Genomic DNA, 70,309 nt, shown 5'->3' on the forward strand with positions numbered 1-70,309 from the left:
CTGTGGTCAGTAAATAGTTTTTAGTTAAATTACTATGATTTACGGCCTAATTTCGTTATATCCTGTATATTTAAATTTCTGTATATCCTGAACATTGGCTGGATCAATAAAGTTGGACGACATGACGACATCTACTAAACCGCACTTGGCCAGCGTGGTGGATTGTGGCCTGTACCCTCATAGGAGGCTTGGATCCCAGCAGTGGGAACGCATATGGGCTGATAATGATGATGCGTACCTAATATATATAAGTGTATAAAGAAGTATTGTTTAGCTCTACTTTATTTCTTAGCTCTAGATCGACAAGGCAATAGTATTCATTAGCTATTAGACTAAAATATATTGATCATGTAGGTACTAGGTTAAATGAGAGGTACATAATAATATAATAATGGTACTAATTCCAAAACTATTAAATAAAACAAAAACATTATAAAAATCATTTATTCGTATCGATTATGAAAAAACCCTTATCTAAGTTTTATAACTATCACTTAAATTGCTTTTACGTATTTACAGGTGTAAATATTTCTAACTAAATGCTAAATTATTCCATCTAGATCATTTATTGTGGGCTGTCTTCAACGACGACCTGCTGGTGATACCTTCTACGACCGTGTGGAACTCGCCTTACTCTTGATTGGACACCTTCTTCATGTACTACCTATAAATGAAAGGATCTTTCAAATCATTGTAAAATAAAAGAAAATTATGAATATCGGTAGATTCTGCTTTTGAAAACTTAATGTTTGCTAAAATTTATTTTTGTTATTCTTTCACGCAAAAACAAATCATCAAATTGGATCTGGATGAAATTTGGTAGAGAGTAGATTAAAGTCTGGATTAGCGCATAAGCTACTTATTAGCCGGTTACCACATTGGTTACCACGCGATTGTCGCCCTGGGCTTCAACTACTCTCAAGTATTTATATTTAAATTATTTATTAAAAACTATAGGTATTATGAATTTCTTCATGTCAACATATGTAATAGATTTGGGCTAATGACTAATCTAAGAATTGAATTGGGGCAATTTTTCAATCCTTGGTTAATTTATCCGTCAATTAAAGTATTACACAAGAAACAAAAATATCCTCTGTAAAATGTCAAAAAGGCAATACATGAATAAACCACACTTTTGATGTATTTAATACGTTATTCGACGAATAAGTTTTAACTTAGGATTAAAAAATCGCCCCAGTAATGGAAGTCGTAGCTTATATTATTATCTTACCTGTACATTTTTCCTGCCCACATTGTTTTCCAAGAATTTGTTCACTGCTCCGAGGGTGTTAATAGGAATCTAAACAGACATATTTTTTAATAAAAGTAAAAGAGTATTTTGATCAATAAAGTTTTTCCATTTGTACATAATTTACTTTATGATGATAAAATTTTATTAGAAAGACTTACCATTTATGCTTCTTTCTTCATAATAAAGTTGTAATACTGTCAAATTAGGAGTAAGCAATGTATCCCAACACCCATTACTGCATGATAAATAAAATTAAAAGAAACTTAATACAAAATTCATACAATTATACGAAGAAAAGCGTTAAAAGTTAAAAGCGTTAACAGACTAGATATAATAGGTAACCATAGAATAGCGAAGGGTTTTAAATGCATTTTATGCAGTACCAATTTTAATAATTAATTTTATAGTAGTCATCTTTCACAGAACCCTCGAGTTAATGATTTGTTAAATGTAGGTCTTTTTGTTATGAATGAACTTACAGAGAAAATGTCATCGATAAAAGATGATGCACTCGGTGTGTCTACCGAAATATGAGCTGATGAAGAGGAAGATATCGATGAATCATGCTTCGGCTCAGATTCTGTAGAGGATTAAAGAATATTAGTAAAGAGAAGTAAGATAGTTGATATTATTATAAGAACTCATTCACACGACCGCGTCCTGGGCGGCGTTATGGATAAAGTACTTCCTACAACCATGCATGATAAGATGCTTTAATAAAAACTCTTGGGGTTTCAACTAATTAGTATTTAATCCTACTTTATAGGTAATAGCTTATTCCATTAATCCATCTCACAGATTGTACATTATCTCTCAGATTATACATTTACTTTTCCTTCCGTAACATCTAATTACTCAAGAACAGTATGTGGAAAATAAGAAAAAGCACATCGTAAAAGATGGCGTAACATGAAATCCTAATAAAACTCTAAATAAAACATGAGCAGAATTACGACGGTCACAAAAAAAAACAAAACCATAAAAGAGGAAGATGGAAAAGACAGGTTTCTTTGCGGTAAACACATTTTTTTGTGTGTCGCATCTAATTAAAGACTTAAAAAATAACGTAAACATTGTCATTGTGTGCTACCAATACTGAGTTTAATGCAAATATTAATCGTGGCTGTATCATTTTTAGGATACAATAATATATCATTCGATTTAAAATGAAATTAATGACATAAGAATAATAATTACTTAGCTACAAAATAATTTGCAGATAAGAAACCTGTAATATTATGTGTGAAATTAGCACACATCGTTATAAAATATCCCATTTTCGTGTATAATTAACGCTAATTACATACTAGCCTTAGTATACATTCAGTCACCACTATAACTTATTTTAACAGTCATAAAAATGTGTATATAATCCTTGAACTTTCTTAGATTTAACTGAGTTTTTAATAATAAGCACCTGCTTGTACAGATTTTTGTACAGATATATTTGTACGTGATGCCGTGTTCCCAAGGAAATTACCGACTGCTTTCAAAGTAGAAATGGGAATCTGTAAACAAGAAATATCAGTTGAAGAGATATGTGATATTAAAATTATTTATATCAAGCTCAATTTAGATTTAGTTGAGAAGCGAGATCCCGTGAGAAATGGGGACATATTGCCGGGACCGTTTAACCTATCGACTATTCGTTTGAAGTAAGTTATTTGGATTTAGCCAAGAGGGATTCAACCTCGACTTCGTGGTGAATGAACCACGAATAATACAAATTGTATACGATATAGGAATGAAAATCAAGTTTGTTGTTTATTATTGGAAAATACAATTTGTAAAGTTCTCTACATTAGTTATGTGTATAATAATATGATAAATTGCCAATAAATTCGTTCATACCATACCATGTTCATACCTACTATGTATTTGTGCTTCAACAATAAGTAAATAATAATTTTGCCACTTCAATCTTGTGTTCCAAATGATTCAACGAATATATTGAAAATATTTTTTTTATACTTTACAACTTACATCAAAAATGTCACGGAAGAAAGTTGGATTTTTGTTCACAGTGACTTCCTTAGTGTAAACTTTTCTTACTCCTCCCCCATTGATATGTCCGTCTACATGAGCTCCAGCATTAGCTTCAACACCGACATCTACCCTTCTCTCAGCATGTTGTTCAGTTTGTACAACAGCACTGGGAGCTGGTCCTACAATCTCTCCCTGACCACCAACATAGCCTCCGAGGAAAGCGGTTTTACGAAAATGAGCTCTTCTTGGCTTGTAATGTGTATGCACAATATGCTTTTCATAAACTTGAGGTTGAGAATCTACGTACACCTGTTTGAAATTAAATGTTTGTAGTAATAGATATTTTTCTAATATAGATTTTGATGATGGTTAGATACTTTCACATTGTATGTATCCACAAGATACATATTATAGCTGTACGTAAAATAATAAAACATTAAATAGTTATTACAAACATAAAAGGAACATTATTTTACATCATGTTTCAGTGATGGCTAATTAGTGTACTTGCAAGAAAAAAGAAATAGCTTATATAATTATAACACATAAAACATAACATTTATGTTAAAAACAATATGACGACGAGGTTAACATATTGCTAGAAAAACAAAAAATAGTATTATTAGTTCGACAGACACGTAGTGGTAGATGGTTTCAAAGTGCTGTATCACTATTTACACAAACCTTTGAGAAACCATTGGTTCGAGGCAATCCTATTGGAAAACTAAAAATATTTCTAAAGAAATCTTGGAACGGATTAAATTGATTTTCAGCATTTATACGGTACTGCGGTGTCCATGTTTTACTCACTTCTTTGACTATATGAGGAGATTGAACATCTTCCCTAACTATTGTCTTGGTTATTTCAATATTTGATGTTTCATGTGGTTGTACTTCATTTGCAGATTCAATATTAACTTCGGTGTTTATACCACTTTTTAGAGGTGTTACTTCTAGTTTATTCACACCGCTATACGTAAATCCTGCTGATCCTTTATCACCGGTTTGGCCTCCCTGTAAATTTTTAAATATGTATTATAATTTTTAAAAAGTAACTCCTAAATGTTACGTGCAAAACAAAAACAATGGGTGGGATAGCGAAATTGGGCCCATCATAACATCAGCCAAAGCACAATGAGAACATTGTATTTTGAACGGTGTTGCTTGCTAATGCTTTCATTCCTTTGTGCATTTATATACAACAGTTCATTCACATTCAGTAATTATACTCATGCTAATATGTAAATTTTACCTTTACTCGTATCGTACGCATGGTTAGCGTCTAGTCTGATAACTAAATTAATATTAGTAAATGACATTTCTGTTTTATAACAATTTATTGTACGATTAAACTTATAACATAATATAATCGAGTACTGTTAACACAATTGTAAAAACGAGGATACAATAACAACATGGAATTATGCAGTGAAATTTTTGGCCTTCAATGCTTTTTCGGTTTTCTTTCGCTTTTGTTTTTCTTCCTTCCTTCGCTTTATCCTCTCGCTTAGAGATTCACCTACCAGGGCGCTGGTTGAAACGACGTTTCCAGCTTGCGCTTGTGCAAAGCCACTTCCAATTTTGTTACCGGCACTGGTTCCAGATAGACCAGCTGATGCGTGATAGTTACCGCCTGCTGTTGCTCCGGCGAAAAGTCCACCTTTAATACGATAAGATAAGTTTAAATTGAACCCTGCATGACTTAAAATTTGTTAATTTTTAGTATAAATTAATGGATATTAAGGTACCATCACATCTTTAGAAAATTTTTCGTAAGAAATTACCACATTGGTATTAAATGATACTATATTTCGTGTTTATCGATAGCAATAACCTCATATTTACCTGATGCTATTCCATTTTGATTAACAGCTCCCCCAAGGCCAGCAGTTGCAAACTGTCCTGTTGGTGTACCAGCCTCTGCAAACAGACCTCCACGTGTCCCATTGGCTGTAAAAGGCACACTCTCAAATTAAGAATCACTCTCATCAACAATTTTAATTAATATTAGCGGGCGTGCTATTACTGCAAGTGTTGTTTTGGGATTAGCTAACGATTCATTTCATTCACGAATATTATACATGTGTGCTAGTGGAAGAACGAAAAGAAACATTAGTCCTTTTTGAGCTTTTCCTTTAAAAATGGTTTTTCAAACTCTTGGGCAATCAAACAAATCCTGCTCATAATGTTAGTAGATAATATTATTTGCTTTTGTAAGCAAACAGCAATTTTCACCATTTCAAAGTTTTTAAACCCAGACAAACAATTTTAAATCCCTTACGTAAATTAATATTCTAAACAAGATGATACAAACTAAATAATTTCTCAATTATATAAATTAACTTCTGTACTACTTTATAAATTAGTAAAGAACGTAATAGTTTATAAGGGTATGTTAAATGTGATACTGATGAAACTTCATACCACGTTCGTGATGAAGAAATAGATATCGTCACTTTAATAATAGCGTGTAATTGCACAAGTTTGTAATAAATCTGTGTTGATGTGTTGTGCAAAGAAGAAACAGAGTACAATATCAAATTTTGTTATACGTAATATAAACAAAACACGACAGGGAAAATAAAAATGAACTCTTGGAACACATGTTTCAAAGAAACATTTGATTTCCAAGCAGCTTTCAGCCCGTCCATAGTCGTGTGCAAGTGGAATAAATATTATTATTCATTTTCGTACTTCTTAATTGTGACTGTGTAATAGTATAATTTCGATAGCATAACATTAACAGCATCATCAGCAATACTTTACCACTTTACCTCTACCCATTAACTGATACCCAAACTTACTTCTAAAATCACATAGATAATTTTAGTTAATAGTCGCTCACCTAAAAGCCCTCCAATTCCGATGCCAGCGTGGTAACCGCCGAAGTTGACTCCCAACTTTCCATCTTGAAACGATATAAATTGTGGAGCCTGGGAACAAAGAAAATCACCAGTTAATTATACATTACGAACATTACTGCTGCATATATTAACTAATTGAGCTCTAAATTGCACACCAAAGATAAACGAAATCTTTGCCTTGCGTTTAATACATAGGAAATGTAAAGAATCTTATTACAAAGATTTATGATCTTTCGTTTATACAAAATTCTGTATATAAAAATATTTTTCTGGTTAATTTAGCTGATTTTCAATTAATTATAATTGTAGCTGTACAAACGCAATCATGTCAGACGAATCGTAAAAAGGAAAACGGGCTAATAACTTCCAAGATTTATATTACAAAACCCTTCATAAACAAGGTGACACGAGATTGAGAAAATGTCGTGACGTGCTCGAGTTTTAGCTTAGTAATAAAACATTCAGTGCCGTTCCGTTACTCAAAGAAACAGATTAAAAACTTCGAGGTACTTTACAACTTAAAAAACTATTGGAATTTTCTGGAACTACTGCTCTGAACGACATAAGGAAGTTAATGCACTGACACCAAGCAGATAAATTATGCATGTCTCAGTGAACCAGAATGACTTTGTATGTAAAGCACAGCCGAACCTATATTTTGAGCCTAGAATAAATTTGAATGGTAAAATATGACAAAAGCAGTTGTGTATTGGCTGGGATTTTATGTATCTTTTTGATAGATTTAGGATGTAAAGTGCTAACAATGTTACATAACAAATCATTGCAAATAAATTAATTTAGTGATAATTAATTAGTTATGGACCAAATCTACCTTATATATTTAAAAAAATACGTATAATAATATCTACACGTAAGCATAAATGGAACAAAAAATGCGATTTTGAATAAAACAAAGAGAGATTAAACCATATCCAATTGTAAAGAAACGAACTGAACAACAACACAAAGAAAAACATGTCGATTAAATTCTCATGCCTATCTATATTATAAGTATTAAGAAAATCATGTTTAAGCCTATCGAAATGTGTTTATTTTCCAAAAACGTTATATATAGGTATTAGTCATTTTCTTTAACAAATAACTCCGACCGCTAACTGAACTTTTAGTATATGTTTAGGCTAAGTTTAGTCAGCACATTTCAAGAGACATGATCCAATTAAGCTACTTCTAAGTGATCTGACTTGATAACTTAAATGAATCTTGTGATGCTAAGCACATTGGGCTTCATTGGGCAATTAAGTTTTGGTTTAACTTAGATCAATCAGTTCAAAATCAAACTCTACTTGCTAAACGATTTACAAACATCGAATCCATACTAATCTATACTAATATGTATTATAAAGCTGAAGAGTTTGTTTGTTTGTTTGAACGCGCTAATCTCAGGAACTACTGGTGCGATTTGAAAAATTATGTCGGTGTTAGATAGCACATTTATCGAGGAAGGCTAGGCTATATATCATTACGCTAAGACCAACATGAGCGGAGCCACCGGAGCGGGTGAAACCGCGAAGCGCAGCTAGTATAATATTGTACAAAAAATACATACTATAAAATTTCTTCATTTGTACAGAAGTCGCTTTGCGCTGTCTGTGTCTGTATGCTTGGATCTTTAAAATTACTCAACAGATTTTGATGAGTTTTTTTAATAGATATGTATAGTGATTCTCGAGGCAGGTTTTAGTACATATTATATAGTTTATTAGGTTTTAGATAAAGTGGGCGAAGTCGCGGATGGTAAGCTATTTCTTAATAAAATTACATGAATAGGTAGCAGATATAATTGTTGCACATGGATAGTATATACGTAGCTGGAATGTAGAGTTAATATTCTTGAGTTACCTATCGATTCACATTGGTATTTTCCACATTAGAATACAATAAGACGCGTTAATCAATCGTTTAGTATTGAGAATTATCAAGTTGTACCATTTGACGGTCAGCAACAACAACACACACCGACCACAACCACAATGAAGACATCCAACTCTATGTTTAAACTTCTTTTACAATCTTGCATGAATTCTTAGTCACAAATAAATTTAAACCAATTATTTTATTCTTTTCAGGACAACATTCAGATATATAGAGATTCACGCTGACTCTATAGTGTTACGAATTATTATTTTATTTACTTTTTATTTCTAGATTTGTATTGCAACGTGTTGAATGTTTAAAAGTGATATAAGATTTTGATCGATTTCTTTCATCTTTGCTGACTGTGTTTCATAGAGTTGTGTCCTATAAATACAAAATCTATTTGTTATCTGTCCATCTATGTATAGTTTTTCAACCATAATAATCTTTACTACCTATATTTCAAAATTTTATTAGGTAGAATAATTTAATTGAAATTTTAATTCTAGATAAAAACGAGGTTAGAATATGAATTAATATCATGATACTCAGTACGTACCTACCTACTGCATACGTAAATAACATTCCTATTAATTCAAAACACGTAATTAAATTATTACATTTCCATTACAACCTGTTATAATAAGGAAGTAGGTACTTCTTGTGTTCATAATATCTTATACATATTTTTCCATTCACAATATTATTTGTGTATTAAACAGGGTGGAAGGTTAAGATGGGGCATGAAGGGCAGGTACCTTAACCGTTGTAGCTACATGAAAACGTTCTTAGAAGACTATCCTTAAATTCTTGAGAAATTTTAATCTGCATTCACAGATTTTTGAAAAAATGTACGGTCAGCAAGGAAATCGGCAGTTTTCAAAAAAATTTTTTTTGATGCCAATCGATCCAGTTTCTCATGGGGATCAAAACACTCTAAAAGACCAACTGAGGTATGAGTACTAGAAAAGTCAGAAATCGCGAAAAACTATTTCCACACATTCACTAAGAAAATAAGTGATTCAACAAAAGATGCGCTAATAGAAAACTCATAAAATCATTATCTCTACTAAATTTGCCCCGTAACCATCTGCAAAATGCAACTCTGTGTGCATAGTCCCCAGATTGCAATGCTTGGACTAATCGCCCATGGCGGTAGCATTTGTAGCCGTATTTCTTCCATGTTTTTAAAACTATCCATTGCGAACAACCAACTTCGACGGCAACTTGTTTAGAAGAAATTTCGGGATATGCTTCCACAATTAGTGCTAAAATTGCTATCACCGTATTCTCATTCAATACGCGTGAACGACGTGGACGTGTCAAGCTTTTCTTAAATGAGCCACTTTCTGCTAGATTTTTTACAAGATTCGCAATTACCTTTCGCGTCGGTACATGTCGCATTGGGTATTTATTCCTGTACCATTCCAATGCAACTGTTGGGTTTTTATTATTTAAAAAGTAAGCCTCTAACAGATCTAAACGTTCTAAATTATTTAAGGACATTTTTAGTGAAGACAGAGTGACTTCTGGTAACTTTTGTTTTCTACGTGTTATTGTTTACATAAGCCATAAAAATGTGACGTGTTCGTTCGATATTCAAATTTACATAATTTTTCATCTCGTGCACGAGCTGCCAGACACCGCCCGCTCACGCCCCGCGTCGCTGGCATGTTAAGTTGCTGTGCCTTTGTCTTTTTAGGATATTCGGAACGGCCAAACGGCGGCAAGTTGCCGTCGAAGTTGGTTGTTCGCACTGGATAGTTTTAAAAACATGGAAGAAATACGGCTACAAATGCTACCGCCATGGGCGATTAGTCCAAGCATTGCAATCTGGGGACTATGCACGCAGAGTTGCATTTTTCAGGTGGTTACGGGGCAAATTTAGTAGAGATAATGATTTTATGAGTTTTCTATTAGCGCATCTTTTGTTGAATCACTTATTTTCTTAGTGAATGTGTGGAAATAGTTTTTCGCGATTTCTGACTTTTCTAGTACTCATACCTCAGTTGGTCTTTTAGAGTGTTTTGATCCCCATGAGAAACTGGATCGATTGGCATCAAGAAAAATTTTTTTGAAAACTGCCGATTTCCTTGCTGACCGTACATTTTTTCAAAAATCTGTGAATGCAGATTAAAATTTCTCAAGAATTTAAGGATAGTCTCCTAAGAACGTTTTCATGTAGCTACAACGGTTAAGGTACCTGCCCTTCATGCCCCATCTTAACCTTCCACCCTGTATAGATACATACTTTAATTCTAATTTTTCCTATAATAACGGAACACTTATAATGTATTATAAAAACTGTTTATAAAAAACACTTTATTGTACAGTATGCACATAGAACAATAACAAAGATAACTATATAATTATAGTACAATTTGGCCTTATCGCTAAGAAGCGATTTCTTTCAGGCAACCTTTTTATTTATTTAATTAAATGAAAATATGTTTAAATTAATATTTTGCATACAATCAAATCATAAAAAATTCATTATGCTAACTAAACGTTAAAATTTACTATAAAAGTTCATTTCATCTGTGCAATTCTAGCTTAATAGCTGTGTTTTACCTGAAAATAAAACACATATTAAATACTTACCTATATTTGAAGCTTACTTATTGAGAAGGCACCTAGCTTTTTCCGCCTATTTTTCCCTCTCTTTCCGTTGTATCTATGCTATCTCTCTCGCACACCTCTCCACCAGGTGGCGGGGCGCACGATAATGTGCGGGCGCTGGATATTTTCATTGAGTCGAAATCCACAACAGGTGGACGTTAAGTGTAAGCTTCAAATATAGGTAAGTATTTAATATGTGTTTTATTTTCAGGTAAAACACAGCTATTAAACACTTGACCGTAATTTGAAGCTTACTTATTGAGACCTGTTTGTTACCCACCTGGTGTACAATATATGGACGCCAATGTGAACTTGAATACATAAGTAATTACTTATTTCTTTATTGGAAAGAGTAAGGTGTGCAGATAGTATACCAATAAATCACACAAATTGTTATATTATATAATATATTAACAATCCCAGATGAAAAGTTAATCAAATAAGAACCAAAAAGTTAATCATAATGATTAAAAGTATTAGAACTTATAAGATTGGTTCAAGTGTACCTTAGTTAACCTTTTGGGCTTGAAAAGTTAAGGTTACTACAATTTCCACTATCTTTAGCGTAAATCTGCGAAAGCGCCAGTAACGACTTTCAATTACGCATTTAGATGTTACTTACAAAATGAAGCAACAGCTGATCCCGACGAGGCAAAAATACCTCAAACTCAAACCTTTATTTATTCAATTAGAACTCTGCAGAAGCACAATTGTATCATCTTAACATAGAATTACCACCTGTCTCAACTCACACAGTATTAACCCAACCGGACAAGAAGAGACCTTGGTCCTTACTTTTGGGGTCAGAAATAAATTTAAAAGGTCACCCCTTGAATAAGGTAATAAAATATCAAAACAGGTAAACGGTTTTAATTATAATACGGATTTTTAACATCCAACCAAACCGTGCGGTATCTATTAATGTTTAGAGCCAACGCCACCAATCATAATCTACCTAAACATGGCTAGTACTTTCAGTACAATGCATGAATTATTTATTTAAATCTGATAGGTCATAAACTCTGTACTGGAAACAAATATACTGAACTCAAGAGACTTAAAAATGATAAGGAACTTATCTGTGTCCCAAAACTGCAATTACTACAGCCAAGTACGTTACTTTTAATCAATTCGGTTTTAAGATATAATTATGATTTACATCAGAACTTATATACCGAAAGCCTCGGGACTACATAACGTGACTTATTTATAATAATAGTGTTTGTGCATAACACTAGGCAGTCAACAGCTATATGAACGTCACATAGGAAAAGAGCCAAATTTATCCAGTCAGTAACAAAGGATTTTAACTATAGGTACTTTATTCTAATTCAACCAACTACTACTAGCTACTCCGTATGTCTTTTGGGTAGACGGAGGCAAATAGGATTTTTATTCCAACTATAACATTTGATATTTTGAAAATGTACTCCACATTTTCATACCGTCAGAGTCATTTTGCAGATTATAGTGGTGCAGCACTGAACACTGTCTATTAGGTGGCTGGTGCTGCTGACCGGGCCTTCAGTTCCGCTTTCCAGAATACCTTCACCCTTCTAGGTGTTACTACTACTGAAATAGCGGTACTCTATCGCGTCGTTCAGGTCTCTAACTGACAGGATTTCTCATATTATCGTAACAACCTCGCTCGTTCTAACGAGAACAAATTATCGCCAAGGAATTCTGCTGCAGGATAATGGCAAGAGAGATTATAAGCTTAACTATGCATTATTATGTTCAGGAATATGGTGGATTTTGAATACTATCGTCGTCTGAAAGTATCTCCTTTCGATTAACTTCATTAAGGATGCAGATCTGATCCCATCTTTGTTCCGTAGGAATGCTACGACAGTCTAAACGTTACACTGGACAAAGAAAATTGCCCTAAATATAGTCGGTTGTTCCAACATCCGTAATATGGCTAGCCTACCTTGCTAGCCCTTGATTGTAACTGCTGCCAATGGAGGCATTGCTCTTGTGTTGTCCACAGTTGTGCGAGTGCAAAAATGAAGAACTGAGCTCGTGGGGAGCTATGTCGAATGAATCTGTGTTAAGATTATGACAGTATAGGACAGTTAGCTGTGGATGCGAAGACAGGACATTACTTTATTCATCCGTAAACACGCGAGGCAGCGACGGACAGCGATATAGCAAGAACTAAACTAGCAAAGTTTAGTTCGCTTACCAGACTTTGTCATGTTTTAAATGCAGTATATATCCTCTGTATAGCATTGCATTTATGACTAACTTAATTCACCCGTAAACACGAGAAGCAGGCACTAAACCAGCAAAGTTTAGTTCGCTTACCAGACTTATATTTTAAAAGCCGTATAGTCTGTACATTTCATTTATTGCCCCCCCCCCCCTCAAAGCAAAGAAATGAGAAGTCATTTGGCAGAGCTTTCTCGTTAAGGGTAGGGGTTCCAAGTAATATCTAATAATAAGAGGCTTTTGTTTGGAAAGGTTGACTTTCCGTTATTTATCCTCTATCCTATGTAACTCAACAGTCAGTATTCTCAGCATTCGTTGAGTACTTAAACGTTTTACGTTAATAGTTGTATATAACTTTATTATACAATACTAGCGGTCCGCCCCGGCTTCGCCCGTGGTACATAATATGAAAAATAGATGTTGGCCGATTCTCAGACTTACCCGATATGCACAGAAAATTTCATGAGAATCGGTCCACCCGTTTCGGAGGAGTATGCAGACTAACATTGTGACACGAGAATTTTATATATAAGATATAATAATCCTGGTGGGATGACAAGAAACTTGTCTAACAAACGATTATCCTAATCCCTCAGCGATTTATTGTTTGAGCCTCGAAGAAAAATCTCATGGGTGCAATAATGAGGTCAAATGGGTTGAAAAACGAGTCAAATAAATTGCCTACAAGACCGGGCAACTAAAATAGGCCTATGAGAGGTCAACTATACGTAATCAATCGTCATTTGTTACATTCAATCGCTTTGCGATTAAAAAATCTCTTCCGATGTTTTTATATGAAAATTGGTCGGCTAGTGCCATTGAATTACGATACCAAACATACCGTTGACACAAGGCTTGGTGACAATCCTCGAAACCACCGCCACAAATCATCTGCGAGATGATATTTGATCCGACTCGCCTTCCTTTGTTGTGAATAGGCTTTGCATTGGTAAATACGATTTGTTCAATTCCAATTTCCATAATTGGTAAACCAATGGTGGTTTCCTGATTCCTGAAGCGTAAACTTTTAGGATACGAAGTATCAATTTCATGCGCCCATTATTTGACGTCTCTAACCTTTATTGTATTAATTAGGTCATATTACTATACTGCCCACTGTGAAGTAGATTTCAAAACCTTTTTCTACCTACCTTAGAAGAGTGAAGATCCGATACGGTCATATCCAAAACTTCTTTCGTGGGTCCTCGTTGACGAAAGCAAATATCTATGATCATTTTAATGATCAATCCTTTGTATATTTGCACCAATCGCCATCAAAGCCCCGCGAGGGCTGATATATATTTGCACCATTTCCCCGTGGGGACGGTTGTTATCAAAGCCCCGCGAAGGCTGATATATATTTGCACCATGTCTCCGTGAGGTACTGTTGTAATCAAAGCCCCGCGAGGGCTGATATATATTTGCACCATTTCTCCGTGAGGGACGGTTGTAATCAAAGCCCCGCGAGGGCTGATATATATTCGCACCATCTTTTCCGTGAGGGACGGTCGTAATCAAAGCCCCGCGAAGGCCGATATATATTTGCACCATTTCCCTGCGAGCGACAGCTGCGCGAGGGATGTTTGTAACTAGAAATAAGTAGGGCCTGCCAAAAAATGCTTAAGAGACACCCTGCGAGGGTGGATTTGACCTGGCTAACCCCTGCGAGGAGTAGTGGCCACATTTATGTATTCTGCTTCGAGCAAGAATACACCTTAGTGCTAATATAAAATTAGCAGTAAATAATCATTTAAATAATATAGCAATTAACAAGGTCCTTTAACTTATTTTCCAATGTTAGCGACATTTAATAAATTCATAATTCAAATCAATTCACTAAATTTTAAAATGAACTTCGATTCATATTTATTTTTGTTCATGCAATCGATGTAACATTTAGTTGCTTTATATCCGTTAACATTCCTTACGAACGCAACCATACCGTCGTAGGACGTTATATTTAATTGCACAAAATAATCTCCACTCACCCGCAATTTTTTACTTTTTGTCAAGGTGTACACTGTACAAGTTTATAATATTATTCTAAAACGTTAGAAGTGAATTGTAAATCCTTTGAAATAAATGTATCTAAATCTAATTTATAATAAAGGTATCTCGATAATTATTATACGATAACCCTTTCAGCACAAGTTCAGTAAACCAAAGAATTTAATTGTAAAATTTTGGTACTTACTCGTTTTAACAAAAAAGTTGCATCATTTGAACATAGGAAACGTAATTTTCAATCAAATTAGCCGTGTGTAATATGTCTATTTTCACATAAAAACGGATCAGAATAATACTCATAAAAGGACACGTATAGACTACGGATAGTTTTGAATGTGTGGAACATTCATGGTACGTATCTACTATACATGAGCGAATTCCATCATTATTCAGTTGAGCGGTAACTCCCGTACGATTTATAAAATAATATCACAACATGTTCTGACTTGTCGTGACTTCTTGGAGCTGACTCATCTCGTTCGATAATTTTTAGTAATAAACTATGGTAGGAATTCCGAACCGTTCCTAGCGATAACGACAATGAAATAAAGTCGTAGCAATGGATTGTATGCCTGTAAAGCTTTGAGTTGGCTCATATCCATACTAAGTATTAATTGTAATTTTTCCACGAAAAATTCACTTGTAACCTTGTAATAAAAACACATTATTAAAAATGAAATAAAATATTAAAAATATCTATATACAAGAGAGGGTATTTGATATATCTAGTAATATCAAATAATCACAAAAGTAATATTAACGATTCGAGTAAAGCCGAACGGTAACACCGTTAAAATAGCTTTACTCACAGTATTAAAAATACAAATATTAATTAGTACATATTGCATAATGAAATATTTCAAAAGAAAAGTTACTATTTCAAGTAAAATGTAACGGTTGTATCGTTAATTTAAAATATCTTTATTCATGCTATTAAGTATTTAAGCATATTGAAAAATAAACTATTGCTGAAGGATTCATTAAAAACCTCAGCATTTTAAATAAAGTCCCAACGATTATACCGTTGACTTTAAAGATTTTTACTCATTTTTAAGTAAAATATTATTAGAATAGATGTAAAAATAACTCACTGTACCGATCCGACGGGATACACTTTTTAACACTTTTAGCACTTGCTTTAAGCAATACTTAATAGCACCAAGGTTGTAGTCTTGTAGACACTAGACAACCTTCTCGCGGCGGAAGCTAGACGCCAATGAAAATATCCAGCGCCCGCACATTATCGTGCGCCCCGCCACCTGGTGGAGAGGTGTGCGAGAGAGATAGCATAGATACAACGGAAAGAGAGGGAAAAATAGGCGGAAAAAGCTAGGTGCCTTCTCAATAAGTAAGCTTCAAATTACGGTCAAGTGTTTAATCCAGAGATAAGGGCATAAATTAGTTTAAAGACCTAAAATTATTCTAGGAGCAAAGTACTCGAGATGAAATACTGTAGCCATTAGTTTAAACAAAGCGGTTATTAAATAAAGGTGTATAATGGCTAGACAAGAATCACACAAAATAAAATAAATTCAAATGCTTTTATCAAGATATAATTCTTTTATATTCTACAAGTAAAACAACGTTTGTATAAAATGTTTAATTTAAATCAAAAACAAAATTTGTGGACAAGAAAATTTATAAAATAATTCTAGAAGAAGTCTGATTGAATAAATAAATGTTTGAGTTAAGTAAAGTTTCAGAATAGGTAGTTATCAAAAATATTAAAGGAAGAAGTGATTAGGAATTCAATATTCACACAAACAACGTTTTCTTTGAATATTTATATTCATAACAGACTTAATTAAAACCATCTTGGCCAACTGAACGATACTAAGAAATTTCTTAATTTCTTAGCTGAGGGGAAAACAAAATTTCTTGAAATTAATATTTCTTGTTAACACAGAGATAAGTGATCTCTTATCCGTAAATACAAAACTATGAAAAGCAAGATTTTTAGCACAATTCATTTACTTCCGTTGTTTCTTTTACATTTATTTGACCTCTTCATCTTTTCTTTGCTCTTTTTTACATTTAATATTTCACGATGTAAACATCGTTTATTTGTCACCTACATACATTAAAGAACAATAGATATTTCCACACCAGACCATTATAATAATAGGTATCACAAGCAAAATCACGTTATTAAGTTTGCCCATTACCATGACCTATTCACAGACAATTACACACTATAATAAGAACCGGGGATATTGCACAGAGAATATGTAAGGAAAAAACGTACCGAAACGGATAATCGCGGCGTGTACATTTATTTTGTTTAGACATGCGAATGACCCATTAAAATGGTGTATACCCCGCGATAATTCTTGAGGCGGTGCACGCTGCAGTCGTCTTTTGTTAATACTATTTACGGCTTACTAAAGTTTCTATAGAGAAAAGTTTAATTTCCAGAGCAAACGGTGTGCTTTGAAATAGCCGAATGCTCTTTTTGTTTCGATTCGCAGCTGAAATATTGTTTCAAACTGTATTAAGGTAGATTAAATCTGACAAAGACAATGCAGATGTTGTTTGTTAATATTTTTAATGATCTCTAAATGCTGAGAGTCTTTGGACTTAGTTTATGTTTTTATTTTTTTACCATTACCAATTCATCCAATAGATTTTAATGAATTAGTAAATACTGACTTTTATTTTATATGCCTATTTATTAAATTATATCGAAAGTTATCATGTAATGACAATATTTTTAATCAAGCATTTAATTATAGTACAATACACCCCTCGTGACCTTGTACTTAAATAATCTTAATATGCGAACTCTTAGAGATAACGTTTAACGTAAGATTGTTCATTGTTTATTTAAAAGACAATTGATGATTAATGTCAATTAAAAGGGAGATAAACATAATCAATTTATGAATCAAGGCAGGTGGCGTTTGTTTAAGGAATATTACACAGTAATTCAATAACTAGCTGCGTCCCACGGTTTCACCCGCGTGTCTCCGCTCCTGCCTTCCTCGATAAATGGGCTATCTAACACTGAAAGAATTTTTCAAATCAACCCCTGATCTTAGCGCGTTGAAACAAACAAACAAACTCTTCAGCTTTATATTATATATTTAACAGCTTTTATAACTGTGAAACTATTCATTGACCTTCTAACAAGTATGTAACAAGATTACAAAGTCATTGAACTTTCAACTTTAGTAACAATCTTAGGCCATTACGGTTATTACTGCAATCAGTTTTGAAAAATTCATTGCTCTTACGTGCTCCTGTTTGACAAAGGGTGTAATTCTCGTAATTATTCTAAAATACTTCAGCTAATTGCTCGTTTTATAGCTTAGTATATGAAGCACACTTTCAATCCAAATGCATAGGTATGTTTCAAGATCGTTTTCATTCATCTATAATATAAAAATGAATCCCAAAATGTGTTGGTAAGCGCATAACTTGAGAACGGCTGAACCGATTTCGATAATTCTTTTTTTATTATATTCCTTGAAGTACAAGGATGGTTCTTATGTAGAGAAAACGTAAATATGTACCACGGGCGAAGCCGGGGCGGACCGCTAGTTTGAAATAAATTTAAGTGAACCTATATTAGTGATATTGTTTGATAATTGCTTTGCTGTTTTATTGATCAAAAGAGCCATTTACAAACTTAAATTAAATTTCTACGAAAGCAGCTGTTCTCTGCTAAAACATTATTTTTGAAGCTGACAGGTGAAGTCTTAAAATTTTAGAAATATCAATAATTCAAAACAATATTGAATGCTATCATTACGTCTATTTCACACAAAGAAGTGTACACGATATTAACTCGAAAATATAAACAGAAATAAATATATCTCCAACATTAATTGCATTGCGACCTCTAACGAAAATTTTCCATTAACAAACTGTCCTAGACACGACCGTTTATATGACAAATTATGTGAAGAGATACCAGCATGCGATTTACTGAAAACAATACACAGCAAATATAATCAAACGGACGCCGGGTGTGATTCGTTTATTTGCGTGGTCGCAACAACATCTGGTTTTTATTTTTCAATTATCCAGTCACGTATGAGCCGATATAACTGTTCTATATTCCAATTTGTTCAGCTTTACCGGATAGAACAAAAAAATGTACATCGTTGCAAAATTTATTACCCGTCCTTAATGGTTTAACGATGTTATTGCTAAGCCGTAATAAAAATACCTACCCATAGATGTTGGCGAAGTCAAACGTTTATGAAATTGGACGTTTAAAAGGTTGAATTTTGGTAAAAATATTGAAACGAAAGCTATTCATATATTTTAAGTATCCCTAGGGAAGTAATGAAAATTCAAAGAATTCATGACCAAACTTTTAGATAGCAACAGTATGATATTAAAACACAACCCCTTAAGAGGAAAACGAATGAGTAGTCTTGTCACGGTGTCTCCGGTCCTTTCAAAACGGTAAGCGATAACACACTGTGTTGTAATAATATACAGGGTGTACCAAAAAGTAGTGATGAACGGAAGCTGAGAGGTAGAGGACCTAGAGGGCTATCCGAATCACCCCCATGTATGTTATGCGATTTTTCGTATTTTCGGAGTTATGACGTTTTTTTCAATTTTTCACCTATCGCCGAGTACGATGATACTTTCACTCATGCTGACGTCAATGATTGCGGAAGATGCTTGATTTTTTTTGTGTGCTAAGCTGAAAGATAGGCCAATTCAGTATGGTAACATTTACTATCGTTAGATCTTTGAATGGAATAAAAAAAAGAATTAAATGGCAAGAAAGATAAAATTACCCAGTATGTTCACCACTTCAAGGGCCCGTAAAAAAATAAAATCACATGAAAAAAGTTTTCCGTTTGAATTTTAAAAACTTGCTCTATCTATCAGATAGCTACCCTGAAAATTTTATTTTATTGTTCAGAAGGCTTCAATCGAAAAATTTAAATCTAAATGTGGTAAGTGCAAAAATTGAATTATCATGATGATCATTAAAACCAATAAATAGGTGTTAAATTACCAGAAATTTTTAAAATAACCCCGCTGTTGCTCAATGCAAGTGCGACATCACCGTAAAAAGTTGTCTTTTAAATGTCTGAATGCCCTTTTATCATTTTTAATGGTTTCTTCTGCTACTATGAATTTCCGGGTTATTTCGTCCAAATTGTGGCAGTCTCTCGTCTTTGTAGTATCCCCACGGAAAAAAATCAATAGGGTTTATGTCCGGAGACCGTGCAGGCCAGGCTAAAGGGCAAAGATACCCTGAAAGATGGATTGGTCGTTGCAGCCTGCGCATGCGCCGGTGACGCCTGCCTTAAAGCCTGGCCTCTACGGTCCCTCGACCTAAACCCCATTGATTTGTTTCAATGGGAATACTAAAAAGACCTCGGCTACTTGAGAGAATGCCACAATTTGGACGAAATAACCCGGAAATTCATAGTAGCAGAAGAAACCATTAAAAATGATAAAAGGGCATTCAGACATTTAAAAGACAACTTTTTACGGTGATGTCGCACTTGCATTGAGCAACAGCGGGGTTATTTTAAAAATTTCTGGTAATTAAACACCTATTTATTGGTTTTAATGATCATCATGTTAATTCAATTTTTGCACTTACCACATTTAGATTTAAATTTTTCGATTGAAGCCTTCTGAATAATAAAATGAAATTTTCAGGGTAGCTATCTGATAGATAGAGCAAGTTTTTAAAAGTCAAACGGAAAACTTTTTTTATGTGATTTTATTTTTTTACGGGCCCTTGAAGTGGTGAACATACTGGGTAATTTTATCTTTCTTGCCATTTAATTATTTTTTTTATTCCATTCAAAGATCTAACGATAGTAAATGTTACCATACTGAATTGGCCTATCTTTCAGCTTAGCACACAAAAAAAATCAAGCATCTTCCGCAATCATTGACGTCAGCATGAGTGAAAATATCATCGTACTCGGCGATAGGTGAAAAATTGAAAAAAACGTCATAACTCCGAAAATACGAAAAATCGCATAACATACATGGGGGTGATTCGGATAGCCCTCTAGGTCCTCTACCTCTCAGCTTCCGTTCATCACTACTTTTTGGTACACCCTGTATACTATATTATATAGTATAGAATATATTATAGTATTATATATTTTCAGCCGATATTTGTTTAGGGTTGTATAGTATCCCGGTAGGAGCGTGACCTAATTTGAGCTGACTCCAAAATAAAAAATCCCTTTGCTAAAATATTTTTAACGCCCTTTTTCGCCTGCGTCATGGTTAAAAATTATTTAGTCAGGGCAACTTTTTCTATTATTTAATACTTAGATTTAAACATGTTAATTAACACATTTTTTGTTAATTATTTTCATAATATAAACAGTATTATCATGCTAATTTCGTTACTTAATATCATAATGTATATATTATATTATAGTTTAACTAGAAACTTACCGAGTATGCGTGTGATACTAATACAGCCAATACAATAATTGTTGGACTCGTCATGTTATCTGAAACAAAATTAGATATTGTTTAATTAAAATAAAAATTAATAAAAAAGGCTTTCCAATGAACAAACAATATTTAATGGCAACAAACAATTTTAATCTACTATGGTATGAACCACAGATCACAGAAATCTCTATGGTATGAACTATATTATTCGCAAAAGAGGTATTTAATCTAAATCCATGTCTGTTATTTTGCGTGACTCTTTATTTATTTTATTTTATTGACAAATTTAAATAAAAATTTCATCACTTCACTAAATAATATAATTTATTGGTTAAATTGACAGCTATGACGATACATCTAGCCGCCACACTCCTATTCTTAATTGGATCACATAGGACATCAAAATTCAAAATACACAGGACAGTTTTGCAATAATAGGCGTAATATAGGTGTAGGTATTAGTATATTATGAAAAGATAATTGTATACAATCCATAGATTCCAGTCCACCTGAAGCAACAAACGCAATTTGATTATCCTCCGACAATATTAGCGGAAGTCGGTCGATATCAAAGCGACGATGATTGGATTATACACGATGCAATCTAACTTGCGATACTGTACGCAATAAACCAATGCTATTTGTACTTTGTACATTTACCAAGTGCGGTATTTCCATCACTTTACGCTATAAGTTCCATAGAGTTTAGTGAAACTAACTGCGCTCGCTATTGCGTAAGAAGTAAATGTTCTTGTGGGTATATTCCCTTAACTAAAACTGTTATAGTAGGTAGTGTAGTTATTAAAACTACTGCTGGTGAAAACAGCACTCAAATAGGTCCAGCTTCTTAGGAAGGAAGCCGGAGCAAACACAGATCACCACATAGATTGCCAAGAAGCTTATGGTAATTGTATTTACGGTTTTAAATAATAAACTGTAAGGGCCGGCGCCCACTTCCGGCACGGCACGGCATGGCACGGCAGAGCATCCCGCGGCGTGTAATGGCATCCCGCGGCATTCAGTGGCATGCCGTGGCATCCTGCTAAAAGCCCCACTAATGCTGCATAAGTTTCAACCTTATTTCAACTAGCTAGCAATCATAATTCCTTGACCCCAAAGTGACGCATACGCCTCGCGGGATGCAATGGCGCGCCGCGGCATTCCTTGGAATGAAAACCAAGGCCTCCGCATCCTGCGGCGTGCCGCGTCATGCTGCAGCATCCTGCGATACGTCGCGGCATCGTGGCATCGAAATAAAGTAACTTGAATTCTAAACTGATTGAAATAAGATTCAAAATAACTTAATTAGTAATAAAATCCTCTGCCCTGCCATGCCACGCCGTGCCGGCAGTGGGCGTCGGCCCTTATGTTTACTGTAAAAATAGACGTTTCATTTTTTTGAATATTTGATGATAAATAGACGACGAAACAGTTTAATATTTTAGTACAAAGCTTTCTTTCGTACTCTTTACCGTTTTAAGGATAATAAACAAATTACTATTAAGCGAATATAATTTTATTCAAAGGCCTTATTCATTGTGTTGGTTATTTTCCCCGAAGATCTTTTATTCGTGATAAAATTATTTTTAAGAATTTAAAACTTTATACAAATATTCTAAAACTTATAACAGACTGACTTATGAACCAAATCCGACAGGCACTTAGACAAAAATAACTAAGTAAAGGAAATAAGAACAAAAGCTTAAAAAGAAACACCCCTTTTATTTATTTATTTATTAACTTTTTGTTCTCTTTATACAATGTTTGGATTTAATCAGACAGCTTGACTGGTCTCAAGCAATTTTAGATCAAATACTATGAGTCATGTTCAACATATCCCCGTGTGTAGTCTACGCGTGATAACTTCAGAATATATTTCACTAAATTAACAATTATGCCTCTCGCATCGTAACTTTGAATCGATGTGATCTGACTACTAAAGTACAGTTGATAAACGCAAAGGGATTCTGTTCAGGCACGCAACTAGAATTCTTAAATAGTTATATACATTTTAGGGCTGGTTTTTCAATCTTTGGTTAAAGTTTTTTCGCTGAATATCGTATACAAGCATTTAAAATATGACGTGTTAATTGGCATTTTTATATTAACGTGTTATACTTTGTCGGACGAATAAATATTTTTCTAGGATTGAAAAGTCGGTCCTTAGTGTGGAGCAAATGCCATTGCCATTTCTTTGACAAATAATAGAGCGCATGTAGCGGAGAGTAGGATTTAAAATTTATTACCTTGATGTAAATGCAATCTAAATACATTATTTGAGTCCAATCGAAGAGATTTTTCCTTTGTTTATCTGCTAATTATCCTCTACTTAAAATCTTATTAGTTGTGAGGGGATAAAATTATAATAAGAAGACTTTAGTGGCAGTTATATTTTGCCACTAGTACCTAAAACTGCCACCAAAATAAATGCCACTACTAGCTCCAACAAATATGTACCTATTGTTAATTTTTGACCACCCATGCTTAATTATTCTTGTCGTCATTTCATCTAGGATTCCTTATTGCATGTAGAATGTATATAATATAACGAGCATGTAGATCTGCGGCACGAGCAACTCTTTCTTAATGAGAATGACAATGACACGACACACGGAAATCTATGGACTTGAAATATCTAATTCTAAATTAATAAAGGATTATAATATACCTACCTATGATAACTATTAATGTTATATTCATATTGTTATTGGTCATAATCATGAATGCTGTTATTGGAATCGTCAGCGAATAAATGTAGGAATGGATTAATAGTAAGGAAAATAACAGTAATTAAATGATTTGAACCAACATTTATGTTTAAACTTAAATTAAAAATATGAAACATTTAGAATCATTCATTTTAACACGAACTTTAAACTCTACGTAGAATCGGACTATAGCTCAAAAATCTCTACACAGGTTATTTCGAATTAAAATGCAATCAGTGACCAAATATTTTTTACAATTGATATCATTATATTGCGTACACGTGACCGACCGTCTTCGTGCGTAAAAAAAATAATAAATGACGGTTACGCGCGGATACAACAAGGCCAGAACATTACAACAACAACACAGCATCCGCCTGCACTTGCAATCACCGTAGTGACGACAGAGTACTTTCACTCCGTCATACTTCAAATTAGCACGCAATTGCTGTAAGATCTAGTTACGTAGAAGTAGGGCTATGTTTTGAGTGTGATATACTTATGTATGTTATAATAATATGTAGGAATATGATTTCTTTTGCACGCTCTGTAATAGAGATACCTATAGCATGAGTCGTGTTGTAAGATTCCTTCTTATTACAAAAGTTACTGTTTTTGTTAAAATAACACTAATTAGTAAGAACATAAAAAGGTGGATTTTTGACGCTAAATTATACAAATTATACGTCTTAATTTTTTCTCAAACTGTTTAGTTTTGTATGAAATCTAAGGATTTTAAAATAATGTACATATATGTGTTTTTTATTGGAATAATTAGTAGATTTATATTTTATTCATGTCTATATGCAGTAAATTTATTGAAATTATGTAAATAAATTACACTTCATAACTGAATAGATAAGAACGTAATTACAGTCGGTGCTAATTTGATTTTAGAAATAATCTATGTAAAGTTTTATGTACTCATAAAATGCATTATTAAGTATGATAGTTGGGCATTACAAGAAATTGTTACTTACATTATTATTTTATAGTTTCAAATAGGTACTATTAAAAAGAATTACAAGAGAATAAAATTACATTACTAAAATTTAATTTAAAGAGATAGAACGAAAATTGATTTAATAGTGATAATTTTATCATTTATCACATAACTATGTCACCAGCCATTATAGCATTTGATCTTCTTTTATGTAAATAAAACTTGATTTGGCACACGACGTTGCTCACAAAATATCCTAATTAAATGTTGCCTTATTGTATGAAAGAGAAGCAAAAATACATCTCTATTCATGCAAACAATCTTACGCGTTTATGGTAAAATTATTATATAATAGTAAAATGTAAGATTGTTTTTAGTAATAAAATATAACCAACATTCATGAAAGTAAATCTGGTTTTAAATTCAACCTTATATTAATATTCCTATTCATTCTCTTAATATCTTTTACGATGATTAGAGTTTTATAAAAGAGTCGTTCCTTTTTAGTGGCAACAACGTTAAAAGTAATAGTTTAAAACGGGACTTGATTTAAAAATGAAAATGCTTCTAACAGACGTGATTACGTTAGCCGCAATGTGAATAGTAAAAGTCATATGATTTCTGAATTGAGTCTTGTGTGGGGTCAAGGGTCATTGCGTCGTGGAATAGAGGGAAATTCGAGATTTTAAATGTTAATAGTGTGTTAACTATGCTAGGTTTTTTTGCTATTATGACGCATAGATAATATAGAATTTTGCGAATTAACATTGTGTGTTAGTAGTCTTATTTTTTTTTGTTTATAACTGAGACTAAAGTCTTTGAAGTGACTTCTTTAGGCGCCTTGAGAGTAAAATTTCAAGATCGCGTCATGGCAATACCGTCACGTCATGGAGAAAGGCGACGATTTTGGTATCTTTGAATCTTGCCAAAGAAGTTTCACTTATGAGTTATGACACGTGTGCTCGGCACACGCGCTTTTATTTAGATACATGGAGGTAGAAAAATATAGGATGTTTTTAAAAGATCCTTTCGAGATGAAGTTTATAAGAAAAAGTAAAATTTTTGTTGTAATTATTTTTCACTGCAATTTAACGTCTTTAATATTTAACGTTTTATTTTTGGGTATTTTCAACAGAAGTTGTAAAAAAGCACAAAATGTATTTAATGGTTTCTGAAGGATAATACTTATTAAATCGTTCATTTGCAATTTTTCGACGTCTCTTAGTTAATTGTTTTAATTATTTGCCTCGTGTAATTAAGAGAACATTCAGATATAATTGTACAAGATTACAATGATACCAGAAGCAATAAATAATTCATCTTATAAAAATTGTAAAAAAGCAGACATTCATTTCATTAAATAAAAATGATTGTATCTATTGTTTGTTTACAATTTATGAAGGATACGTATGCGTTCAGAAATAAAATATTTGATTTATTGGGTAAATTTGCATGGATTGCAATATGAATTTTTTGTGAGGCAATATTATGTGAAGGTGCTCGAAGCGGTAGAATAATATACCTAAGAAGAAGAATTTTTTTATTAGGTATATTATTTAATCCTAGTATATTTAATTGTCAAATGAACTAGTTATGTCTAAAATTGCTAGTTTAGGCATAATATTATTTTTTTCTTAATTTATTAATTTGATTGAATGTTGATTATAGCCATCATACAACGGTAGAGTAAAAAGCGCAGGTTATTTCTACATTTATAAATAATTGCATTAACCGTTTTCAAATAAAAATACTCAGAATTTAGAAAACAATATTATGAAATGTTATTTTCAAATATAATTGGTATTATGTTCAAATGATTATAAAAACGTAACATGACGCACGAAGCACACACGAAAACTAACAACTTGAATAACCAAAAGTAATATTTAATTTAAATAGCCGTGATGCGGTTCCGTTTGTCTATGTGCTAATATGGACAAACAGACGAAAATCAATATATTATGATATTTACCGACTCAAAGTCAAACTTTTCTTCAAATCATTGAGTTTAATCAAATACATTAAAGTGTAGTTTAGCGATGATGTAATATTAGTACTGAAAAAACATTTTATCTTTATTTTTTTATGGCAGACATTATACTCGAAATTTTGTTAAACATTATTGACTTTAACTGTATACAATTTATAAGCAGTATTTCTTGTCAGCTTGTCTTAATATGTTAGAGACAAAAAGATTGCAGTTTTACACTATGAATCCAAACAATACCCCATTTGAGATATGTAGTACTTATTTAAAAGAAAACGTTAAATAATTATTGGTTAATACATTCTGTTGTTCTTTATAAACTGTAATATAATCAAAACAGAGGGCTAACATTTTAGGTACTGTACGTTCTTTAATTATTAATATCATTATGCATTACAGAAGCACACATTAACAAAAATCTAGATTATTTTTTTTTAATCTCTAACCTAAATGGTATAAAAAATACTTTATTTAAATCAAAAGACTAACAGACTAATACCGAGATGGATAATTACGATCGAATCTATCAAACATAAACGATTAAACTTCTATAGAACGTAATAATATCTACCCATTATTAAAATACTCTGGAATAAATAACCTGAGCAAAGTTAAACAAACATCAATCTTCGTATTGTTAACATAATATTAATAAGAGTATCTTTTTAAGCGATTGCCGTCAGGTAAAAATCGACTCTAGGGACAAGGGAAAATTTATTTAAGAGAAAGCTTCGGAAGGGTCTTCTGATATTTAAGGTATGTAATTTGTACTATGTCAACCTCTTGCCTTTTTAAGATTGAGAAGGCAATTACTTACAGGATTGATCTGTGACGTCTTTATTTTTTACTATATGACGTCACTGGGAAGGTAGGTAGTAGGTAGGTAGGAATACCTTTCAAGGGCAGACCTTTTGATTTCCCCTCGGGTTTATTGTAATTTTCAAGAAAATTTTAAATAAACATTTTAATCGAATTATTGAATTAGTAGATTTATCTTTATTAGAAAAGATTTTTCAAAGTTAGGGCCTTTAGTAAGACAGCACTTTAAAAAATGCGCTGATATGAATAAATAAAAGTTTAAGTTGAATCTAGAGTTATGAGAAAATTGTTTTAAAAATTAAACATCTTTCGCAATTTTGTAAATTTTCCTAATGATGAGTATGATCTCAAGACGTAAACAATGATAAATTACTATTTATGATCGGGAAAAGTTAATAGAAATATGAAAACGATGGACGACTTTGGCAAAAGGAAATGGTGACAGAAATAGAATTTCTTTGTCAAGAGAGTCGCTACTTAAAAGTGGTTGTCAATAAAGTAACACTAACAATTACAGATTTAAAAGGAAGTGAATAGCTTTGCATAATAAAAAATATGCGTAATGTAATAATTACAAAGTATATGTTGACGTCAATGATAAAGATAATTTAAACTATTTCCATGAAATATTATAAGGGTTGTATAATAGATACATATAATATTAAAGCATTAATAAACAAGGTTTATAAAGCAGTATATTAAAAATAGTTGCATAGTAGGTACCAAAAAACTAAAAATAAATATACATTTAGTAACTTTCACTTCACACATTAATAACAGCTTCCGCGTGATTTCATAAAGAACGAAAATATTCCAATTTCGATACATATTAATTATTACTTCAATCAATAAATTCGATACCTTAATACTCTACTATTTACTTTTAATTAGAAATCAAACATACGTTACTACAAATTATGGCTTTTCCTGTTCAAACCACCCTTACTAAACTTGATCCGTTAGAATTACTTCCATTTATCCATAAACTATCAGAAATAAACCTTTTACCCATAGTAAGTTAAACAACACAGAATTAATAACCGACTAAACCATTTAATCCCCAATTCTTTATTTACATTCAACAGATTAAGGATAAAGCAATTTGCCCATCAATCGTTGATTATTATCCGTTCTAATGTTAATAGTTAATACCGTCGTTCCCCATTTCAATTCGAGCCATTGTTTCTAGTTACAATGGTGACATGGGAATGCAATAACAATGCTTGTGTTATATCTCCTTATTGAACATTATTGGATGAAATAACGTGTAATTATTTCGCATGTTGCTTAAATTGAAGTCCTTTGTTTGGGTTTCGTTATCCTTGCGTTTGATATTTTTTTAGATTGCGGTATAAATTGCTATTGTATGTCAATTCGTTATACTTTGCTATTAGGGGATATCAATAGTTTCATTGTTCGACATCAAATTGTTAAAGGTGGTCTTGTCTAAGAAAAATACTTTTAATTGTATTAAATCTTAAATGCATCAGCATATTATATTCAATAATAAAACGTTACTAAAAACTGTCATAATAGCGCAGTACAATTAACATAATATTAAATTAATAAGTAAATAATTTAAAAAAATCTTACCAAATCAATAAACACTTTATTCAACACTAAACCGCATTCGATACCTGGACAAAAAATTGTCACTTTAAAACTCAATTAGAAAATATTTAAAAACCTGTTTATTTACGATAAATCGGTTAACCACCTGCGCGTGCGCTTATGAAGGCTCTAATAATGATACTACCAGGGTTAATATAATACTACCACTGTAGACCATTCACTATGTGCTGGGTTTCGATCAACCGGTGAATTTGCTCATACGCACCAAATTTAACGTTTATATATTTGGAAACTGATAAAACAATCAAGGAAAAATGGAAAGAATGTTCACGAAAAAATGTCGCTACATTCCACGGCATAGAGTAGTTAGGGTAACATGGTAAAAGTACTAATGAAGTAGTCATTTTGAACAACTTTTATCAATTATTTCTTGCGCTAATTACGAAAATTTGTAGAGAAGAAAATAATAATACTAAAAGTTTTGTTATCTTTTGTGAAAATAAAAAACCATGATAAAAGTTACGTTATTATAAACATAATTTTTAATTCACATATTTTATTATCGACTTTTGGTTGTAGGAAAAACCCGAATGTCGCGCGGAGATTAAAACATGAGAGATTAATACATTGTGTAATATCACACATTACTTTTTAGGGAAGATTTTAAGACAAACAAAAATAAAATGAATGTTAACTATTTATATTAAATTTTTGATGTGAAACTTCTTTATCGGGGTTAGAAAAAAATTTAGTGTAACATTTTTTCGTTACGCGTGACATTTTTCCGTTACGCGCCATCTTTTTCTTATCCCTACCACGCGTGATTCAACTTATTTCTGTAAAGTAGCATATAAATTATTATGTTTTGAAAAATAAGGTCATAAAGAAGTTTCACTTCTTTACACTTACGTGTGTACACGCACACATTTTTTTTTATATTATGTTTCATTGTGTTTTCAAATAATAATTTAAGCGTAAAAGATTCTAAGTATGGAAGTTAGAAATCGTAAATTTACAATCTATTTCTATACTACGTCTTTAAAAGAAAGTAGTATCTGATGAAATAAATAGGAACGTTATATCTCTTTTAAAAGTACTCAAGTTTTATTTCAAAGCATATACCAGCATCTGCCTTTTGCGAAATACGGTACAAGTTCTTGGAAATGTTTTATTTGACGTGTAGTTAGTAGCAGTTAGTAGTTTTCTTGCAAAAAGTGGTCTTTCTGTTTAAGCAGTTTCAAAGTTTTTTCTCTTACTCGTTACTAAATAATTATCTAATTGCGTTGTTATTTTTAATTGTTTGAAACTACGTTCTTAAGCTTAAATAATTGACTATATTTTTTACGTTTATATTGTTCTTTGCGATATTATTCTCTATGACTATATCCATTATAAAACCTCTTCAGAAAATAATTTATAAAACCTCTTCAGAAAATAATTAGCATTAAGATTTATAAAGATAATTAAATTAACACTATCACATAGCAACTGCATGTATTTGAAATTATTTGAAAATAATTTCAAATACTGTATCTATTTAAAGTTAAGTGTGTTTTTGCGTGCAATGTTGAGAATATTTTATCATAAATTCATACCAATTGCATATTCACTATGCTATAGGTTTAACGCTTTAGTACAGCTTTTAGAGGCTTCATTTTAAAGAATTCATTGGACGGTTACGCTTGTTGGCATTTTCGCCTAAATCACATATTAGTAGTTTTCATTGTATCAATATTGTTTTGGTTGCATTTTATATTTCCTAGAAGACAACACACATTAACTAAAATGCCGAAATCTATCGGCGGGGTATAACCACGGGTAGGTTTGCTCGGTGTTTTTGTATAATAAAATGTTTATTATACAAATAATTATCTTTTTAATTTTATTTTGGTTAGTAATTTACATTTGTGAGCAATTTTGTGAAATTTTTGAAGATACGAAATATATACTTATTTGTAATCCCATTTAACAAAATAATTTCTATACTTAGCTTCCCTTGATCTCTGGTGCCTATTACACGTGTGCTAATTTAACTTAATTTATCATCTAAGGATACTCAAAAGCTATTTGGGTAATATGAAAATCTAATCCAGAATGATAACGAGATCTCAAAGCATTTACCAACTAAAATCAAACTCGTGTCATGATACCGATGACCTTATTTGACCTGGAAAAGACGAATTTAAAGCTATATTGGCTCATAGCTCTGGATAAGTTCCGTTTAGCATATCTGTCGGTTAAAGTAACAATTAATCTCTTCTATATACATAATATTCTCGTGTTACAAATACAAATGTTAGTTACCATACTCCTCCGAAATGGCTGGATCGATTCAGATGAAATTTTGTGTGCCTATTGGGTAGATCTGGGAATTGGCCAACATGTATTTTTCATACTCCTAAGTGGTAAAAATAAGCCAGAACAGAACAACGTTAGCCCGGACAGGTAGTCATGTATAAAAATTTTCGTCCAAAGTTCTCGGGGTCATGATTAGAAAGCGATTCAAAGAAAAGAAGCTTTAAAGTCTCTTTGTTATTTTTTTATTTAAAAAAAAATTAATAGAAATCAAAGTAATATTGCATAAAATTTAATCGATTCTATGAAATTGATATGTTATGTGATAACGAAAACTAAAAATATACGGGAAATACCTGAGATACTTCGGCTCTTGGTGGGGTCAATTTATTAGTTTTGCATTGATTTATTTTTAGATAAAGTATAAACATTTGTAACAACTGAGTTCCATTTAAGGTCAACGTACTACAACAGAGTGGCAATACTCACAAATTTTACAATGATAAATAAGAATAATACAAAGCAAAGAGCTTTTTAAATGTACTCTCTCAAAATAAAATTAATTTTGACAATTTTGATAGTATCACAGATATAAACCACGGTTTAAATTTTATTCATTCCAGATTACAGTGGCCAGTGGGCACACTTCAATGATAATATAATTAATTGCTGGTTTAATACTGTTTGCTTTCGACATTCTCTTGTTAGTAATTGGCAACAACCTTGAAATAAAAGCAAATAGTTTTAAATTAAATAATTTGTTCAAGCCCATTCATGTTGTTGGCATTATTTGGAATAAATTTGCATAAATATAGAAAAAAAACTCGCTCTTCTGTGTTATATAATTTCCAGTTTTTTATATTATTTGGCATGCACACAATAGTTAATGATAATGACCGATAGATCATAGACTGAGTGGTCACGTGTTTCGACAATGAGATGTTCGAAATGGGTTCAATTTCTGCTATTGTAAATCTTTCTCTATAGGAAATTTGTTTAAAATACTCATTATTTGTCTAAAATACTGATTAGTTTGAAAATACAGATAAATAATTATTGAGACTTAAGAACCTCATGTGAAAAATTCGAATATGTTACTGTTTACTTCTGTAGATAATTTATAAAATAACTAGCTGCTCCGCGCGGTTTCACCCCCGTGGCTCCACTCCTGTTGGTCGTAGCGTAATGATATTATATAGCCTTCCTCGATAAATGGGTTATCTAACACCGAAAGAATTCAAACCGGACCAGTAGTTCCCGAGATTAGCGCGTTCAAACAAACAAACATACAAAACATACAAAAATTTCGCTTAAAATAACTCTCAATACAGATAACAGGAACACAGTCGTGTAATTATTAAGATATTACAATACAAAAAGGTCTATTATATTGTTAAAATGACGGCAAGTATTATAATGTAGAGTCATTACGCAAATCACTTGTATGTAATATACATAATATGATATTATTAAAACACATTCGAAAAAATGTATTTCTAAATAAGCAGTTTGATAATTGTAAAACTTTAAAATGAATTTGTTTTATGTACATACTTTTCTGAAATAGAGCCTTAATAGCAAGTAATCTAATATAATAGCCAACTTACATTACTATATATTATGTATATTGGAGAGTAATGTAATATTTCAAAGGCTGGTAAAAGGTATGGTACGGGAGCCAGGAACAGATTTTATGACCAAGTTCCTCTCAAGCGGTAATTAGTAAAATGCATCAAAGTATAGTATTATGAAGCCTCGTGAACGTCAGCAGCTGGAGCTCGGTTGGGGGGAAGAGCGGTTGTAGCCTCCCGTATCAGCTGACGGTTTTTCCACCAAGATACAGCCAGCTGACCTATATATTTATCCACAGTTACATATAAGCTATCATCAGGTAAATTTTTGTTTGAGAGGAAATCACGGAAAATAAATTTTTTTCTTTCATGTTCGAGACACCAGCTGACGTATAATACACCATGTTGTAACCAGCTGATTTTTTTTTTTCGTTGAGATATTGGGTTAGCTACAATTTGACAAATTGAATGTATTTTTTTTCCTACGTGCGTGGGAGGCTACATCCACTCACCCCCCCAACCGAGCGCCAGCTGACGTTCACGAGGCTTTATAATACTATACTCTGAGGCGTCTGACGAATTATCTCTTGAGAGGAAATAATTAACCAAATTTGCACCTGGCTCCCGTACCAGTAGGAATAAGCGGAATTCACATTAATAAAAATGGTGTTTAATTTTTCCCTTAATTTCATCGAAACCGCATTTTCATAATTATTTATAGAACTTTTCCCATTTAAAACTAGCTATAGATAAAGTTTTGTTTATTTATGTATTCGCACTTTGATGTGCTCAGTTTATAAAAAAACCCATTTAAAGTCAATCTCCGTTTTATTTATTCAAATAGGCTATTATGAATTATAATACAGGCGTTTCATCGGAACTTCGATCTTTGTGGCTCTTAGAAACTTACGACTAATTCAAGCGAAAATATTTTTGGGCCTTATAAACTCAATTTTTTAATACCTATATAATAACCTCTAACATAATTAAAAATACTTCGGATCCACGTTATTATTATTATCACGATCTGTTGATTAATTATTCATGATATTAAAATTAATATCATAATAATAATCTAAATTTTTATCGACACAAATTAATTAGAATAAGATTTGAATTGAATTGCTTTTGTTATATTCATTCACAAACAACTTAGATTTTGTCTAATAACCAATGATGATATCGCATAAACACGGTTTCTCCAAACCCAGTCATTAATTTTGCTATCAGCGAAAAATGTTCCACAGATTATCCGACCACAAATAAGTGGCCAGCTCACGCTTGATAATTCTAAGGGATTCTAAGCTCATTCATTTCTGCACACTCATCACGATTTTATTTGGAATTTTTACAACTAACGACTCCAGAAATGACATTGATGACGGTAAGGATACATTTTGCAACGAATGCTATTCGGATTCATAAAATCGCTTAGGAAGTTCCATTTCTATGGAGGACATGGATTCTTATATTATCAGTAGTAATTTGTAAAGTAGTTAAAGTAGACTGTATAAATAAGCTACATACAGTGTCTCCAAGTTTATTTTCATTGTTTAATTATCTATATTTAACGTTTAGCCTGGTAGTATTTCAGTGTAAGCCCCCAAATTAGGATTTATTTTCTTTGATTCTTTGCTTAGGTACCTACTTGTATCTATGGGCTAAGAAAGTTTAATATCATCTAAAAAAATACCATAATATATCTCAGATTATTTCACAAACGATTTTTTACTTCTTGATATAAAAATCTTATTTTCTAACGTGTAGCTAAGTACTCAAACAAGGGATTTTCTCTGTAAATAGTCTGTTGGGGTTAGAAGTCATTACTCTCTCGCATAGTTGGCTAATACAATTTTAACAACCGTTAATAGTTTCTCTTCAGAATTTGTTTAAGTATGCACATTATTTACCGCTTGTACTACATCTTTGAAATCGATATTTAACACAGTTTAAAACACTCTAGATTATCATAGGTTTTATTGTGTAAATTTTATTATTATTACTTTAACTTTATGCAATATTTTCGGATTTGGATAATTAGCATGCCATTTTCAGCTAAATACGTGTGCTTCAATGTGTGTGTTTCAGCTAAATATATTATATACAACTAGCTCAACTAGTTTCACCAGCATTGCTCCGCTCCTGTTAGTCTTATTAAGCGTGATGACATTATAGCCTATTTATTGCCTTCCTCGATAATTTTTGTTCAAATCGGACCAGTAGTTCCTTACGCGTTCAAACATACAAACAAACTCTTCAGCTTTATAATATTAGTATAGATAGTAAAGATTTGAATCATTAAAATCGGTATATTACTTCTTGACTTTGAATTGGCTCACCTACAGCATTGTGTTTTATAATTGGTAACATGTACGTAATTTATTATCATTAGGACAAGAAAATTTTTATCACGGTTTATGTAAGTCTGGTAAATAATCTCCCACGTATGCTCATCATTAGCTCCCAGAAATCTATTTCTGTAAAGTAAGAGCAATGCTCTCTAATTACAGAAGTTATAGATAGGCTCGAACGCGACCACATTCCTGAAAACCGGTCAGATCTAGTAAAGCTCCATACACCCTTTCTATAAGACCGCATAATGGTAAAAGATGCTAAACTAGTCACAGAGTAAAAATATTTGCGAGAAAAGAGTATGGTGTTACGCATTTAATTAGGTATTATCCCTTTTCTCAATTTTGCATGTGTATCCTAATGTTACTTAAATAGTATAATATAAGGAGTAACGTCCTGAATAAATTACGTAAAAAATAAAATTAATATATTTAACAGGTTTTACGTCGAATAAGTTTTACTGTTAAACGATATAATAGTTCAATTTAACCGGCTTCTTTACGACGAAAATAATTTTTATAGATATCAAAACTATTTACACCTTTTAGGTTGCCTAAAGAAACTGTAACAAATTTATGAAACCCTCAGAAATAAGAATATAAAGATATCATTCACGAGCCCATGTTACGATATAGTTCAGAAGGTATGTCACCAATATCCTTTTGAAAAAGCGATGTCGACCTACTTACCCGCCCGATCTCCTACAAAATAAATGAAATTCCAAAGTATGTATATGAAAGTTTAACATAACGTATTGATACGCAGAATGTTTTTGTATTATTCAAAGAAACATTTGCATACAATAGTGGCAGCAATTTGTTTTTATAGGCGACGAAATATTGTGCTAGATACCAAAAGATTTAGAGTCAATGCACTGAAAACACTCTTTAAAAAATTTTGTTTGAAAAATTTTAATCTATGCTGCATTCTGGGGCACATGGAAGCATTTCAATGCATATTTGTTGTATACATAACTAGGCAATTACCATAGTTTGTTTTCATTAAAAGGATTAGACCGTTTAATTTAAGATGTTGACTAAAAAACTCAGTGAAACCTCTTTTTATGGCTTGTGTCGCCTCCATTGTGCAATAATAAACATTTGAGAGTGGAAGTCTATGGTTCGATATCCGTTGGTTCCTAAGAAAAAAATATTGTCTAGAGTAGGCTTACAACTCATCACCTTCACGTAAAAAATATGTTCATTAGAGGAATAGGTGACTTAGCCCCACAACGGGACATGGAACTGTACCTACTTGTGACCCTGCTAAATGATTCTGTTTTTTCTCCGTCAAATCTATGCCATGTCAGATGCCACGCCTAATTTTATATTTTTACTCACATATAAATGAAGACAGTTATAAAAATAAATATATTTATGTATTGAAGAACAAATAAAAACAACTGAATCTTGTAAAGTGAAGGTTTGGTAAGCTTGATTTTGCACTCACGAACTAAAAATTCATTTCTGCCTCAGTAGTAATGTTTGGGTAAATCGTTGATGACTTGCAAGTTCTCAAAACCTTACAACGTTAATTAAGATTTCCATAATTACCTTATTTAATTACTAGAATGGCTGATCCGCACTTGTAGGTACGTGCTGAAAATTGAAATGTATATTTCTCTGATATTAATAAACATTAGATAATATTATTTAGACGAAATTTCGTAGATTTGTTATTTGTAGTATGTTTATCTCTAGGTATGCAAAATATTGCAGACGGACTTAATAATGTACTTACTATACGAAGTAAAACTTGATTCAATAGCCCTTTTTTAAAAACCTGAAATATAGGTGTATAATTATCAGAATTATTATCTACTAGATTTCCGCCCGCGGCTTCGCCCGCGTTTTCAAAGGAAAACCCGCATAGTTCCCGTTCCCGTGGGATTTCCGGGATAAAACCTATCCTATGTGTTAATCCAAGTTACCCTCTATATGTGTGCTAAATTTCATTGTAATCGGTTCAGTAGTTTTTACGTGAAAGAGTAACAAACATCCATACATCCATACATCCATACAAACTTTCGCCTTTATAATAGTATATTAAGATTAAGATAAATATTTACCATGCAAAAGTTATTAATAAACTTACTACTTTTAATATAAAAATACAAAACTTAACTCTAGGTATATTAAGGTCTAGCGTGACAACTGACAACATCCATACTAATATTATAAATGCGAAAGTAACTCTGTCTGTCTGTCTATTACTCAATCACGCCGAAACTACTGAACCAATATGCATGAAATTTGGTATGGAGATATTTTGATACCCGAGAAAGGACATAGGCTACCTTTTATTGCGAAACATGTACCACGAGCGAAGCCGGGGCGGACCACTAGTATTAATATAATGTATCTATTTTTGGAATGAAAACAACATTTATCAGAATTGTATAATATGTTGCAAGCCTCATTAAAATAACTGAACAGAATATAGAATGAATACCTATTTAATAATGTACATTGATTGAAATATTCATTCCGATTCAATACTATTAAGTTCAAGAGTTTACGTATATAAAAGTAAAGCGTAATTATCATTTACTGGAAATTCAATTGATTTTAAAATAAACAACTTCCTACAATGAGAAAGTTTAATTTCATCTGTACTATGTATAAAACAGTTGTTAACTGTAATTAATTTATTATGAATGTGATTCATTGTATGTATATGTTTTAAATACAATCAGATTATATCATTAAGGGCTGATTAATTAGGCTGAATAACGTATTACACTGTGGTATTAAACTACTATTTATGAAAGGTATTCTAATTGCCCGTATTTGACAGTTTACAGGTGACATTTTAATATTATCGTGTAATACTTTATTGGACGGGTAAGTTTTATCCAAGGATTGAAAAATCGGCCCTAAAACTAAATGGCTTTGAAGGGAACCTAAAGACATAGCTTGCAAATAATGTTTTTTTTTATTCTAATAGGTATCTACTGTTGTTATAACTTGCAGTTATAACCAAATCTATTTTCCTATATAATTTAGGTACACATTGTAAACCCAATACAAAATATAATACAAAAACAGTTTTTTTTATAATGTCCAATCCAAAAATATTATATTAATATATTTTTTATAACTTTAGCGGGAGTTTTCAGAAAGTTTTAATATTTTAGTCTATAGTAAGTTTGATTTCCACTGGGAGTGTATTTTGTGAGTCTACAATGCGTAGAATAATTATTATTACTGATACTAGCCAAAAGAGAAACTAACAAAAAAACAGTACTAAATTAATGAATGCGTTTTAAAAAATCCAAACATAAAAGACAAAGAAGAATATTCTAAATAATATGTCCGTACTAAGAAATATTCCATTACGAACGCATAATGTTTTTTCTTTCTTTTTTTTTGTATAGAAAGGCGAAGGACTTTGACACTTAATAACCTTATAATATAAGCATTTTTACTGTGTTTTAATTCATAGTATGTGTATTTTGCTGGTCGCAGGTAACCTTGCTATTTGCAAGTGTCATTGGTATTTGCGTAAAATCTGTTCCTGGATCAAAATATTAATAACATTTAGAGGGAAAGTATAAGTAGATATGTTACGGCTAAAGGTAGGTGAGAACATAAACTTAAGATTAGCCGGCTAAACTTAGGTTTATTTTCGACGAGGTGTTAATGTTAGTTTGTTCTATCTTTAGCCGGCTAAACTTAAGTGTAACCGCAGGCCCGTGGCTAAAAATGTCGGGGTGGGTAGATTTGGTTACTATAATACATGTAAGGAACAGGGCGAGTGTTTTCTGGCACTTCGCCGGCTGCTGCCGCAGCACGCTCGCTGCGCTCGCTCGGCTCGTGCGGGTCTTAAGAGTTCTAACCTAACCTAACCTAGCCACCAGCTTTCTGCCCTGAGTCGGGGTGGGTAGATTTGGTTACTATAATACATGTAAGGAACAGGGCGAGTGTTTTCTGGCACTGTGCGGGCCCCTCAAGCCCTCCACCGGCCCGGCGCTAACCAAATCTACCCACCCCGACATTTTTAGCCACGGGCCTGCGGTTACACTTAAGTTTAGCCGGCTAAAGATAGAACAAACTAACATTAACACCTCGTCGAAAATAAACCTAAGTTTAGCCGGCTAATCTTAAGTTTATGTTCTCACCTACCTTTAGCCGTGACAGATATATTCAAAGCTCACACTCAAACTTAAAGCATTTTAATTTTTAACTAAACTTAAAAAGTTGAATGAATTTCTTAGCACAGGAAGCATTTCAAATGAATAATTTTGAAGCATTATACTTTATTTTTTTAACACGTTTAATTATTATTAGTGTGTTGTTTATGATATGTTTTATTTTTAATACGGAAGTACCTAGTATAATGTGACATAATTTAATATTGCGTAATAAACATAGCAGTCTTGTTTAAAATGAGTCTGCGATATAAATTTATAAACCAAAGGAAATTTATATAAAAATTACATGAAAGAGAACAGAAGCTGTTTACTTCATTATTATTTACGAAGTCGTCGGCTCCTTGAAATATTATAAATTGGATGCTTTTTCCAAAAAATAAAGACTACCAAAATCTTTAAAGGATTCTTTTAAATAACGCCGTAAAAAGTATGACTATATGTATATTTATGTAATTACATTAAATAGTCTTAGTAGTATATTATATTATATTCTTCTTCTCCATATACGAATCGAGAATAGAGATTACTTTATCGTAATAAAAAATTATGTGAAACAATTGAAACATATCTGCCCCAGATGATGTTCATTTGACTTATTACCTAATCTTAATATTTATAAATCTCGTGTCACAATGTTTGTCCTCAATGGACTCCTAAACCACTTAACCGATTATAATAAAATTCACACACCATGTGCAGTTCGATCCAACTTGAGAGATAGGATAGTTTAAACATGTAGGTACCGCGGGCGAAGCCGGGGCGGACCGCTAATTATTTCTAAATAGAGTAGTTAATATTATGGCATCGTACTATTATCTATACTGTAGCATCTACTAGTTTACAAACCCTTCTGACTGAGTTTATTCCCTCCCACCTAATATTCTAAGCACTCAGGAACTCTCCACCTATCAAGAGTTGATAATTTTAATCAAAACACTTCCTTCAATACATCCGAACACCTTTGACTATTTTATTAATTTTGTAGTATTTTTGTTTAGTTTGTGAAGAGCATTGCAGTATTTTGTGTTCAAGTATTATGTATTGCTGGCATCGTATAATATTCAGGAAACCGGTATTATGCAACGTTGCTATCTGGAAATATCTTTATTTTTGTGCAGACGTTCCCACGTTATACCAAGATTTATTATGTGTTAAACAATATCTTGGATAATGTTCACGTTGGATAAATCTTCTTACTGGTATATGGAAATGTTTCTTTAAATATTGTTAATGGTAAACAAAGATAGTTTAATGCTTTAATGTAAAACAATAATTCAGTAAAGTCGTTCTTTGTATTTAATGTGTGTGCTTTGTCTTTGTGTCTATATCTAGTACTAGCTTTCCGCCCGCGGCTTCGCCCGCGTTTTCAAAGAAAAACCCGTTCCCGTAGGATTTCCGGGATAAAACCTATCCTATGTTCTTTCTCGAGTATCAAAATATCTCTATACCAAATTTCATACAAATTGGTTCAGTAGTTAAGGCGTGATTGAGTAACAGACAGACAGACAGAGTTACTTTCGCATTTATAATATTAGTATGGATTCTTTCTTTTTGGGGCACAAAATTGCTTATTTGTGCTTGTAATTACATACTACCATTAGAATTCAGGTTATGATCCAAAGTTATTCTTCATTTTTCTAGTCAGCAGCACAGCGGAAACAGCAGCGGTTAGCAGCGTTTACCTAATTAGTGATCATGATATTTTATAACACATCAACAAAACACTCCTAAATAAAAGGGCAACTCTATTGAAATCGAAACCAAGAAAAAGACTTATTCTCAATTTTCCTTATGCTATTCCATTAAAATTATAAGAGCTTAGACAAATTTTCTAATTGAGATAAATGACCTTTGATTCGGTAATACACTACAGAATTTCTACGTATTAATTAATTGAGGTGAGAAATTTAATGGGCCTTAGAACGGCATTATATTGCTATGGTGATAAATTAATATTTAATGAGCACGGCAAGACAGGGTTAGATTGAAACTCATTGGCAATTAACATTCTATTACGAGCAGATTGTAAGCCGGTGTGAACTCTAAGTGTAATAATAATTAATACTAAAGATCTACTGTTTAATTTTGCACCTGATGGATTACTAAATACTAGCAGTCCGCCCCGGCATCCCGTGGTACATGTTTACGTTTTCTCCCGATAAGAACCATTCTCGTACTTCAAGAAATATTTAAAAAAGACCGGTCCAACCGTTCATGCGTTATGCCGTGACCAAGGGAAATAGGGATTCATTTATACAGGGTGTCCCACTATTGGTATACTAAGCGCGAAGGGACTTGTAGTTTTGCATACACTGATCACGTAAAAAATACTTAAACAACAAAATTACGCCAAAAAAATTTTGCATTATTAAATTTTTCCTGAAAATTCATGTTTTCTTTTTTAGCTTAGCACAGCCGGCATATACCGTTTCTCTAATGTGAGCATTATGTCTATGAAAACATAATCTTAAACGATAGCTCACGTGCGGGTGGCAAAGTTGGGCGGGTTGCTTGTTATGGGTGTACAATATAGAGTCTTAAAATTCATCTATTTGAAAAAAAAATGCGTTTGGAATTTTATAAGTATTTTTTACGTACTCAGAGTATGCAAAACTATAACCTCCTTTGAGCTTAGTATACCAACAGTGGGACAACCTGTATATAGAGATTTATTCTAAGGCATAATTGATAAATATGACTCATGCGGAATAAAACATCGAAAAGTTTTAAGACGTCATAAAGAGAATGGGTTAAACCCAATAAACGTTAAAAATATATTTAATTAAATATAGCAGCCCTTGTTTTATCTTTTGAGAACTTAGGTACTTGTTTCTATTTATAGGTAGAAAGAGTTATAAATTAGGTACTTAATTATATTCGGGATAAAATGAAACATGTAACATGTGTACGAAATACATAATATATCGTAGGTATATTTACCATACGCTCTATAAATAATTATTGTAAATACCCAAACACAAAAATATATCGACAATCAAATATTCCATCAAGTATTACCTACTTATGCGTTAAATAATCTCAAAGCCTTAAATCCTAAGAAAATATTAAATAAAAATAATATACATTAACAGCGTTTTCACAATCTCGTATATAAAAAGGTAATACTTATGCTACAACTTAAGTATTTACCAGCGTAGCTCGATACTTATAATAAGTTTTCCTGGAAGGTTTCCTTACATTAAATTCCAAAGGCCCTAGTTATTTATACAAGGCTCGAAGAAGGCGCGTTCATTAAAATATTTTGAAATTGCGTATGATGTTTTAGTTAAAGCTTATGTTATTCAAAAATTATTTATCGATAAGATTCAAAAGCTTGAATAAAATGCTTAAAGATTAAAGAATTAAGAATGTATATGCTGTATTTTACACTTACCTAAGATGTCTGAAAAAACTTAAGCCCTATTTGAAACTAAAATTTACGTAATTTATTCATAACAGACAATAATAAGCTTCTAATAGTTTGTAAAAAGCGTGGTTTTCAAGAGTTAAATAAATGTAATATAAATACCTACTCTAATAGAAGGGTATTTTGCTATCGCCAATTTAACCTATGGCTGCATAAGGAAGCCAGATAGCAAGATGTAACTAAAACCCTTTGTAAACCTTCATCATATTAATCATATATTTGCATGAGGTAACCCCTAAATGTTAACGCTTCTAACTTTCTAAGGGTTTGCAAACCTTGCCCTAAAATATCATTGCTACGATGTAATATTATTGTTAATTTCAATTTGTAATAAGCAACAAGCTTCTCATTGCGAATAACTATTAATAAAGACATAGGTAATCTTGTGACAAGGTTATTAAACTAATTATAACCTCTATTATATTGAAAGTCAAAACAGTCGCTAATTGGCGATTAATTTACTATTACGTATATTGTTTAAGTGAAAATGTCTTTAATCTTTCAGTCGTATACATTTAACGAACATAATTAAAGGATAATAAGCACTGACTAATACGGCGCTGAGACGCGATGTTGTTGACAAAAGATAAATATTAGTTATTAAAATTATATCATAGTTCTGACTATGAACATCGCATTAATACCATTATACATTTTTTGCTCATTATAAATGCTGTATCTAAGAATTAAATTTAGTCCAATGATTGGTTTTTATTAATTTTAACTTTGAATAAATCTACAGAGCATTGTTATGAGAAATGTCTCTGAAATGAAAATTAGCACTGTCTGGGTACATTATGAGCATCATCGATATGTGAGATTCCATAAGGAAAGCCTAAACATATTATGTATACCTAATTTATTAATTAAACCTTGGTTATACATATCAATGTTAAATATGCAAAGTATGTATGTGTTATGTAAAAAAATACCAATATGTGCAAAAGTAGATAAGGTATTTTTAAATTGGCGCAAACCGGTATAAATTTTGTATCATTATAGGTAGATTAGATATTATGAAAAATTCTGCAACGTGTATGAAAATTAATTAAAAAACCATTAACCCCAAAAAAACGTATTGGCTATACCGCTATAGAATATTAATAACCCCCGAAACATTATTAGAATGAATCACAAAACGGGTTTCCCAAACAAAAACAAAGCTCACAGATTTAGACAATCATGTAAACACAATTGCAATTAGCACACAAAGTGCGCTGTTATGGTCAGAGATTATAATTTTAAATTGCTACACTCGTTGGCGATTAGGCGGGTGCACACAGAGTGAGCAGCCTCGCGAAGGAATTGAAGTGAAGCAAATCAGTCAGTGAGGACGCTGGGCTGAGGCTCTAACAGTCATAAAACTGAGAATTATAACACTGTTACATATTAAGTAAAGTACGGAAGAGAAGTTTAATCGTCAAATCGAAATAAAAGCAAATAAAAATGGAACAATTGAATTGTGTGTTTCTGAACTATAAAATGCAGAGTTCTATAGAGATAACAATACAATGTGTAAATTATATGTTTTAAATAAATTATTTATTGCTGCGCGAAGTTGCATGCTCACTGCTCAGGTGGATGTGGGCTGTGGCTTAGCTGAGGATGCGCTTTTGCTGCCTGCTTCAATTGAATCGCGAGGCTGCTCGCTCTGTGTGGACCGGCTTATTATGTATAACGTGCGTGCTATTCAAGTACTGATTTAATTCACGCAAAGGTTTATTGCGGTATAATAATATGATTCATTGACACAAGTGGAAATTTACAAACAGGCAGTTTAAACTACCATTTATACTAGTGAATTGGTAATAACTAGGGATGTATGAAATAAATCGAGGAAGGAAATTAACAATGGGGCAGATTCAATCAGCGATTTTCATTATGAATAAATGATAATATAATGATAGATGATGTGGTACTTATTATATTCACTTCCTTTCTAGATTCCAACAGTGTCCCGTCGTCCTTATATAAAATAATTTGTAGTAGGATTTAAATTCAAGTATTTATTGAAAGATTGTGTGGGTTTGATTATTGAATAAATAATTAATGTTTTTAGTGGTTTCTATGAAGAGAATAATTAACAAGTACTAATATAGTGCTATATTTGGAAACGGGTTTGATTTTTAAACTTGTAATAAATTAGGTTTCTACTTTAGAAGAAAATACTGTACTATACCTATGTACAATTCTACAAAACATTATATGAATATTCACACAAAAATATAGTTCAGGAATAACTTAGTATGGCTCTACATTCTTATGGTACTAAAGTCCAAGTAAAACTTGAACGACTTGAAATACTGGAATATCTGGATAAAAATTTTGCAGTCAGCTCCTGGTTCCCATTATATGCACTAGACTTGCAAAACCTGTAGAATGTGTTTAGTTTATAACTTACAGCGTGATGGGGTAATACAAAACTTCGCTTATGTAAGCTTTTCTGAATTTTGTGATAATATAAACATGGACTAGGAAAGTCTCGAAAACAATTATTATTGTTTAGATGTTTTCTGTTGTTTCTTCAAACTCAACCAAACAACAGGGTAGGTTGATCAAATAATTTAAACTATGTCAACCAGTCTAAAATAGATATTATCGTAGCCTACAAAATGAGATTGGATGACAAATTAGTTGTTCTGTAATTAGTCGCTGAACTGGTATATTACATTTAGATAAAGCAACGCACAAAAAATAATCAATTTAATTAAGCTTGGCTGAATTTATTTTTCCTCGTAAAATGACATATTTTAGGAAACACGAGAAATGTCTAATGGAGTATGGCCTTTGGCAATCCCACTTATTGGACGAAACATTCGCAAATAAACGCCTCTGCCAAAAATGTTAGCAAATACGCAAAAAACGTTGAAGGTAAACATTACCATATAAATAATAAAGGGCCTATAAACATTTTTATAACAAGGCACTCATGAGCTTTTACATAATAAAGCGTCTTCAACTTATATAATGTACCTATCTGGTACCGTAGCAGGTAGCTTCGCCCGCATGGTCAAAAGCCATAGTAATTAGATATTTCTCTAGTCTCTAAAACTTCAAACCATGAAATCGGCATGATAGAACATGCAAGAAAGATGAACAAACACACTTTCACATTAATAATATTAACTGAGCATTATGTTTAGTCTAAAGACTAGCTTATGTCTTATACTGGGTCTTCAACTACATACAAAATTTCACCGGGATCAGATCAGTAGTTTTTATGTTAAAGAATAACAAACATCCATCTATCTAGATACATCCATCCATCCATCCTCAAACACTTTCGGTTTTATAATATTAGTAGGATATTAAAGGTTGTAGGTAAATTACGTAGATGGGCAGATGCAAAATGTACCTACATACATAATTTTTCCAGCTTTTATACACTAGCTTCCGCCCACGACTTTGTACGTGCATCCCCGTTTTCCCCGATCCCGCAAGAATTTCGGAAAATCCTTTCTTAGCGGATGCCTACGTCCTAACATCTACCTGCATGCCAAATTTCAGCCCGATACGTCCAGTGGTTTGGGCTGTGCGTTGATAGATCACTATATCAGTCACCTTTGAGTTTTATATATATAGATATAGATTATACAAAACAAAGTAGTTGGTTTAACTCTTGGTAAACTAGATAATTTATACAAGAAGTCATTCAATCTACCGCAATTATATTTCCTAGTATCTATAGTGAGGATTTTCCAGCACTTTAGATATGAATTATTAATCATAATTTGGATTCATTTTCATATTTTTTTATTGACTTAATCAAAACTATAATCCATACTAATATTATAAATGCGAAAGTAACTCTGTCTGTCTGTTACTCAATCACGCCTTAACTATTGAACCAATTTGTATGAAATTTGGTATAGAGATATTTTGATACCCGAGAAAGGACATAGGATAGGTTTTATCCCGGAAATACCACGGGAACGGGAACTATGCGGGTTTTTCTTTGACTGCGCGGGCGATGCCGCGGGTGGAAAGCTAGTGCGTTATAAATATTTATAGAAAACCTTTTTAGGATGGTATATAATATGCTGATTTAATAAATAATAATATTATCTATTGTTAGATTTTATTTAATTTTTCCTGATTCGCATCTCTTCACAGCGTCATGCATATCTTAATATATATAAATCTCGTGTCACAATGTTTGTCCTCAATGGACTCCTAAACCACTTAACCGATTATAATAAAATTCGCACACCATGTGCAGTTCGATCCAACTTGAGAAATAGGATAGTTTAAACATCTAGGTACCACGGGCGAAGCCGGGGCGGACCGCTAGTTATTTAATAAATTCTAGAACACAACGCCTCATTCCTTATTATGTTCACATGACTTTACGTCTTCATTCCAAAATTAATTTATTAGGATACTAGCGGTACACCCCGGCTTCGCCCGTGGTACCTACATGTTTAAACTATCCTATCTCTCAAGTTGGATCGAACTGCACATGGTGTGCGAATTTTATTATAATCGGTTAAGTGGTTTAGGAATCCATTGAGGACAAACATTGTGACACGAGATTTATATATTATATTAAGATATATTTATAAAAATATTTTGCCTACTTCCCATGTCCTCTTCTCTGCGTCATCCATATTTAAAAACTATACATTTATAATCCAAGTCATACTTATTATTCCTAAGTATAGATAGGTAGGTATCTTTACGTTTTTAAATAAAAATTTCTATTCTTCTCTCTTTAAATTTAACTTATACGCTGTTTATTGTAGATTTGCTCACTATTTCAGAATACCTGGGAGCCAGCTGAACTTAAATTCCGGTGAAATGGCATGAATTAATCTCCCTAACCCGCTTGTCTAAACTGTTACTAAATAACAAACCGGTTTTGTGCTCGAAATTCGCTGACTGCTAAATGTAGCAGTAATATTTGAAAGTGAATTATAAATTTATAATTTGAAATAGAATCTATGCTATAGTATGTAGTAGTGCTGTTGAGTAAGTATGTAGGTAGTTATTATTGAATTATATTTGAAAACTAGATAATATGATTATTCTATTAGTAATATTCTAATATTTTCGACATGTATGAACGATCACGCAGATTCTATATGAAAATATTTTTGAAAATAACTTTGTCAATTAAATTGTCAAAAGATTTCGGTATCGGTAGAGGAAAAAAAGGTAACCACGTGCAAAAGATTACTAAAAAGTTACAAAATCGAGTTTCAGTTTTATCTTACTTTCCTACAATAGTTTATTTCGACTTCACGTAATATGAATATCTACAAATACATAGTATCTATATTTATCCAGTAAGCAACATCTAGATAGTTACTTATTAAAATGCATAATGGAAATGAGAAAGCTTTCCAATTATTTATTGAAAATTTAAACTTACCTTCCCCTACATTTGTACCGTGTGTTTAATTTATTAACATACATACTAAATCTATTATTTTCGTACACCTCCCACGTATAATTATTATTTAAAAAGTATGGTATAGGTTGTGCATAATCTTTCCTGTTCAAAATTAAACAAATGCCTGTATAAGTATGTTATATTTTAATCAAAGTTATGATACGTGCTAATGGGTCGATCAACTTTTAATGGTCCGACGGTACACGCATCATGTCCCTGAACGATAATTAATAAACATGAAATCATAAAGAGTTAAATTGGTTTTAATTATATTCTTTTTAATATTTTCTAACATTATTGTAAACAAAATTTTAATTGTTTTATTAATTTGTGCGTAGTTTCATGGTTGTCCAGAGACTAAATGCAATTTTCCAGTACTATCACATTTGTCCCCAAGCTACAATGCATTAACAAACTTCGCATCACGAACACATACTATCACGACCATAAATACCAAATACACTTCTTGTTTCAGTTAATGATTATTGACTTAAAAACACACAAATAATTGTTTTTTTATTGGATATAATACGATTTTCAGGCATTTTACTTTTGTCCCCATAAATCATCTACATGGCACAGGTCTCACAGACAACCGTAATTTAGTTATGAAAACAAAACACAGATGGCGCGGTAGATTCCTAAACAACAAGCTAAACACAATAATTAACTGTCGGGCTCAAACGCCATTTTGATTTGTATAAAATCACGGCAACAGTCGTCCGAGCAACGTTGGTGAGTGTGGGGTGGCTTTATTGTCAGTCCGTCAGACAACTGTGATTAAAACATAAGTACTTGATGCATTGTTATCAATTATACTACACGAGATGCGCTTTCGTCTATAATTTAGTGTGAGCTGAGATTAATATATAAAATAACAATAGTAATAATAGTATTTGCTTGGCAGGTCAAAATTTTAAAAATGTCTCGCGGACAACCAGTCACTTGGCCAACCAAAGTGGTTGTACCATGGACAATTTGGTTGTCCCTAGGACAATAATTATATAAAACTTATACTTTAACAGTTAAATAGTTCATGTTTTGTTTATTACTCGGCTGTTTCGGGAACACATTTTTATTACGCAATTTTATGTCTAGTTTAATTGTAATTTTAACATTTCAAAAATCAAGACGACTAATATGTCCCCATATGAAAATCACATTATACTTCATTCATTCAGTTATATCGAGAATCAGTTCATTTTAATTAAGTAAAATCAATAATACGATACGTAACAAGCTCGCCTTAATAGTTTTTTTGTAAAAAATATCACTATTTCCGCTTTACTGAAACTTTTTTATATATGAAACATTGTTTGGTTGTTCAAAAGACATCATTCGTTTCAATTTTAATAAAAATATTTCGTATTTTGGGTGTAAATAGAACAAATATCAAAATATTATTTATTATTTAATATTAGAAGAATTTATTTTAATTCTGAAGGGAATTTAACATTTAAAAAAGTACTATTGTGTAAGTTGTCCAAAGGACATTATTTCCCGTGAATAGATCGGTTCGTGAAGTTAACCCTCAACTACCTGACCGGAGTCTCTCAGACTCCAGCAGTCTTATTTTTGTCTATATCTTTACAAGCAAATGTATTTGAACGGTGTGCGTCCGTGTACCTTCGCCCCTCTGCCTGCAGTACCGCCCCTGAACTCGTCGAGGTCATACGCGCGCGCGCTGTGTTTTGGTGAGTAAAAAACTATGTCGTGGAGTCTGAGAGACTCCAGGTAGGTAGTTATGTGACTATTTCATGAAACTTTTTTTTTTCTGTTTTAGTTCAAAATGACCTCGAATGATAAAAATATTGATCGTTGGTTGGAGGAGGACCTTTCCTCGAACGAAGAAGAATGTTTTGATGAACTGTGCAGTGGACACGAGGAAGATATTGAAGAAAATTGTGTTCTTCCCTGTGATTCTGCATCTGATACAGAGAAGCAGATGCAGGATGTAGTTATGAAGCACCTGAAAAGTTGGCAATACGCAAGTACTACTTCACATGTGACCCGAAAAAAAAAACTTAAGACGCAGTACTTGTGTTTCATATATAAGAAGCCTACATGCCTGCAGTGCTCCTACACGGCGTGCTCAATGTGCCGGGAAAAATTGTAAAGTTTGAGCCTTGCAATTTTATAAAAAAAAATTCTTTTTTGCCAAAAATTTGTGTCACATTATGTTGATTAGTTACTAAACTTTAAACAATTTATGAAGAGAGTTCCTAATTTTTGTTAGTTTTTTTAAAGATCTCATTTATTAAAAGTGTAAAATTTTTTTTAAAATTTTGCTTACTTTAAAAAAAAGTGTAGTTTTTAAGTTTTTAAGCCATAAGGTTATATGTATTTTTTTTACTTTTAAGAAATAAAGAAGTGTTCAAGCTATAACATGTTTCTTTTAATTTATTTTCATTTATAATAGTTTTTGTTTATTAAGAGTTCAAAGTATGGGAGTCTGAGAGACTCCAAGTAGGTAGTTACGTATAAGAAATTAGGGTCAGGTAGTAGAGGGTTAAATCCACAAATGTATGTAATCAACATCACTGCTGCCTATATAATCTTAATCTACGAAGAATTATCTTCTAAATGAAATAGTAAAATGCTGAAAATTAAGTTAAAAAAAAAAAATACGAGAAAATTATGATCGGGACCTTTAAAAATTGATTGACCCTAATGCATACAGCTGATTATTTGGAAACGCCGCAGATGTTATACGAACAAACAGACTGTGTGATAACAATCACGCAGAGTACATTTTGAATTTCAAATTCTGGTAGGGGCGGATTATTTGTGGCTTTACACAGGCCTAAGAGTTGATATTAATTATTGTTAATGGTATAACCCGGTCATAGCAGATGTTTACTGATAAATATTAAAGCTTCCAGGTCAAGAGGCACTCTACTGATATACGTGTGATGGAATATAAGAGATGGTTATATTATCGTATTTCAATGTTTTCTTATTATTACTTGCTCAGGCTAGTAGTGCTAAAATGTTTTGCATTGAACGTTATAAATAAACTAGCTTTGCCCCGCGGTTTTACCGGCATTGCTCCGGTCCTGTTGGTCTTAACGTGATGATATTATAACCTTTCTTATAGCCTTCCCCGATAAATGGGCTATCTAACACCGAAAGAATTTTGTAATTCCGAACAGTTCTTGAGATTAGCGCGTTCAATCAAACAAATAAACTCTTCAGCTTTATAATATAAAAAAGTACTATAGATTACCTACGTGAAACTATTTTCTAATGGAAGAAAGTACACTACTATTTTAATTTTATGTAAGTCTTTATAAGTATTTCTTATAGCTACTGTGTATACAGCCTACAGGGTGTAATCATTAAGTGTGCACAAGCGATTATTCCGTAACTCTTGCAGATATCAAAAAACTTTAAACTGATATCGAAAATACATAACCTAATGAGTAAAATGGCCATAATAAATTTTTAAAAATAAAACGAGTAATATCCAAAAATGTTACATTAAACGCTCCCATACACTTTGTGTTCATAGCAGATTTTCGAAGTGATGTCCTCATTGTGCAATACAATGAGGAGCTCTATTTACACTTTCTAAATGAACTTCCCTTCAAATTTGCGAAGTAATTAAAGCAGAAAACCAAAAAAAGAAAGAAAAAGCTAAAATCTTTCATATTAAATGTACATGGGATATTCGTATCTCATACTAAATGTATGGGAGGGTTTCAAGTTAATTTTTTAGATATTTCTCGTTTTATTTTTAAAAAATATTATGGCCATTTTACTCATTAAGTTTAGTACTTTCGATATCAGTTAAAAGTTTTTTGATATCTGTAATAGTTACGGAATAATCGCCTGTGCACACTTAACGATTACATCCTGTATAAGCTGACATTAGTATAGGAAAAGTTATGAATGTTAATTTCATTTAACTCAGGTTGAACTGGCGCATGCGGTTAATTGGAGAATAAAAGCAAAGCCTTATTTACATAATATATTACACAATTAGTCATAGAGCATAATATTATATGAATCAGTTTACATTAACATTGTACTTATCTACTTTTAATTTGTATTTGTTTCACTATTGCCAGCCTTCGAAAAACATGAATACCAAATATTCTTAATTTAGAATCGTTAGAACTAGTTTCTAGTAAAATAGTAGAGAGACTTTAACTTTTAGTCAACTAAGCAGTAGATAGGCCAGGCTGTGAATAGGCAATTATCAAAGCAGATAACGCCATTCTAACGACGTCAAAGACATCTGTACGAAACTTTAGGCTTTGATTTAGGCGTAGTTCTGTTAATTTGTTTTAATATTATTTTAGCATAAATTCAATCGAATTGTGGTTTATGTTACTACGCATTTTATTCAGTAATTATTTTATGTCGAATCGATGTCTTTGAAAGTTAAATACGTATTATGTACATGTAAAATTATCTGAAAGTACCTCATATTCTTTCGAAAATATCTTTTAACAGTTTCATGAAGTTTTTTACTTAATCAAATCAGATCTAGATTCTTTAAGAAATGCTCTATTTTCTACGATAATTTTGTAGAAATTCAAATTGCTTTGATAAATTATTTAGGCTAATACAAACAGAAAAAAGTGGATGAAAAATAGACGAACGTATACTAAAAGGCACTATCTTGAAGTAAAAATACGTAGAACGTCGAAGGCGTATAAACGCCTATCTCATGTGAAGCTTGCATATTCAGGACGCGTTAACTTAGTACTAAAGCTAACTTGTGCTCCTCGAAAATGGTCTTATTTCCGTGTTCAAGAGGAAAATCGCTAAATCAGTTCCGCTTGGTTCCATATCAGGCTTGTAAGAATACTAGGCGGCTCTTGGCGTATATTAGATGTCGGTATATATAGGTATTAGTACCGAATTTTCCTTGCAAAAATTTGAGATTTTTATAGTATATTAGCTAATGAAATATGAGCTTTTTCGTATACCTAATGAGATCGTACACTTTTTTTATGAAATTACCTTGAAATTGTATATCGGAATTAGAGTGTATAAGGAACTTGATAATTCATATATTATCTACTATCTAGTAACATTTATCTTATTTAATTATGAACAAAACCGCAATATTGAAATAGCAAAGAAAGACAAACATTTAGACGTACATATATACCTATTGTGAAGATAAAATTTACAGTTAAGGCAAGAAATGTGATTTCTGGAATTCTACAAAATTATGTATGTATCTCGTATCGTACGATAAGTGAACAAAAACTCAATTTAAAAATATGCTGTCCTATCTCCATTACAAAATATCTGTAATTTAAAATTACCATTCCAATATATCATTTCACCTCACCTACTTTCCTATTACATTCAGCACGAGTAAGTAGGATACATAACAAAAGGAAATTATTAAAGCGAAACATTCAGAATCGCTAGAGATTTTACGACCTATTAAATAAATATCCCATGCATTCACGGAATATATTTTAAAAGTAAAATATTGCTCGTATTTTCTATATAATTTCTGTATGAACGCGCTCTACTCTATTTTAATAACCTATGGCAAAGTGATTTTTACGAAATAGAAATTGATGGCTATTTTGTGAGTTAGTGAGGTTTTAGAATTCCGCATACAATTCGAAACCCGCAGTTTCGTATTGATATTTTTTATTTAAAGCATAATTTATTTATTTATTTAACCATTTATTGTACCACACCATTTAACATTACAATGTACAGTATACAGGATGTAATCGTTAAGTGTGCACAAGCGATTATTCCGAAACTATTGCAGATATCAAAAAAATTTAAACTGATATCGAAAGTACTTAAGGTGATGAATTAATTTTTCTAACATTTACGGCCCTTTTCAAACCTTCGTAATTTTTATATTATTAAAGTTGTCGTGATGAAAATTCTTGACAAGAAAGTTCAATAGTAACACAATACGTCTACCGTTTTAGAAACATGATTCCATGATATTTTCTCGATAGAAAAAAAATACAAAGTTATCATTGTTATTTTTTTTTAATCTCTGGCATCTTCAAAATAACAAACGTAAAGTTACGACTTTTTGGATATTAACTATAAAATATACAACCTATACGTCTACCGTGTTAGAATTTTGAAATATGCGATGGTTTTGAAATAAACAAGAAATACTTGAAATTAGCGCCTGACCAGCCAATATAGCGAGAGCCGCCCTGTACCTTCCTACCCCGATCGCTGCACGAGTCATTCCCGCTACGGCCGTCACACGGGGAACTTGTGTCGCTCGCGCAATCGTAAAAAAGGGTGACAACACGATAAGACAAATGGGGACAATAAAGAAAATAAGAAGAAGAAACATAAAGGTTGGAGGAAAAAGAATGCTTACAATTGGAACAAATTAATGAAGTAAGTTGGTTTTATTTTAAATTTGATGATAATTGTATTATAGACGATGTTTGATATGTACCCCTGTTTTAAGTACATAACGAATGTGTAAGATTTTTTCATTTATAGCATAAATAATCTGTTCAGAAATCCGGAATCCAGAAGGAAAATAAACCCACTGATTGTTCACAATGTGAATCCACTCCTTCGTAAGTACCTTTATTCAGTCAAAAATGTATGTTATCAAAGCTCTACTGGTTTTATCGCATGATTCCATTTTTAGCAAAAAGCAACAAAGTGCAAAGAAATAAAAAATCATGGTGAACTTAGTGGAAGTATGGCGGACATAATATGGAACAGGAGCTCATTGGAGTAGTATTATATTTAAAAAAAAATACGAAATAATTTCAAGAATTACATTTCTTAGAAGGTGGTAGATAAGTATGTTGTATAAAGAATTTGATGTTGATATTTATTTCATTTATACTTACTACACCTGTGCGGGAAATTGCTTAGTACTAAAACAGGTTTATATTCATATTTACATAGTAATGTGAGTTTTCATTTCGAAAAATTTTGTGTAAGTATGTATATTAAATTGAGTTCCTGGGTGATCTGGAAACACAATTGGGCCCGGAAGATGGCGCTGCAGTCACTCCTCCTAATAACATGAACCGATTTGGATGAATATTTGTGTGCACATTTCATTTTTGTGGGATGATTGGTTGATTCGCTTTCACATTAGCTAATATTATGTATTTTTGTTGTTAGAAAGTAAACTTAATTTAATGTTTATAATACATTATTATTGGTATAAATAAGCCAGTGTTCGTCTCACATTGCTGTACCTGCCTACCTACCCTACCAGGGCCTAACTTTGTTCTGGCTATTTTATTTTGATTATTTGTAATGAATAATAATTACAATTATAATAGAGTGCAAAAAATAAATACATGCGTCAATATAATATTTTGTGTTTTTTTTAAACAATTTTTTTATTTAAAAAAATATCATTCCGACCGCGGCTTTGCCCGCGTGGAATTAGATTATATCGTGAATCCTGTCTTATCCCACAGAAGTGTTCAGTTCGGATAAAAAGTATCCTATGTGTAAATCCAGGCAATTAGCTATATTTTATCAAAATTGGTAATGTAGTCTTGACGTGATTAAGTAACAACTAACAAAAAAATATACAAATTAACATCCAAAGTTTCGCATCAGTTTTACTATATTAGTGATATCTTCCACTCTTGACTTTGACTGAGAAGAATAATTAGGGTTTATAACTTCTTTCAGAAATATTACCTTTCATTTCTGGGCATGACGTAATATCTACGTCAGCATCAAATTCTATCTAAATCCATTCAGTAGTCCGCGTTATTGAGTACCATTTCATTTTTTCAGAGTAACAATATTTTTTGTTATTTTAAAGATTATTTATAACCTGTATTATTTTGTAATAAAGTAAACATTACGAAATAATAATAATTATTAATAATGTCTAAGTAGTTGTTAAAAAGAAGATTATTTGTTTATAAGCAAGAAAATAAAACCAATAAATCAACAATTAAATATGTATATGTATAAGAATATTATAACTGTATGACGACTCCATACATGTTTGTCCCGAGTCGGCCCGCGGCAGCGCGGCGAGTTTGCAAGAATGACTTCGCGCACACCCGCGTTCGCGATAGCGAGCTATTAGACTCCGCCTGCCAAGCAGTAGATTTTTTTTTGTGTATCGTCTTAACATAATGAGTAAAATGGCCATAATACATTTTTTAAAATAAAACGAGAAATATCCAAAAATGTTACATTAAACGCTCCCATACATTTTGTATTCATAGCAGATTTTCGAAGTGATGTCCTCATTGTGCAATACAATGAGGAGCTCTATTTACAGTTTCTAAATGAACTTCCCTTCAAACTTGCGAAGTAATTAAAGCAGAAAACCAAGAAAAGAAAGATAAAAGCTAAAATCTTTCATATTAAATGTACATGGGATATTCGTATCTCATACTAAATGTATGGGAGGGTTTCAAGTTAATTTTTTAGATATTCTCGTTTTATTTTTAAGAAATTTATTATGGCCATTTTACTCAATAGGTTAAGTACTTTCGATATCAGTTTAAAGTTTTTTGATATCTGTAATAGTTACAGAATAATCGCCTGTGCACACTTAACGATTACACCCTGTAAATATAGATGCGACGTAAAGTACATTATCTGATTGTTCAGGAAATAAATATATATATAACTGTAACTAAAATTGTCTTGTTATAGACGCCTATGTCACAGATCTATAAGATAAAACCTATAGACGGAAAACAAGCAGTTATCATCTATTAAAATAAATGATCTCGTATTACATAACAGAGGCAAGTAATAATGGTGAAATTGTATTACATAGTATTATAATCGAAAACATATTATGCTGGTGAACCCAAGCGAAAATTACACAATAACTATCAGTGATAAAATAACTATCAGTGATAAAACAAATAGCGCAATTCAGAACAAAATAACTTGTCCAGGAAAAGAAAGAAGGAAATAATCGTGACTCATTCTTACCCTATTTTTATTTGGAAAATTCACATACCTTTTATCTCAATTTTAGAATGTATTAAAAAGATAGCCCTGGAATGATGATTGCCAGTATGAAACTGATAAACACTATTTTTGTAAGGCATAGGTAAGTATTATTATTATTATAATATATAAAGCTACACTACCACTCACTGACTGACTGATTGACATCGCTTTTCTCGGAAACTACGGGGAAAGTGGGGGGGATAATTATGTGATTGTGTAGAGGTGCGCCGAGTGACCAGAGGAAAAATATAGCGATCTCGATCATCTTCGAAAACCGAGTGGACCCCTGGAGGTGCGCAAAAACGGTGATACCTGGAGGGGGGGTGTCTGAACAAAAAATGCTCGGAACTGGTGGCGATTACCAGGGGTGGTGGAAAAATGGGGATTTTCGCGAAAACAAGATGGCCGCCGTACTTTGCCAAAATCGCCGTTTATGAATCCTTACGTCTCAAATTTGGCACACGTGCTCAGTTCGAGCCGGCGAATCGATCGGTGCCCCGTTCAAGTGGCTCCGGGCCCCCGTTTCCAACTTCCATACAACGTAAAATCCAACGGCCCGCGGAAACGGTGCGAGATGGGTGGGGGGTCCCGGAACTAAAAATGATCACCACCCTGGGACGCTACCAGGGAGCCGTAGTGGGACGCTCGATTTTGGATTTTTTCCGTTTTTGGCGCAATCATAAAAACGTAAATTTAGACGAGGTGGTGCATCGCGGAAACACAACAATAACGCATTCATACTTGCCCAGCTCCCAGGATATCCAGAAAAATCCGAAATCCTGAACTTTCTCACAGCCCGCGGAGACGGTCAACGGCCCGCGCAAACGGTAACAGCTACATCTGGGGTGCTCGAACTAAACTTGGAGTAGACCTCGAGCAATTACCACAGATAGTGAAAAAAATTCAAAATGGCGGAAAAAATGGCCGCCGCCATACAAATGCTAAAACGGCCATCGCTGGTCCGATCGCGCTGAAACTTGGCACAGGGGCTTTAATCGAGCCGCACATTAAGTTGGCATACTCATAATTGAATTTCCACCGCTGGTTTCCGAGTTTCATACAACGCGAAATTCGACGGCTCTCCGAAACGGCGCGAGATAGGTGGGGGGTGTAGAACTAAAAAATGATCAGGAAGATGGGGCGCTACAAGGGCAATCGAGAAATTTCAAATTGGACGCAATTTTTTTTTCAAAAATGGCCGATTTTTCGAGGCAAGATGGTGGCGCCGGTTACTTAACGATTGGTCTGAAAATTGACTTTTGTGCTCTAATCGGCTAGATTTACAAAACTGCATACTCAGAATTTCTCTCCGACCCTCGGTTTCCATTTTCCATACATCACGATATTCAATGGTTCTCTGAACCGGTGGCAGATAGGTCGGGGTCGCCAAAGTAAAAAATGCTTCAATACCTGGTCCGCTTCCAGGCATATAAAAATTTTTGGTAAAAAGCGAAATTTTTTTTTTTCGAAAATTTTGTATGGAAATTTCCATAGTAGGAAGGGTAATTGAATAGCAACGGCAAAAGACGGCGCCGCGGGCTGCTTGCTGCCCGCGCACCGCGCAACCTCGAAGGTCGATAGCCTCCCGGAGTAGAAAATATTTATTAACTTTTGAACTACCGCACGAGCCAAGCGAGCGAAGCGAGCGAATCACGGCAGCGGCTGGCGTAAATATTAAAGAAGTAGCGAGGAGCGAAGCGACGAGCGAGTTAGGTTAACTTTCAAACTACTGCACTAGCCAAGCGAGCGAAGCGAGCAAGTTACGTCTGCGGCCGGCGTAAATATTCAAACAAGTAGCGAGGAGCGTAGCGACGAGCGAGTTAGGTTAACTTTTGAACTACCGCACTAGCCAAGCGAGCGAAGCGAGCCAGTCACGTCAGCGGCCGGCGTAAATATTCAAAGAAGTAGCGAGGAGCGAAGCGACGAGCGAGTTAGGTTAACTTTTAAACTACTGCACTAGCCAAGCGAGCGAAGCGAGCAAGTCACGTCTGTGGCCGGCGTAAATACTCAAACAAGTAGCGAGGAGCGAAGCGACGAGCGAGTTAGGTTAACTTTTGAACTACCGCACTAGCCAAGCGAGCGAAGCGAGCCAGTCACGTCAGCGGCCGGCGTAAATATTCAAAGAAGTAGCGAGGAGCGAAGCGACGAGCGAGTTAGGTTAACTTTTGAACTACCGCACTAGCCAAGCGAGCGAAGCGAGCAATTCACGTCAGCGGCCGGCGTAAATATTCAAATAGGTAGCGAGGAGCGAAGCGACGAGCGTGTTAGGTAAACTCTTGAACAGAAGCGACTTTAGGGCGATTCCCAGTCAAACAAAAAAACTACGTAGGTTAAAAACTATTAAAACTACATTCAAAAACCGACTTCAAAAACGGAAAAGTAGGTTCTTATTTTTAGTACCGAAAGCATACTGAATTTGATTTTAAACGAAGCTACTAAAAAGACTGAAGTTTTCAATACGTAATAATATACACATCTTCACACATTTTGAGTGAATGAGCCAATCGTTCACGCTTTATAAGCGTAGGACTTACACCAAGAGTAGTGTAGTTTTTATATCGAAAATAGCCAATTTTTTGTATTGCGAATAATGTAATTGAATTGCAAGTAGGTAGTTCTTGTATCAAAAAATAGCGTAGTTTAATAAGTGCTTAGTGCTTGGCACCGACTTCAAACCTATATAATGAATAACACAACTAAATAATAATATGTAGTAATTAATTATTTTTTACTTTTCCGTTTTTGAAGTCGGTTTTTTTAAAGTAGTTATTTTTATAGTGTAACGATATCTTATTCGATACACCCTTTGACTGTAGTCCTATGGCCTTGCATTTAGATATTTTTAGTGCCGAAAGCATAATGAATTTGATTTTAAACGACGCTACTAAAAAGACTTGAAGTTTTCAATATGTTTTATACATCTTCACACATTTATTGTCTTGAACAGTTTATTATGAAAAGTCACCGCTGTGACACCTCAAATAAATGAAATTCGGGATCACGTTTAAAAAATTTAACCAATATTTGAATAAGTAATTTATAAGCAGTTTCGACTGACTGTAGAATCGCTGTTAGCAGATGTAACAAATGGACAGGAAATTCGAATGCATTTTCAAATGACTGAAGATTTCTGCCCTGGGATGAGCCGCGAGCTGCTTGCAGCTCGCGCACCACGCACCCTCGAAGGTGGACAGCCCCCCAGAATAGAAAATATTTGAATGGGAAATTTATAAGCACTTCCGATTGACTGTGGAATCGCTGTTAGCAGATGTAACAAATGGACAGGAAATTTGAATGCATTTTCAAATGACTGAAGATTTCTGCCCTGGGATGCTTCCGCACCACGCTCCTTCGAAGGTGGACACGCTCCCAGCCTCCCGGAGTGGAAAATACTTGAATGGGGAATTTATAAGCATTAGCGACTGACTGTAGATTCGATGTTAACAGATGTAACAAATGGACAGAAAATTCGAATGCATTTTCTAATGACTGCCCTATTGCTTCAACCCAGGGGCAAAAGGGGCTCGCGGGCTGCTTGCAGCCCGCGCACAACGCACCAGCTAGTCATATATATATAAAGCTACACTACCACTGACTGACTCACTGACATCGGGTTTCTCGGAAACTACGGGGAAAGTTGGGAGGATTTCGACGTGGACGTGTAGAGGTGCTCCCAGTGACCACCGGAAAAATATTGACATCTCCAACACCCTGGATAAGAGAGTGGACCCCTGGAGGTGCGCAAAAACGGTGGTACCTGGAGGAGGGGTGTCTGAACAAAAAATGCTCGGAACTGGTGGCGATTACCAGGGGGGGTGGAAAAATGGGGATTTTCGCGAAAACAAGATGGCCGCCGTACTTTGCCAAAATCGCCGTTTATGAATCCTTACGTCTCAAATTTGGCACACGTGCTCTGTGCGAGCCGGCAAATCGATCGGTGCCCCGTTCGAGTGGCTCCGGGCCCCAGTTTCCGACTTTCATACATTGGAAAATCCAACGGCCCGCGGAAACGGTGCGAGTTGGGTGGGGGGTCCCGGAACTAAAAATGATCACCACCCTGGGACGCTACCAGGGAGCCATAGTGGGACGCTCGATTTTGGAATTTTTCCATTTTTGGCGCAAACATAAAAACGTAAATTTAGACGAGGTGGCGCATCGCGGAAACACACTCACACCGCGATCGTACTCGCCCAGCTCCCAGGATATCCAGAAAAATCCGAAATTTTGAACTTTCTCACAGCCCGCGGAGACGGTCAACGGCCCGCGCAAACGGTATCAGCTACATCTGGGGTGCTCAAACTAAACTTGTAGTAGACCTCGAGCAATTACCACAAATAGTGAAAAAAATTCAAAATGGCCGAAAAAATGGCCGCCGCCATACAAATGCTAAAACGGCCATCGCTGGTCCGATCGCGCTGAAACTTGGCACAGGGTCTTTAATCGAGCCGCACATTAAGTTGGCATACTGATAATCGAGTTTTCACCGCTGGTTTCCGAGTTTCATACAACGCGAAATTCGACGGCTCTCCGAAACGACGCGAGATAGGTGGGGGGTGTAGAACTAAAAAATGATCAAGAAGATGGGGCGCTACCAGGGCAATCGAGAAATTTCAAATTGGACGCAATTTTTTTTTCAAAAATGGCCAATTTTTCAAAGCAAGATGGTGGCGCCGGTTACTTTACGATCGGTCTGAAAATTGACTTCTGTGCTCTAATCGGCCATATTTACAAAACTGCAAACTCAGAATTTCTCTCCGACCCCCGGTTTCCATTTTCCATACATCGCGAAATTCAACGGCTCTCTGAACCGGTGGCAGGTAGGTCGGGGTCGCCGAAGTAAAAAATGCTTCAAAACCTGGTCCGCTTCCAGGCATATAAAAATTTTTGGTAAAAAGCGAAATTTTTTTTTTTCGAAAATTTTGTATGGAAATTTCCATAGTAGGAAGGGTTATCGCATAGCAATAGCAAAAGACGGCGCCGCGGGCTGCTTGCTGCCCGCACACGGCGCAACCGCGAAGGTCGACAGCCTCCCGGAGTAGAAAATATTTATTAACTTTTGAACTACCGCACGAGCCAAGCGAGCGAAGCGAGCGAATCACGGCAGCGGCTGGCTTAAATATTCAAATAGGTAGCGAGGAGCGAAGCGACGAGCGAGTTAGGTTAACTTTTGAACTACCGCACTAGCCAAGCGAGCGAAGCGAGCAAGTCACGTCAGCGGCCGGCGTAAATATTCAAAGAAGTAGCGAGGAGCGAAGCGACGAGCGAGTTAGATTAACTTTTGAACTACCGCACTAGCCAAGCGAGCGAAGCGAGCGAGTCACGTCAGCGGCCGGCGTAAATATTCAAAGAAGTAGCGAGGAGCGAAGCGACGAGCGAGTTAGGTTACTTTTGAACTACCGCACTAGCCAAGCGAGCGAAGCGAGCGAGTCACGTCAGCGGCCGGCGTAAATATTCAAAGAAGTAGCGAGGAGCGAAGCGACGAGCGAGTTAGGTTACTTTTGAACTACCGCACTAGCCAAGCGAGCGAAGCGAGCAAGTCACGTCAGCGGCTGGCGTAAATATTCAAAGAAGTAGCGAGGAGCGAAGCGACGAGCCAGTTAGGTTAACTTTTGAACTACCGCACTAGCCAAGCGAGCGAAGCGAGCAAGTCACGTCAGCGGCCGGCGTAAATACTCAAAGAAGTAGCGAGGAGCGAAGCGACGAGCGAGTTAGGTTACTTTTGAACTACCGCACTAGCCAAGCGAGCGAAGCGAGCAAGTCACGTCAGCGGCCGGCGTAAATATTCAAATAGGTAGCGAGGAGCGAAGCGATGAGCGTGTTAAGTAAACTCTTTAACAGTTTATTATGAAAAGTCACTGCCCGCTATCGATTAGACACCTCAAAATGATGAAATTCGGGGATCACGTTTCAAGAATTTAACCAATATTTGAATAAGTAATTTATAAACAGTTTCGACTGACTGTAGAATCGCTGTTAGCAGATGTAACAAATGGACAGGAAATTCAAATGCATTTTCAAATGACTGAAGATTTCTGCCCTGGGATGAGCCGCGAGCTGCTTGCAGCTCGCGCACCACGCACCCTCGAAGGTAGACAGCCCCCCCGGAATAGAAAATATTTGAATGGGAAATTTATAAGCACTTCCGATTGACTGTGGAATCGCTGTTAGCAGATAATAACAAAGTGACGGGGAATTTTAATGCATTTTCAAATGACTGAAGATTTCTGCCCTGGGATGCTTCCGCACCACGCTCCCTCTAAGGTGGACAGCCTCCCGGAGTGGAAAATACTTGAATGGGGAATTTATAAGCATTACCGGCTGACTGTAGATTCGCTGTTAGCAGATGTAACAAATGGACAGAAAATTCGAATGCATTTTCAAATGACTGCCCTATTGCTTCAACCCAGAGGCAAAAGAGGCTCGCGGGCTGCTTGCAGCCCGCGCACCACGCACCCTCGAAGGTCGACACCATTCCAGAATAGAAAATTTTTGAATTGGGAATTTATAAGCACTTCCGATTGACTGTGGAATCGCAGTTAGCAGAAAATTATAAATGGACTTGGAATTCTAACACATTTTCTAATGACTGCCCTATTGCTTCAACCCAGGGGCAAAAGGGGCTCGCGGGCTGCTTGCAGCCCGCGCACCACGCACTCTCGAAGGTGGACAGCCTCCCGGAGTGGAAAATACTTGAATGGGGAATTTATAAGCATTACCGACTGACTGTAGAATCGCTGTTAGCAGATGTAACAAATGGACAGGAAATTCGAATGCATTTGCAAATGACTGCCCTATTGCTTCAACCCAGGGGCAAAAGGGGCTCGCGGGCTGCTTGCAGCCCGCGCACCACGCACTCTCGAAGGTGGACAGCCTCCCGGAGTGGAAAATACTTGAATGGGGAATTTATAAGCATTACCGACTGACTGTAGAATCGCTGTTAGCAGATGTAACAAATGGACAGGAAATTCGAATGCATTTGCAAATGACTGCCCTATTGCTTCAACCCAGAGGCAAAAGAGGCTCGCGGGCTGCTTGCAGCCCGCGCACCACGCACCCTCGAAGGTCGACACCATTCCAGAATAGAAAATTTTTGAATTGGGAATTTATAAGCACTTCCGATTGACTGTGGAATCGCTGTTAGCAGATAATAACAAAGTGACGGGGAATTTTAATGCATTTTCAAATGACTGAAGATTTCTGCCCTGGGATGCTTCCGCACCACGCTCCCTCTAAGGTGGACAGCCTCCCGGAGTGGAAAATACTTGAATGGGGAATTTATAAGCATTACCGACTGACTGTAGAATCGCTGTTAGCAGATGTAACAAATGGACAGGAAATTCGAATGCATTTGCAAATGACTGCCCTATTGCTTCAACCCAGGGGCAAAAGGGGCTCGCGGGCTGCTTGCAGCCCGCGCACCACGCACTCTCGAAGGTGGACAGCCTCCCGGAGTGGAAAATACTTGAATGGGGAATTTATAAGCATTACCGACTGACTGTAGAATCGCTGTTAGCAGATGTAACAAATGGACAGGAAATTCGAATGCATTTGCAAATGACTGCCCTATTGCTTCAACCCAGGGGCAAAAGGGGCTCGCGGGCTGCTTGCAGCCCGCGCACCACGCACTCTCGAAGGTGGACAGCCTCCCGGAGTGGAAAATACTTGAATGGGGAATTTATAAGCATTACCGACTGACTGTAGAATCGCTGTTAGCAGATGTAACAAATGGACAGGAAATTCGAATGCATTTGCAAATGACTGCCCTATTGCTTCAACCCAGGGGCAAAAGGGGCTCGCGGGCTGCTTGCAGCCCGCGCACAACGCACCAGCTAGTATTATAATATATAAAGCTACACTACCACTGACTGACTGACTGATTGACATCGCTTTTCTCGGAAACTACGTGGAAAGTGGGGGGGATTTCGACGTGCTCGTGTAGAGGTGCGCCGAGTGACCACCGGAAAAATATAGCGATCTCGATCATCTTCGTAAACCGAGTGGACCCCTGGAGGTGCGCGAAAACGGTGATACCTGGAGGGGGGGTGTCTGAACAAAAAATGCTCGGAACTGGTGGCGATTACCAGGGGTGGTGGAAAAATGGCGATTTTCGCGAAAACAAGATGGCCGCCGTACTTTGCCAAAATCGCCGTTTATGAATCCTTACGTCTTAAATTTGGCACACGTGCTCTGTTCGAGCCGGCGAATCGATCGGTGCCCCGTTCGAGTGGCTCCGGGCCCCAGTTTCCGACTTTCATACAATGGAAAATCCAACGGCCCGCGGAAACGGTGCGAGTTGGGTGGGGGGTCCCGGAACTAAAAATGATCACCACCCTGGGACGCTACCAGGGAGCCATAGTGGGACGCTCGATTTTGGAATTTTTCCATTTTTGGCGCAAACATAAAAACGTAAATTTAGACGAGGTGGCGCAACGCGGAAACACACTCACACCATGTTTGTACTCGCCCAGCTCCCAGGATATCCAGAAAAATACGAAATTTTGAACTTTCTCACAGCCCGCGGAGACGGTCAACGGCCCGCGCAAACGGTAGCAGCTACATCTGGGGTGCTCAAACTAAATGTGTAGTAGACCTCGAGCAATTACTACAGATGGTGAAAAAAATTCAAAATGGCGGAAAAAATGGCCGCCGCCATACAAATGCTAAAATGGCCATCGCTGGTCCGATCGCGCTGAAACTTGGCACAGGGGCTTTAATCGAGCCGCACATTAAGTTGGCATACTCATAATCGAGTTTTCACCGCTGGTTTCCGAGTTTCATACAACGCGAAATTCAACAGCTCTCCGAAACGGCGCCAGATAGATGGGGGGTGTAGAACTAAAAAATGATCAGAAACATGGGGCGCTACCAGGGCAATGGAGAAATTTCAAAATGGACGCAATTTTTTTTTCAAAAATGGCCAATTTTTCAAAGCAAGATGGTGGCGCCGGTTACTTTACGATCGGTCTGAAAATTGACTTCTATGCTCTAATCGGCCAGATTTACAAAACTGCATACTCAGAATTTCTCTCCGACCCCCGGTTTCCATTTTCCATACATCACGAAATTCAATGGTTCTCTGAACTGGTGGCAGGTAGGTCAGGGTCGCCGAAGTAAAAAATGCTTCAAAACCTGGTCCGCTTCCAGGCATATAATTTTTTTTGTTAAAAAGCGAAATTTTTTTTTTCGAAAATTTTGTATGGAAATTTCCATAGTAGGAAGGGTAATTGAATAGCAAAGGCAAAAGACGGCGCCGCAGGCCGCTTGCTGCCCGCGTACCGCGCAACCTCGAAGGTCGACAGCCTCCCGGAGAAGAAAATATTTATTAACTTTTGAACTACCGCACGAGCCAAGCGAGCGAAGCGAGCGAATCACGGCAGCGGCTGGCGTAAATATTCAAATTGGTAGCGAGGAGCGAAGCGACGAGCGAGTTAGGTTAACTTTTGAACTACCGCACTAGCCAAGCGAGCGAAGCGAGCCAGTCACGTCAGCGGCCGGCGTAAAGGTTAAAAGAAGTAGCGAGGAGCGAAGCGACGAGCGAGTTAGGTTAACTTTTAAACTACCGCACTAGCCAAGCGAGCGAAGCGAGCAAGTCACGTCCGCGGCCGGCGTAAATATTCAAAGAAGTAGCGAGGAGCGAAGCGACGTGCGAGTTAGGTTAACTTTTGACCTACCGCACTAGCCAAGCGAGCGAAGCGAGCCATTCACGTCAGCGGCCGGCGTATATATATTCAAAGAAGTAGCGAGGAGCGAAGCGACGAGCGAGTTAGGTTAACTTTTGAACTACCGCACTGGCCAAGCGAGCGAAGCGAGCAATTCACGTCAGCGGCCGGCGTAAATATTCAAATAGGTAGCGAGGAGCGAAGCGACGAGCGTGTTAAGTAAACTCTTGAACAGAAACGACTTTAGAGCGATTCCCAGTCAAACAAAAAATCTACGTAGGTTAAAATCTATAACTACATTAAAAAAACCGACTTCAAAAACGGAAAAGTAGGTTCTTATTTTTAGTGCCGAAAGCATACTGAATTTGATTTTAAACGAAGCTACTAATGAAGTTTTCAATACGTAATAATATACACATCTTCACACATTTATTGAGTGAATGAGATGATTTATAAGCGTAGGACTTACACCAAGAGTAGTGTAGTTTTTATATCGAAAATAGCCAATGTTGCGAATAATGTAATTGAATTGCAAGTAGGTAGTTCTTGTATCGAAATAATCGTAGTTCTTGTATCAAGAAATAGCGTAGTTTAATAAGTGCTTAGTGCTTGGCACCGACTTCAAACCTATATAGTGAATAACACAACTAAATAATATTATGTAGTAATTAATTATTTTTTACTTTTCCGTTTTTGAAGTCGGTTTTTCTAAAGTAGTTATTTTTATAGTGTAACGATATCTTATTCGATACACCCTTTGACTGTAGTCCTATGGCCTTGCATTTAGATATTTTTAGTGCCGAAAGCATAATGAATTTGATTTTGAACGACGCTACTAAAAAGACTTGAAGTTTTCAATATGTTTTATACATCTTCACACATTTATTGTCTTGAACAGTTTATTATGAAAAGTCACCGCTATTGATAAGACACCTCAAATAAATGAAATTCGGGATCACTTTTCAAAAATTTAACCAATATTTGAATAAGTAATTTATAAGCAGTTTCGACTGACTGTAGAATCGCTGTTAGCAGATGTAACAAATGGACAGGAAATTCGAATGCATTTTCAAACGACTTGAAGATTTCTGCCCTGGGATGAGCCGCGAGCAGCTTGCAGCTCGCGCACCACGCACCCTCGAAGGTGGACAGCCCCCCGGAATAGAAAATATTTGAATGGGAAATTTATAAGCACTTCCGATTGACTGTGGAATCGCTGTTAGCAGATAATAACAAATTGACGGGAAATTTTAATGCATTTTCAAATGACTGAAGATTTCTGCCCTGGGATGCTTCCGCACCACGCTCCCTCGAAGGTGGACAGCCTCCCGGAGTGGAAAATACTTGAATGGGGAATTTATAAGCATTACCGACTGACTGTAGATTCGCTGTTAGCAGATGTAACAAATGGACAGAAAATTCGAATGCATTTTCAAATGACTGCCCTATTGCTTCAACCCAGGGGCAAAAGGGGCTCGCGGGCTGCTTGCAGCCCGCGCACAACGCACCAGCTAGTTATAATATATAAAGCTACACTACCACTGACTGACTGACTGATTGACATCGCTTTTCTCGGAAACTACGTGGAAAGTGGGGGGGATTTCGACGTGCTCGTGTAGGGGTGCGCCGAGTGACCAGAGGAAAAATATAGCGATCTCGATCATCTTCGTAAACCGAGTGGACCCCTGGAGGTGCGCGAAAACGGTGATACCTGGAGGGGGGGTGTCTGAACAAAAAATGCTCGGAACTGGTGGCGATTACCAGGGGAGGTGGAAAAATGGGGATTTTCGCGAAAACAAGATGGCCGCCGTACTTTGCCAAAATCGCCGTTTATGAATCCTTACGTCTCAAATTTGGCACACGTGCTCTGTTCGAGACGGCGAATCGATCGGTGACCCGTTCGAGTGGCTCCGGGCCTCAGTTTCCAATTTCCATACAACGTAAAATCCAACGGCCCGCAGAAACGGTGCGAGTTGGGTGGGGGGTGTCGGAACTAAAAATGATCACCACCCTGGGACGCTACCAGGGAGCCATAGTGGGTCGCTCGATTTTGGAATTTTTCCATTTTTGGCGCAAACATAAAAAGGTGCCTATAGCCGAGGTGGTGCAATGGAGAAACACACCAATGATGCATTCATACTCGCCCAACTCCCAGGATATCCAGAAAAATATGAAACCCTGAACTTTCTCACAGCCCGCGAAGACGGTCAACGGCCCGCGCAAACGGTAGCAGCTACATCTGGGGTGCTCGAACTAAACTTGGAGTAGACCTCGAGCAATTACCACAGATAGTGAAAAAAATTCAAAATGGCGGAAAAAATGGCCGCCGCCATACAATTTCTAAAACGGCCATTTCTGGGCCGATCGCGCTGAAACTTGGCACAGGGGCTTTAATCGAGCCGCACATTAAGGTGTGATACTCATAATCGAGTTTCCACCGCTGGTTTCCGAGTTTCATACAACGCGAAATTCGACGGCTCTCCGAAACGGCGCCAGATAGGTGGGGGGTGTAGAACTAAAAAATGATCAGGAAGATGGGGCGCTACCAGGGCAATGGAGAAATTTCAAATTGGACGCAATTTTTTTTTCAAAAATGGCCAATTTTTCAAAGCAAGATGATGGCGCCGATTACTTTACGATCGGTCTGAAAATTGACTTATGTGCTCTAATCGGCCAGATTTACAAAACTGCATACTCAGAATCTCACTCCGACCCTCGGTTTCCATTTTCCATACATCACGAAATTCAACGGCTCTCTGAACCGGTGGCAGGTAGGTCGGGGTCGCCGAAGTAAAAAATGCTTCAAAACCTGGTCCGCTTCCAGGCATATAATTGTTTTTGTTAAAAAGCGAAATTTTTTTTTTCGAAAATTTTGTATGGAAATTTCCATAGTAGGAAGGGTAATTGAATAGCAACGGCAAAAGACGGCACCGCGGGCTGCTTGCTGCCCGCGCACCGCGCAACCTCGAAGGTCGACAGCCTCCCGGAGTAGAAAATATTTATTAACTTTTGAACTACCGCACGAGCCAAGCGAGCGAAGCGAGCGAATCACGGTAGCGGCTGGCGTAAATATTAAAATAGGTAGCGAGGAGCGAAGCGACGAGCGAGTTAGGTTAACTTTTGAACTACCACACTAGCCAAGCGAGCGAAGCGAGCCAGTCACGTCAGCGGCCGGCGTAAATATTCAAAGAAGTAGCGAGGAGCGAAGCGACGAGCGATTTAGGTTAACTTTTGAACTACTGCACTAGCCAAGCGAGCGAAGCGAGCAAGTCACGTCAGCGGCCGGCGTAAAT

The 70,309-nt window shown here is 34.8% G+C and overlaps 1 protein-coding gene and 1 long non-coding RNA gene across 3 annotated transcripts; one reads left to right on the forward strand and one right to left on the reverse strand.

The window, feature by feature from the left end:
* Nucleotides 1–430: 430 nt before the first annotated feature.
* On the reverse strand, nt 431–29,503 carry LOC149482887 (uncharacterized). Of its 2 annotated transcripts, XM_089703061.1 has the most exons (12): nt 29,391–29,503; nt 29,267–29,310; nt 21,214–21,272; nt 6,087–6,174; nt 5,087–5,191; nt 4,765–4,901; nt 4,052–4,255; nt 3,239–3,550; nt 2,673–2,763; nt 1,735–1,835; nt 1,235–1,303; nt 431–664 (listed from the first exon to the last, which is right to left on the reverse strand). In XM_089703061.1, the coding sequence occupies exons 3-12, from the start codon at nt 21,265–21,267 to the stop codon at nt 566–568; spliced, it is 1,260 nt and encodes a 419-aa protein (XP_089559187.1). In that variant the 5' UTR covers nt 21,268–21,272; nt 29,267–29,310; nt 29,391–29,503; the 3' UTR covers nt 431–565. The 2 variants fall into 2 exon arrangements, with proteins under 2 accessions (XP_089559187.1, XP_089559186.1); XM_089703060.1 differs by having other exon boundaries at nt 29,267–29,434.
* Nucleotides 29,504–54,231: 24,728 nt separating this feature from the next.
* LOC149482888 (uncharacterized) lies at nt 54,232–55,703 on the forward strand. The gene is made up of 3 exons (XR_016316601.1): nt 54,232–54,786; nt 54,913–54,974; nt 55,049–55,703. It is a non-coding gene; the product is annotated as an uncharacterized LOC149482888 (long non-coding RNA).
* Nucleotides 55,704–70,309: the final 14,606 nt, after the last annotated feature.

Source organism: Colias philodice, chromosome 14 (genome assembly GCF_061535455.1).
Source record: "Colias philodice isolate Cphi_HAF_F1 chromosome 14, ilColPhil1 Martin Lab GWU primary, whole genome shotgun sequence".
NCBI lineage: Eukaryota > Metazoa > Arthropoda > Insecta > Lepidoptera > Pieridae > Colias > Colias philodice.

What these genes read in the sequence shown, in the direction of transcription:
- LOC149482887 (XM_089703061.1), bottom strand. Translation starts at nt 21,267, where the DNA reads ATGACGAGTCCAACAATTATTGTATTGGCTGTATTAGTATCACACGCA. An exon ending in TAGTATCACACGCATACTCG is followed by an intron (nt 6,175 to 21,213) that starts GTAAGTTTCTAG and finishes CTTTGTTCCCAG; the next exon opens with GCTCCACAATTTATATCGTT. An exon ending in TCAAAATGGAATAGCATCAG is followed by an intron (nt 4,902 to 5,086) that starts GTAAATATGAGG and finishes ATCGTATTAAAG; the next exon opens with GTGGACTTTTCGCCGGAGCA.